Below are 72,089 nucleotides of genomic sequence, written 5' to 3' on the forward strand. Positions count from 1 at the left end.
AGCTCTTTTTGCTTTTGATATCATGTGAACCTAGGAGCCTAGATTCTAACCTAGCTGACATTGACTGCATATAGACTAGGCATGGTTTAGTAGGACCAGATTGAGGAGATATTTCTCATGATCACATAGACTTAGGTCTAAACACAACTCTCCTCAATTTAGGATCTGAATGCAAACAATGTATGCTTCTTCAAAGTTTTTAAAATCTATCTCTCTAGGTTTTAGAGACCTCTATTTCTTGCATGTGATCATTTTTCAAAATCTCCATTACCTATCATTACCCGGTCTTCACGTTGCTGTGCTCTCTTCCAGAACCCTAGTTCGGGACAGAGCCTCACAACTGGACCACATATTTGGGTTAACACCCCCCTACCACGTACCGCAGGCCACAGTCCGAAGTATATCGGTAGGCGCTCAAGGATGTTGGAAAACCTTACCTTAGAATCAGAGTTAAGATTATATGCCACGTACCTCAGATTTCAATTCGGGTATATCGGCATAACTGGATTGGACAAAGATGATCTGAACCTAGAGTTAGGATTAGGGTCCTACAACTGTTTTCAAAATGATGCATCTAAAGTCAGCCTTTTAGAGAGTGTTGTATGTGCATAAATGTTTGTGCAGGATGTGATTGTTTGTATGTTACCTCTATTTTCTTACATTTTCCCAAAAACATTTTTCAAATACCCATATTTCTCATCTTTTCCTTTATTTTCTCAAACCCTGCAAGATTTTCTCAAATATCCCATTTCTTTCAAAACTCCAGGTGATTTTTCATTCTACCTTTCTACTGGATCTCGAATTTCCAGCTGCATTTTATATCCTGCCTGCAAACTTTTCAAATTTTCCTATATTTTCCTAAGTCTCATTTCGAGTCTTTCTTTGTTTTCAGTCCGATGGCATCCAGTCAAGTCGATCCTATCTTTCTTGAAGGTCACATCTCCTACGAGGTGCGACAAGGTCATCCTGAACATCGAGCTCTTAGCACCGAAACTTTCATTCCCCGGTGATAGTATTCCTGGCTCAAAAGCTTTTCTCGAATATTCCTGGACCATTTGAGCAAGTGCGGATTAGAATTGGCGTCAGCAGTCGGAAAGCAGGCCATCAATGGCAACCTGATCCACGCAATGGCGGAACGATGGAATCCTCAGACATGTACATTCTGGTTCCCGTGGGGAGAGATGACCTTTTTAATGGATGAATTTTCAAAAATTATGGGATTACCAGAACCAGCCGGTCAACCTGAAGATCCGTTAGAGCATCAATTCCTGATCAATGTCATGGGTTTGGACGCCCGAGACTCATTAGCCCGTATGACAGGCCGCCGATCTTGGCCCCTGATTCAGTTGGACGGAAATGAATATGTCAACGTGCTCGAGTTGTACCGCCAGTACGGGACCTTCGTTGAAGTTAGTTCGCTATCAAGGACAACTAAAGAAAAAATTCAGAATGCAATGGTTCTATGCACTGTAGGATTATCTTTCTTCCCAGATGGACAAAACTACATGGATATCAGAATAATCCAGCTTATGCAAAGATGGGGGAGTCGACAGACCAATCGTCTTTCCATAGCCATGGCAGCTCTTGCTTTCCTGTATCGGGGTCTGACTCGTTTCTCACTCGGAGAATCCATTTTAGTTGAAGGTTGCATCTATGCACTTCAATCCTGGTTCTTCCAACATGTTCCAGCCTGAGCAAGCTCTTTTAGATACAATGGTCAAGAACTCCTTCTAGTGGCACAGTACCGGTCCATGATCGACAGCATTCAAGAAGATGACATAGTCTGAGATTACTTTGATCGACACTTGTCTCCTCCCAGATATACATATGCTTATGGCAAGCGGTTCAAATTGCTGGGACCATTCTTCTGCACTTACTACCAACCAGAACGATGTGTTCGACAGTTTTCCCAGAGACAGCAGTACATCGAAGCTTGATTGCTATCAGGAGCTATGGCAGAATTCGATCTCACTTCCGCACAATGGTCCGGGGCATATCATTCTGCCTGCTACAGCTGGGATTCATTTGTTTCTCTTAAAATCTTTCCTGGTCCTAGAATGTCTGATGACTATCATGAATGGTGGCAAATTGTTTGTCCTCCACCTCTTTCTCAAGATCAATAAAAGTTCAATTTTCTCATTCCAATAAAATTTTCTCTCTCTATTGTGGTTTGACGACCTCGCCTAGGTAACAAGGCATATTTTCGTTGTTTATTTCTCTTGCGAATGACAACACAATTGTCATGATTCCTGCAACGACTCAATCCCTAGTAATGGGATAACTTTTTTAAATTGTCTATCATATTTTCAGCAAATATTTCTTTCAAAAGCCAATTCCTTCAGAATCTAATCAGGTCTTTGCCCTGTAGAGAGCATCTATAACATTTGATGGTTCAGATAGCAGAGTGCATCTATAACATTTGATGGTTCAAACAACATCAGGCAAAAGAACAACGACATCTCAATACTCGTCGGCCTCAGAAGAAGAGATGGGATCCCTGCGATCCGAGAGGAGTCAAGAGCAGCAACAAGAGGATTATGGCATAGACCCGCAAATGTACGCCATGTTCCGAAAAATGATGAATAAGATGATGAATGAGCAGCCCGAGACTAGCTCAGAAAAAAATTCATTCAGAGAGAAGTTATATAGCCACAAGGATAAGAAGGCTTCCAAAAAGCAAGTTCAACCAGAAGAGAACTCAGATGAATCAGAGTCAATCAACGACACCGATGAAGAATATGAACTGCCTCCGGCATTTCAGAAATGGGGCCAAGAACAAAGGAAAAGCCACAAATCAAGAGTCAGGTCGCAGAAGCGCCCCTGCAAACACAGTTCAGGAAAATGGCCCGAGTTGTTAAGGATCTCCAAGCCCGCGACAAGGGCAGGAAAGTCTTCACTAGCAAAGAGTTTTATGACGGCTTAGAAGGTGATGAAGATCTAGATAATCTTCCCTGTAAATTCATCAAGTTTGACGGTTCTGGCGACCCAAAAGCTCATCTCGCCACTTTCTTTGTTGAGTGCTCGAGGTTCAAGAGAGACAACAGAGCACTGTTTCTATGTTTCCCCCGCAGCTTGGAAGGAGTTAAAGCTAAGTGGTTGTTATCGTGGCATAATTTTTCCCGTCTTCCCTTCCTTGCGGAAGAGAGAGGAAAATGCTTTTGCGATTCAAACTTGACCGGGTTTTGGAAAATGTTTTGAAATACTCGCCTCCATTTTAAAAATAGCGGGAAAATCCTTGGGATGGGGCTCGACCTGTCGGTACGAGGTTCGACCGTTCCTGCCGCCTTTAACAGGGGTAATTGGACCAAGGACCAAAATTGTGCTTGACTTAGTGAAATCCTCGAAATTGTGTTCTATCCTAAATGCACAGAGAATTCAGGCATGTGCTATGAGATTTTGCAAAATGTTTGTTAAGAAAAAGATGATGTATGCTTTAGAAAATATTTGGAGTTGAAAAACATTTCTCAGGAAAAAGGTGGAAAGTCAATTTCTCAGGAAACTCAGATGAAAAGGGTTTGAAATCTTGAGAAAATTTATGAGGTTTTGGGAAAATCAGGAATAAATGAAAATTCTGAGAAAATGAAAGTAATTCTTGAGAAAAGGTGAACACTGGAAGAGAAAATGTTGCTCAGGAAAACTCTAGCTTTGAAAAGTTTCTCAGGAAAATGAACAAAATCCATTGGAAAACTCTTTAGAGGAGGAAAATTGAAACTCGGGAAACTGAAATCCTGAGAATCTTAGCCTTGAAATACTTGGGAATCAATTTTGATTCTTGAGGAAAATGAGAAATTCCTTCCGAAAAACTTAAGAAAAGAATATTTTCCAGGGAAAATCACAGGAAAACTTGACTTGGAAAATCCAACTTTGAAAATTTTCAGAGTTTCTAGAGGGATCGATTTCCAAAGAATGAAATTTTCTTGAGAAAATCATGAGAAAAGCAGATGATACCATGATGCAGATGATTTAAATGAATGAATGCACTTTGAGAAGATTTTTCTGAGAAATTTGTTGGAAAAATGTGTATTAAGCCAAAGTAAATCCTTCACATATTCTGACTATGGCCATGAATATGTTCAAGGTTTATTTGAGTTAATTCACAATATTTTGAAAAATTGGAAACATGATGTGCATTTTTAAGATAGCCTAAGAGTGTAGGCTCAATGTGACTGGTAGAAAGATGATGGATCTTGGTCTCGTCCATATTCCGACTAGGGCCGTAAATATGGACTCCACCGAGTTCATCAACTCTCTAAGAGTTGGTGCACGTGCCATTCGTGTACATCCATGGTGATTTTTGCAAAATGAGGTATATGAATCATAGAATCAAGATATTGCTGAAATCAAACTATATGAGATGCAGCCTAATCTAAGCAGTAAAAGTAAATATTATTCCAAGTTTGATTATTACATCTCTAACATAAGTCAAAAAAAAAAAAAATGGTATAAAAGAATCAGCATCCTCCAGATTATCCTGCAAAATGAGAGTTAATACAAGATACCCAAGGAAATGGGTATGTATATGTAATATATACAACGAAGATATACATGGTCATGTATAAATGCTTGAATTTGTGCTAAATGGCATGTGATAATGAAGGTGTATTTATAAAAAGGAAAATATTTACATAAATACTTGTATATAAAAACAAGTGCACATGAAAATATACATACATATATATAAGTATATATATACATATATATATATATATATGTATGTATATACATATATATATATATATATACATATAGGTATACATATATATATATATATACGTATAATGAGAAAATACGTATAGTAATTAGAATTTCATATATAATGGGTAAAACAGAAAATACAGGGTATATACAGTTTCTGTAGGTGATTTCACAAAGCTGTAATTCTCAAATTATAACATATTTCTCAGTAAAATTGGGTATGGAGCTTTCCTATATATCAATAACAAAGCATACAAAAGATGGCACAGGGATCATGAATGTATATGGATATATCCATTCATGAATGTAGCCGATTATCAAGACTGGGTACCTGCAGCAGAAAAGATGGGAAGTATATAACAAACATAGTGTGCAGGAAATGGTAATATACGAGTGATGGACAAGATGCACATAGTGAGGAGGGTGCACAGGTGATAATGAGATGGATGTTTAGAAAATGGAAGAAATGACTAATGAAGATTTTAATCATAGTCAAAAGAAATCAGCTTCTGTGACTCCATCAATCCATCACCTCCAATGAGTTGATCTATTTACAGTAACCATTGTTTCTTATGGAAGGTGACATGTAAAATGATAAACAGCTATTAGAGAGATATTACACAACAGGAAAATTACCAAGGAAGCATATATGTAATATATTCATAAGAGACCACAGTGGATGGACCCACATAACAGGCTGTATATACATACCTTTTGGTTAATGAACATTACATCATGTTTAACATGTAAGGATAATGTGAAGGCACCAGTGTCTGTGGACTATCAGTGGACTACTAATGTACAGAGGATGGTGTGAGGTTGATGGTAGGAAGGCAATGGGGGTGATGGACATGTAGTAGCAACACAGGCATATAATAATAAAAAATTATTAAGCTTACAATGAGTACAACAGAGGATAGATGGTATGCAATATAAAGTATATACAAAGGGTGACAGCATTATGGAATAAAATGTATACTGGCAACATTGGAAAACCATGACAAGCTTACGTAGAAACACACGCCCCTTGGTATATATCTTAATACACTAACTACTGCAATTAAGAGCAAGAATTGGATTCACAGAGTACCTCATAACACAACCATCAAAAATAGTATCTTGAATGGTTCTATGATGTTAAATGACAATTAGGAACAGGTAAATAAGGAAATACAAATGCATGAATACATGGAAAAATTACACTAAAACTACAGGGAAGCAAAACTTAATAAGGCAAAATCTGATAATGCATGATGTTGGGATTGAGTGGGGAAATGACGTTCATTAAGAATGAACTGTCTCAAACTAAATACAATAAAAAAAATGTTGAAATATGATGGAGATGCTATGATACAGAGAAGATGATAAGGTGTACTGATGAGGTGATTTTATGAAGTGAAAAGGGGGAGCAAGGGCAGCATCCGATGGTTGTTAGAAGAGGATAAAGCAAATTGAATTAACTACTGCGAGATTGAACTAATTCTAATGGCCAACAACATGACAGGATACAAAATGTGATGAATTGACATACAGGAAATTAGCAAACTAGAAAATTTTACAACGACTGAATATGGGGTTAGTAAATCACTAACTATGGATGGAATCGTGCAAAAATGTCGTGCCCAGGTTAGTGGCACGATTCACTGTACGATAAGTCCTTTTGGACATCGTTTTACCCCATGATGTGCAAATATCTTTATCGAAAACCATATGAAAATAGAGAGACCCATGACTTGCAGGAGCTTTGAAATTAATGTTAAGCAGAAAACACATGAGAAAACCAACAAAATCGAAAAAAAAATGAGAAGATTATTATAACTAAAACTGAAAATGTTGTTTATTGCAAAAGAATTCGATAAAACTGAAATCCATTATAAATAATCTTCTTACATAACTGTGAAATCATGAACACGTAACAGAGTAATCTGGGTATGAAAATCAAGAATTGTAATGAAGAGTTTTATCTTGAAATGTTTATGCTGCTGGACTGAATTATGCAAAAGCTTTAAGGGAAACTGACGATTTGAGGACAATATGACCTTTAGGCTGAACCGAGAATGCCATTGAGGGGCATTTGGCGATTCTTGACTCATCAGATAAACCAAAATGCAAGCCACATCAACTGTTGCAACAGGTTTGCATTGCAAATGGCACAAACATGATGCCTAATTCACCTAAATATAGACGTAAAGAGGATTTTTACCTTGATTCGGCCGAGGTTGAAGGAGCGCTTCCCACCAAGGTGAGCTGAATCTCCAGAGGTAGATGAGAAAGCTCTTGAATGCCAGCCGTTGGAGACTTGTCTCTCTGAAAAGCGATGAAAGCCAAAGGGGAAGTGTGAAAAGGGGAGAGAAGAAGTCGGCCTCCTGCTGGTTAATGGGTTGAAGGAGATGAGAGCAGGAACTCGTGAACATGAGAGAGCTGGGGTTAAGGGAAATCGCCGATGCCTTTGCTGGTTGATGGGCTGAAGGAGATGAGAGCAAGAACTCATGAACAGGAGAGAGCTGGGGTTAAGGAAAATCATTGATGCCTTTGCTGGTTGATGGGCTGAAGGAGATGAGAGCAGGAACTCGTGAACAGGAGAGAGCTGGGGTTAAGGGAAATCGCTGATGCCTTTGCTGGTTGATGGGCTGAAGGAGATAAGAGCAGGAACTTGTGAACAGGAGAGAGTTGGGGTTAAGGGAAATCGTCGATGCCTTTGCTGGTCCCCCCCTTCCTTTCTTTAATAGCCGCCCCTTCAAAACCCCCTTTTTCCTCCCCTTTAGCCGATCTTGATAATTCTTAAAACAAACTTTTAAAATTTTTTGAAATTTTTTTGAGAAAGGGAACTCGCCGTTTTGAGAGGGGACGTCTCCTACTCTTAAGATGACCTTTGAAAACTTAGGTAAAATGGTGGTTTTACGGTGGCGCCCTTTGGGGCTGAAAAAGTAAAACAAAAGGAAAATAAAAAAACGAATTTTTGTTTTTGTTTTTCTTTTTCTCTCTTTCTTTTTAAGGTGGTGCCACCTCAACTGAATTTGAAAGCATTTTGAAGTATATAAAAAAACTGTTCTTCTTGGCAAAGAGTCTTAGTGAGGTGCCACCTACGTAGGCCCAATAATTATTTAAAAAAAAAAATTAAATCAAATGAAAGAGTTTTATAAATCGGTGCCACTTCCGGATGGGCACTGTTTTGAAAATAAGAGAAATATTTGAAAATTTGAGTGTGACACCACCTCGAGGCGGGTCCCACGTTACTTATTTGAAATAAAAGCCAAATGAGATATTTTGGAATTTTCATAATAATAGGCTAGTTTAGAAAACGCGAAAGTGGATTTTGGTTTGATTTCAAAACTTGAAAAAATGGTTTTTCAGGGCGAAATTTAGAAAGATGCGGAGAAATTTGGAGCCTTTTTTGTAAAAGTTTGAAATAATGTCTTATGAATTTGAAATTGTGTCTCCCTCTTTTCAACTGACGAAATCTTGAAAATCAATGTCCAAAACTATCCAGATCATTTTCTTGAGAAAAACTTTTGTAATTCGGAGCCCTGGGGTAAAATGGGAAGAATTTGGCAATTTTAAAAACCCGGGGGTTTGAAATTAATTTTGAAATATTTAAAACTCGAATCTGGATTGACATTTTTGAAAATCAGGAGTTCTCGATCTCAAAATGACATGTTGTGCACTGAAATGATATGAAATGCTCATGCGATGTTATGCAAAGACATGTTTCTTGAAATGCCCCTCTGAATTCAAAATTGGAATTCTAGCTTTTTGTTGAGAATAAGATCTTGAAATTTTGCAGTTTAGAGCTATTTCTGAGAAGTTTTGAGACTCGAGAATGGAATTTAGGACTTTCTGCAAGGTTCAATCTTAAAAAACGATCATTTTGCCTTTCATTGGTTCCGGGGAACTGAAATGTGATAATTGGTGGAGATGTCAGGGAGGTGAGTGAAAATTTGGGGTGTTTACAGATGCCCCTCTTTGCTACTAAGCCAGCTTGTGTCCGAGCTTAGTGGCAAAAACAAACAAACCAAATTTGGGTTATATAAAATGCCCAAGTTAAAAGGACCTGACTGGGTATGAAGAAATTAGCCCGAGGGAGATGGTAGATATGAAATGGAGAATGAAGAGAATGACTCGCTCTGTGGCGGTGAAGTTCAGGTTTTTGCCCTTATCCTGGATGGGACAGAAAATGCTTAGTATGGAACGGAGCTCAGGTTTGACCCTTAACCTGAGTGGGGAATGAAATATCTCATTGAAATGAGACTCAGGTTTGTACCCTTAACCTGATCAGGTGGAAAATGGAATACCTCATCAAAGGAGGCTCAGGTTTGTACCCTTATCCTGATCAGACGGAAAGTAGAATACCTCATCAAAGAGGCTCAGGTTTGTACCCTTATCCTGATCGGGCAGAAAATGGAATATCTCATCAAGGAGGCTCAGGTTTGTACCCTTATCCTGATCGGGCGGAAAATGGAATACCTCGTCAAGGAGGCTCAGGTTTGTACCCTTATCCTGATCGGGCGAAAAGTGGAATACCTCATCAAGGAGGCTCAGGTTTGTACCCTTATCCTGATCGGGCGGAAAATGGAATACCTCATCAAGGAGGCTCAGGTTTGTACCCTTATCCTGATCGGGCGGAAAATGGATGGAATCCTCGAAAGAAAATACCATGATGGAACCTTCGGATTTTGCACAATAAATCTGACAGGGGTTTTTGCAAAAAGAAGGAAAATGGGGTCCCTAAAGCTTGAAAAGGGGTTGATTTTGGGCGTCTCATTGTTGAGACTAAATAGCTTTTGAAATTGCCTTTTACGAGAAAATGATTGGTGGTTCGACCTCGAACCGAAATGGGACTGTCTATGGTGGGACAGTGGGGACACAGGGAAGTGTGCGAATTTGAGAGCTCGCGCTCTCAAAGAAGGGAAGGAATCAAGTCCTTAAGAGGGATTTAAAATTAGTGCCAAGATGTATCAAAGATGGACATCAAGCTCTCACTCCACGTCAGGATAGCTAGAAAATATTGTCAAAATATTGAGAATTCTGTTGTTGATTCAAAGTATTTGAAAATAATGCATATCGTTGCAAAATATTCCTTCTTTTCTACCTGAAGTATTACCTCCGAATGAGATTGACTTCGTAGAATCGAGATTTGAAATCCAAATTGTTTGCAATTGACCTTCTTCAAGGAAGCTATCAATTTCCTCGATATGAACGAGAAAGAGAATTTTGTATTGTGAAAGTGATTGATGAAAGGATATTGATAATAAAATTTCACAAGTTTAAAGAAGATTCTTGATAGATCTAGCAGTTTGATATCCTGGAAGCTTCTCTCATGATAATCTTTCTGCACTTTTTTGGCTCTCTTGGGTTTCAGTTACATTCTCCTTCATTTTGGAGATGTCTTGACTTTTTCTCTCTTTCTTTTTTCTCTCTTGCTCTCTTTTGGGAAGGGTATGTTACAAACTCCTTCAACTTGGAGATGTTTCGATCCTTCTTGGACGATGTTGGCTCATGGGTTAGAGATCTTTGGATGATAGTTGAAATTAAATATCTTTTAGGGATTGTCGGGAGGTTCATCGCATCTGCCTTCATCTCGACAGTGCTTTGGACTTTCCCTGGAAGGATCCGTCACAAACTCCATCATCTTGGAGATGTTTCAAATCTTCTTTGGCCTCGGGGGTCTATTCGCTTAATTCACCTTCATCTTGACGACAAGTGAGAGATCCCTTTTGCGGATATTTAATTGCAGCTTAGGTGATTTTGAGGAGACAGGGCTTGGGTGAATTCTCTCTCTCTCTCTTTTTTTTAGCGCTCAGGATATTTCCACTACCTCAATTTTGCAAGAATAATCTTTAAAAATGTGTCATTGACTGCGATCAATATCAATCATTTATGGTTTTGCAATAACATTGAATCTTCTTTTCTGGCGATATCGAGGATTTATCCTTCATCCTTTTGGTCGGCCAATGGAAAGAATTTGAGTTTTGAATCCCTTTTCGCAAAAGCTTCACTTATTTGGAAGTAATGTTGAAGGTAAACTAAGGTAGAGATTTGTGCAATAAAGATTCTGAAATCAACAAATAATTTGATTTGACAAATTGATGAAGTTTTCTTGAAATCCTGGGTGAAAGAGAGCGTTTGAGGTCTGGCCCAATACATCCATGACGAAAATTCTCCTCTATTTTCCCCCAAAAAGAGAGACTCAGGCTTAGCCCTTACCTGAATGGGAAATGGGAAATGGGAAATGGGAAATACTCCTCTCTTCCCTGAAGAGGAGGTCTTTACAAAACGAACTTTCAAAGAGAAATTAAGCTTTTGTCAAAGCTCCCTAATATTAGGCTTCTCTTATAGAAAAGGGCTGATAATAGTGAGGTCAGAAAATTGGGTCATGAAAGGAACGAGTCCATCACACTCTCCTTAAAAAGAGGGTCCTCCATGAGGAAAATGGCCTAGTATGAAATTGGGGGGTCACAAGAAAAGTGAGTCTTCGTCGAGCTTCTCCCTTGTAAACACCCCAAATTTTCCACATCCATTCTCAAACAATCCTCCTCAGGCAGTGCTAACCCTATTAGGTCAGTGTAGGAGTCAAACCCTGAGTCAGTTTTAGAAAATCACCATTTTACCCATTTTCACTAGAAAATTACCATTTTACCCCTAGGTCATCCCGGACCCTAGTCAGTCGGAGTCAACAAAGCTCACTGGTCAGTTCAGAACATTTAGAATATTAGTCATTCCAAGCTCATCTGAGCTCATAGTGAGAAGGTTATTTTCAATTCTGACCATTTCTGTAAAAATGGGATCATTTCTTCAGAAACGAGCTTGTTTCTCACTCAAATCCAAACCAATTGTCTCTGAGTCAGTCATTCCCAGTCAGTCATGTTCCCCAACGTCTAACTTGAGCTCACCAGAAGTTCAAGCACTCCAGTTTTAGTTCAAAACCATTTTCAAGTGTCCATGAGCCCATTTTAGTCCATTTCAGCTCTTTCAACTGAAATTGAGTTGAGTTCAGCCAATTGAGCTAGTGTTTGAGCTTCAATTTTAGTTCATGTCAGTATTACTGACCTTTGTTTTAGCTTAAAGTCAGCTCAGGTTCGTATAACACTTCGCTTCAGTGACCATTCCGTACTATTTTTCTAAAAATGACAGCTTTTCTTGAACATTCAGTCAGAAAGGTCAGTTGAGTCAGTGTCTGGTCAGTTCATTTGAGTTCTGAAACTCTAAAACCCAGCTCAATCCAGCTCATTTCAGTTCAATTCAGCTCAAATTCTGATTTTCAGTGTCACTCTAACCCAATAGAGTCCCGAAAACCATTTCTTGAGCTATTTTGCAAATTTTATCAATTTTAATGCTTTTTGAACTGGTACAATTGTCAATCGGGGTCTAACATCCAAAATTCATCATTGAGGGTCTGCATTTCGCATGTCATTTCTCATCATTTCATATCATTTCTCAGCATTTCATAACATTTCATCACATTTCATTTCATTTTCGAAGTCCAAAACTCCAGTTTTATAAATTTCAATCCAGATTGAGTTTTTAAAGTTTTCAGAAATCAATTTCAAACCCTGGGTTTCGAAAATTAACATTTTTACCCCCAGGAGTCTAAATTTGGAAATATTTTCCCGAGAAAAACAATTTGGATTTATTTCAAACTCAAATTTTCAAATTCTACACTGGATTTGCTTCGCAACGGGGTATTGAACTTCAAAATCTGAGCTCGTTTCAAAAATTGCCAAAAATAGCTCGTTTCATCTGGAAATAAATTTGGAAGTATTTTCTCAAGAAAAAAAATGTGGATTTCTTTCAAAATTACATTTTTAAATTCTATATTGGATTTGCTTCGCAACGGGGTATTGAACTTCAAAATCCGAGCTCGTTTAAAAAAAAACTGCCAAAAATAGCTCGTTTCGTTTAGAAATTTTCTGAAAAGACTATTTTACCCCTCTAATCGTCAAAATGAATTTCAAAAGTGGAATTTGGACCCGCTCTGAGATGGCCCACTCATTTACATTTCTGTTTTATTAAAAAAAATATATTCTTTTATTCCTTTCAATTTTCTTTTTATTTGTTCATATTTGTTTTTTATTTATTTATTTTGCGTTTTAAAGAGTTGGGACCCACAAGGTGGTCGCCCAAGCCTCCAGCCCCACTTTCCATTTTTTTCCTCATTTTTCTTTTCCTTTTCCTTTTTCCCTCCTTTTCTTTCTTTCCTTTTTTTTTCCCTTTTCTTTCTTTTTCTTCTTCCTCTTCTTTCCTTCTTCCCTTCCTCCCTTCCTTTCCCTCTTGCCCAGTCATTCACGTATAGGCCCTTTTCCTTTCCTTCCCTAATTAAAACTAAAAACTTAGGGAAAGATATGATCTTCCCTAAGTTAAGAAAACCAAAAAAACAAAAGAGGCATACGGCTGCCCATGGAGTTCACGCCTCTCTCTCTCTCTCTCTCTCTCTCTCTCTCTCTCTCTTAAGCTCTTCATCATCATTCTACAGCAGTCCCATTTTTACACAGCAGTCCTATTGCAGCACTTGGAACCAGCCTCCATTCAAGCTCGAGCTTTCCTCCATCACAGCCACCTTCCTCAAGCCATTGCAGCCGATTCAAGCTCCATCCTTCATGATTGCAGCTTTCTCTTGTTGTAGCCCTCCATTGGACAACCGATCCTTCCTTCATCCTCAGTCATCTACAGCAGCTCCTCACCATTGCTGCAACATCCACCAGCTTCCACAACACCTCCTTCACGCCAATCACCAAGGAGCATCTCCAGCCCCTTCTTGGTTGCAGCCTATAGTCACCATTACAACAACAACCACCAACTCCTTTGCTTCCTCTAGCCGGCATCCTTTTGGCAGCAAGGCCCCAAGGTCTTTCCTTAGTGTAGCCTCTCCAGTTGAAGCAGCCACCTCCAACCTTCAGCCTCACTTGTATCAGCCCTGCTGTAACCTCCTTTCAAACAGCGCCATCTCCTCCAACTAGTGCAGCCACCATAGCCGCCCCCCTTCGAGCCTTTTCCAAGGTAAGAACTGTTTTACTTATTTCTTTTGATGGGTTCAAGAAAACATAAAAAAAAAAGAGAAAAAAAAACAGTTTGTAACTGGGTTTATGATACAAAGATAAAAAAAAATGGGATTTTGTTAAGGCTACATGGAGGGGACCCATCCAAGGGATGGATTGGATCCTTTCCCATCAATAGCCCATATCAATTATGAATCGCATATCTCCCTGAGATTTTTTTTATTTTGTTTTCATTTTCATATAAACTTTATATTAAAAGCATTTTATCTAGTTTAATTTATCATTTCATAGGCATTTTGTGTAGTTTCATTAGTATTTGCTTATTAGTTATAAGTTTCGATTTTATGCAATGTATAACCATTGTTTCATGTATGTTATTTCATTTATAAATTTTAGAAAATTCATGATAGTTATGGTTATTTATCTGTGATTCTCTGCCAAAATTTTGAATTAATTCGGGTTTTTTAACTCTATCAAATAAATCAAAACCCTAAATTGGGTTTTTTGTCCTTTGGAATTTTCAATTTCTGCTTTAGAAGACAAGAACCTCCGGCACCACCCATGTGGGAGATCTCGATTGTCCTTAAAAAATCACAGTGGATTTATAATTGAATCTACTAGTGATCTGGAAATTTTTAGGTTTTTCCAAGTAGTTTTGACCTCTGAAAAAAATCGGATTTTTCAGACTCCTGGGAAAATCTTTATTTTCCTTCATCAGGGTATAGACAGAGCCTAATGCACCGAGTCCATCCAATCTGTAACCTTTCTGCAAAAACGTTCAACATAAAAGTTGTTCCTAATATAATTTCCTGTCATTTCCCAAAATTTGGGAATTTTTGAATCTGTTTCAGTATTTGTTTATGGATTTTTAATTTATGTCTGACAGATTTCAATATCCAGAAATCTCAGAGATTTAGGTCTCTGATAACAGTATGACCTTTTCCAAACCGTAACTCGAATCCCAATGGTGTCAAAAGATCAAACTTTAACTTGTTTGTCAGGGATATTTTCCCACAATTTCAACCTTTTTCCCATCTGTTTACTATTTTTATCACATTTGTTTTACCGAAACCTGTCTGTTTCCCCAAATCCTAGAGTCGCCGAATTCCGATCCGACTTCTCGGAGTGACACAACTCCGACCATAGGTCAAAACCAGAAAGTATAAAATGAAAAAATCCTTGCCTTACTGTCCTCTATCACCCCATAAAATTTGGGAAAATTTTATGGAAGTTTGATATCCTAAATCTCCTTTAGAATCAACATTTTAGGCAAAAATCACAAAATTTAGGGGTTTTACTTGAATTTCTATATTTAAAAATACAAAAAATTAGATTTTCGAGCTCCATTCTGTTTTTAGGGATATTTTAGGTGTCCATGTCAAATTTGGTTTAATTCCAAGTTCATTTGCTCCATGTGTTAGTTTATCTTTAAGTTTAGAAGCGAAAATCAGGTTAAATTTGATATTTTATGATATTTTCGTCATTTTAAGGTTGTTATCATGTACATGAGCATATAGAATTATATTAGGGTTAATTTCAATGTCATTTGCATTTCACATTTTTCATTTTTGCAAAATTTATTTCAGAAAACTCTGGTTTCAAGGCCATAGTCTTGTTATCGGGGGTATTTTGGTCATTTTGACCTAAATTTCGAAATTTCAATTTCTAATTCTCCAAAATTTCATGCATATCATCATATTTTATCATATTATGTTTGATTTATTTCATTTGATTTTCAAAATTCCAAAATATACAAAAATTCTTTCAGAAAACCCTGATTTTAAGGTCATCAGGGTTATTTTGGTCATTTTGACCCTAATTTCGAATTTTCAAGTTTAATTTCGAAATTTATTCATTATTTATCATATTTATATCAAAGGGGGTATGAATTTGGGTTTATATCTGAATAATATCCGAGAATTTTCAATATTTTCGGATAAATTCAGAAAAGCCTACATTTTTTTGCTAACATTGTTTTCTAGTTTTACAGGAATATTCAAGAAGAAGACTTAGTTTTCTTATTTTATTTCAATTCAATGTAATATCAAATGTAATAATTTGGAAAAAGAGTTACATTTTCTGCTTAGAATAGGACTGCATTGCATATAGTTTAATTTCTGCAAATTTCAATATGTGATGTATCATTCATGCACATTATTTCAAATTCACTATGGTTGACACGAATGGCACGTGCACAAGCTCTTATAGAGTTTAAAAACTCGATGGGATTCGTATTTATGGACATAGTCAGAATACGAAAAAAACCAAGATTTATGATCTTCGTATTAGCCACATCCAGCCTACACACTTAGGCTAACTTCAAAATGCACTGCATTTCTCAAAACTTCAAAAGGATTTCCCAATTCCTCAATTGAAATTCCCTTTCAAATTCATATTCATTTCATTCAAATTGTATTATTTTCAAACTCATTTTCCAATTTCAATTTCAGAAAATTCAGTTTTCTCAAGAATTTCCAAGTTTCTCAGGATTAGATTTTCTCACAATTCTAAATTTTCAAATAAGATTCCAAAGCATTTCCTAAGTTCAAACCAAGATTTTCCAATGTTTTAAAATTCTCAAATTTCAAATTCCCAAGTTTTCAGAAATTGATTTTCTCAAAGTTTCCATTTTCCATGTCAAAAATCATTTTCCAATGAATTTTCTGATTTTCTCAAGATTCTCAAATCCATTTTCTCAAAAAAGCAATTCCAAATCTCAATATCAATTTTCCAAAGTTCAAGTTTTCCTGAGAAACCACTTTTCAATGCAAATTTCTGATTTTCAATGAAATTCAATGATTTTCCCAGGAATTCTATTTTCAACCACTTTTTCAATCATTTTCCAAGCATATTTCAATATTCTAAAGCAAACATCATATTTTTCCAAACTTGCATCTTTTCAAAATTTCATAGCACAAGCCTGTTTCTTTATGCATTCTAGGAAAAATAGAGCATAAGTTAGATAATTGAGTCAAGTTAAAGCACATAATTGATCCTTGGTTCAATTACCCCTGGTAAAGGTGCCAGGAACGGTTGAACCTCGTACCGACAGGCGGATCCCATTCCACAGAATTTTCTCGTAAATTTTCAAAACGGAGGCGAGTTAATTTTCAAAACAATTTTCAAAACTTTGGTCGAGTTTGACTCACAAAATTCATTTCTCTTTCGCAAAGGAGGGAAAAAAATTTGCGATGATAACATCCCTATGAAAGGGTTCCTTGCGTGAAATTGGAGATTGTTTTGCAAACAGTTCACAAAGACGTGAGTCCTTTCAAACTCTCCCTGAAAAGGGGCTAAGTGAACGAATTGGATAGCATGCGAAGAGAACGAGCTCCCTCGAACTCTCCCTAAAAAGGGTCTCTCGCAAGAGAAAATGATTGAAATTGGATATTGAGATTGATTGACCCAAAGGTCAAAATTGGAAATTGGAAAATTGATTGTTTGGAAATTGGATGACCCAGAGGTCGAAATTGGATGACCTAACGATCGAAATTGGGAATTGGTTGTCCAAAAGGTCGAAATTGTGTGACCCGAAAGTCGAAATTGAGAATTGAGTGACCCGAAGGTTGAAAATTGGAAATTGAACTTGGAAAATTGGAATTGGGTGACCTAGAGGTCAAAAAATGGAAGTTGAATGATCTAGAGGTCAAAATTGAGAATTTGGTAATTGGAATTGGGAATTGAAATTGGAAATTGGGTGACCCAGGGGTCAAGATTGGGGAATTGAATGATCCAAAGATTTAAATTGGAAATTGGTGGACAAAAGGTCGAATTTGAGAAATTGACGGACCCTGAGGATTGAAATGACTTGGATTAACAAAGAAGAATAAATGGCTCAAGTCGAAGCTCGAATAAAGTAAAGAGATCACGAGTCGGAACCCAGGTCAACAAAGGAAAATAAAGGGCTCGAGTCAAGGCTCGAATAAATAAAGAGATCTCGAGTCGGAACCCGGATCATCAAAAGAAAATGAAGAGCTCGAATAAGGTTATGAGATCACGAGTCGAAACTCGGATCAACAAAGAAAATGAAGAGCTTGAATAAGGTAATGAGATCACGAGTCAGAACTCGAATCAATAAAGAAAATGAAGAGCTCGAATAAGGTAATGAGATCACGAGTCGAAACTCGGATCAACAAAGAAAATGAAGAGCTCGAAAAGAGCTCAAATAAGGTAATGAGATCCCGAGTCGGAACTCTGATCATCTTAAAGGAGAAATAATTTGAATGAAAATCCGAGTCGGAACTCAGTTTTTTTCAAAGAGAATAATTTAAAGGAGAACCCGAGTCGGAACTCGGATCTCAAAGGAGAAATAATTCGAAGGAAAATCCGAGTTGGAACTCGGTTTTTTTCAAAGAGAATAATTTAAAGGAGAACCCGAGTCAGAACTCGGATCTCAAAGGAGAAATTTTTTTAAGGAAAATCCGAGTCGGAACTCGGTTTTTTTCAAAGAGAATAATTTAAAGGAGAACCCGAGTCGGAACTCGGATCTCAAAGGAGAAATAATTTGAAGGAAAATCCAAGTCAGAACTCTGTTTTTTTCAAAGAGAATAATTTAAAGGAGAACCAGAGTCGGAACTCGGATCTCAAAGGAGAAATAATTTGAAGGAAAATCTGAGTCAGAACTCGGTTTTTTCAAAGAGAATAATTTAAAGGAGAACCTGAGTCGGAACTCGGATCTCAAAGGAGAAATAATTTGAAGGAAAATCTGAGTCGGAACTCGGGTTTTTTTTTAAAGAGAATAATTTAAAGGAGAATTCGAGTCGGAACTCGGATTTCAAAGGAGAAATAATTTGAAGGAAAATCCGAGTCGGAACTCGATTTTTTCAAAGAGAATAATTTAAAGGAGAACCCGAGTCGGAACTCGGATCTCAAAGGAGAAATAATTTGAAGGAAAATCCGAGTCGGAACTCAGTTTTTTCAAAGAGAATAATTTAAAGGAGAACCCGAGTCGGAACTCGGATCTCAAAGGAGAAATAATTTGAAGGAAAATCCGAGTCGGAACTCGGTTTTTTCAAAGAGAATATAATTTGAAGGAAAACCCGAGTCAGAACTCAGTTTTTCAAAAGAAAAAATAATTTGAAAGAAAACCCGAGTCGGAACTCGGTTTTCTAAAGGAAAAGTAATTTGAAGGAAAACCCGAGTCAGAACTCGATTTTTCAAAGGAAAATTATGGACCAACTTTAAAGTTGGATTTTGAAAGAAAAAGAAGCTTGAATCGGAATTTAGATCTTCAGAGGAGAACCCGATTAGGGGATCAAAATTTTGTAAATCGTCAGTGCGAGGACTGGATTTTTGAAAAGAGGATTCTAGCTGAAGAATTTTGAGGAAAAATCAACAGAGATTGTAAACTAGAGTCAGAGGTTGACGATTAATATGGGAAATCATTCATAGTCTAAGGATTTATCCCTTATCCTGAATGGGAAGTGAATTGGGTGCATAATTAATGCAAATGAAATGCACATGCACATGAAAATGCAAATGAAGTGCAAATGAATGGTGAGGGATTTTTATTTGATCCTGCCTGCATATAGAATGTTTGAAAACAAATTTTCAAAAAGATGCCCCAGTGTAATGGGGAAGAGAGAATAATATTAAAAGATGGCTCTTTGAAAAGAAACATAACGATAAAAGAAGAATATCATAGTTAAATGAGAAAAGTTAATGATTTTATTGATGCCTAAAAGGGATGACAACTTAAAAAAGGAAAACAACTAGGACTATATCGTCCTGACAAAAATAAATATGACAAAAAATGAGAAGGCATTGACATTGGCATTATCATTCTTCTGAGTGATCTGGGAAAAGCTTGGTCAAGACTGTAACTTGTCCCTCTCTTTCTTCCGGCACCAAAAGCTCTTTATCAATGTAGTCCTGTATAATATTTTTGAGAACAAAGCAGCGTTCAGTGGCATGCCCTACCGCCCGATGGAATTTGCAGAAACAATCTTTCCATTTCCCCATGGTGATGGGAGGATCCACGATCCTTGGAAGTTTGATCATCTTCTTCGTGAGCAGATATCCAAGAATTTCTTCGATTGGCTGACCTAAAGGAGTAAACTCGCGATCATAACCCCAACCATCATGCTTTATCTTCTTCGGATTGCTTGATTTCTGTTGAGTGCTGATTTCTTTGACTTCTTTCTAGGAACTGGACTGAACTTGCTTGGCTAGGGCTACTGGATGTTCTTCTTCTCTGTCTTCAACAAAGAGGTTCTTATCAATGCAGTCTTGCACAATGTTTTTTAGGACAAAACAATGATCAATGTCATGCCCTACTGCCCGATGGAATTTGCAAAACTGGTTCAAGAATCTTCCCATGAAGGTGGGAGGATCCGTGACTTTTGGGAGCCTAACTAATCCCTTGATCAACATGTATTTGAGGACTTTGTCGAGTGGCTCATCTATAGGAGTGAAATCTTGATCACCGCTCCAGTTTCCGCGCTTTGGTTTTCCTTGATTTTTTTTCTTTTGTTGAGGGCTGGATTGAAAAGGTCTATCCTGGATTCTAGAATACTTTCCTTTCCGATCTTTAGACTCTTCTAAATTGCTACTTTGACTGCCTTTGTTTTTGTTGTTGCTGAGTTTAGAACTGGTTGCGCTATTGTGGTTGCCAATGATGCTCATAGGGATGGTGATAGATGCCTTTTCTTTAACAGGAACTTTTCTAAAATTGGCTTCAGCTTGCTCGGATAATATCTCGATCATCATTTTTTTGAACAACCGATATATAGCAGGATCGATCTCCTCCTTGATGGTCTGAGCTCCCTTTTTGACAGACTTTATGGAATCCATTTCTCACTCACTGTCTGTAACTAATGTGCTGAAGTAGCGCAGTCTTTGATCTCGTCTAGATCACACAACCATGCCAATGTCCTCTGCAGATTCACATGGGATGTTTAGCATGATGGAAAAAAGAATTTTGAAAGCAACACTCTTGGGAGAAAAACAAATGATGCGATCAGGTTGGCAATCTTGGAAGGACATGACAAACAAAAATTTTGGATAAAATTTGAAAGATATATCGAAAAAAAGGTTTTTGAAGATATGAGCAAAAATTGAAATTTCGAAAATTTGCAGGCAGGATCGGAATAAAGCTGGAAATCCGAGATCCAGTTGAACGGGGGAATAAAAAATCACCTAGAGTTTTGAAAGAAATTGGATATTTGGGAAAATCATCCAGGGTTTGAGAAAATATCTCATGGAAAATAAGGATATTTTGAAAAAGGCCCAATATTTAAAAAAAATTGAAAAATTGAGGAAATAAGACAATCACATCCTGCACATACAACACTCCCTAAAAGGCTGACTCTAGATGCATCATTTTAAAAAACAACTGTAGGACCTCAATCCTAACTCTAGGCTCAGATCATCTTTGTCCAATCTAGTTATGCCAATATACCCAAATCGAAATCTGAGGTACGTGGCAAATAATCTCAACTCCGGTTCTAAGGTAGGGTTTTCCAACATCCATGAGCGCCTACCGATATACTTCAAACTGTGGCCCGCAGTACGTGGTAGGGGGGCGTTAACCCAAATAAGTGACCCAGTTGTGAGGCTCTGTCCCGAACTAGGGTTCTGGAAGAGAGCCCGGCAACGTGAAGACCGGGTAATAGTAGGTAATTGAGGTTTGAAAAAATGATCACATGTAAGAAATAGATGGCTCTAAACCTAGAGAGATAGATTTTGAAAATCCTTGAAGAAGCATACATTGTTTGCATTCAGATTCTAAATTGAGGAGAGTTGTGTTTAGACCTAAGTCTATGTTAGCATGAAAATATCTCCTCAATATAGTCCTACCAAACCATGCCTAAGCTATATGCAGTCAATGTCAGCTATGTCAGAGTCTAGGCTCCTAGGTTCGCATGATATCAGAAAGTAAGAGAGCTGACATTTTGAGAACACAGTTTCAAAAATAGAACTAAGTCAAGCACATTTGTGATCAGGCAAGGACAGTCCCATCTCGGTCGCCAAACCTGTTATCGTCGCATAATTTTTTCCGTCTTCCCTTCCTTGCGGAAGAGAGAGGAAAATGCTTTCGCGATTCAAACTTGACCGGGTTTTGGAAAATGTTTTGAAATACTCGCCTCCATTTTGAAAATAGCAGAAAAATCCTTGGGATGGGGCTCGACCTGTCGGTATGAGGTTTGACCGTTCTTGCCGCCTTTAACAGAGGTAATTGAACTAAGGACCAAAATTGTGCTTGACTTAGTGAAATCCTCGAAATTGTGTTCTATCCTAAATACACAGAGAATTCAGGCATGTGCTATGAGATTTTGCAAAATGTTTGTTGAGAAAAAGATGATGTATGCTTTAGAAAATATTTGGAGTTGAAAAGCATTTCTCAAGAAAAAGGTGGAAAGTCAATTTCTCAGGAAACTCAGATGAAAAGGGTTTGAAATCTCAAGAAAATTTATGAGGTTTTGGGAAAATCAGGAATAGATGAAAATCCTGAGAAAATGGAAGTAATTCTTGAGAAAAGGTGAACACTGGAAGAGAAATTGCTGCTCTGGAAAACTCTAGCTTTGAAAAATTTCTCAGGAAAATGAACAAAATCCATTGGAAAACTCTTTAGAGGAGGAAAATTGAAACTTGGGAAACTGAAATCCTGAGAATCTTAGCCTTGAAATACTTGGGAATCGATTTTGATTCTTGAGAAAAATGAGAAATTCCTTCCGAAAAACTTAAGAAAAGAATATTTTCCAGGGAAAATCACGGGAAAACTTGACTTGGGAAATCCAACTTTGAAAATTTTCAGAGTTTCTAGAGGGATCGATTTCCAAAGAATGAAATTTTCTTGAGAAAATCATGAGAAAAGCAGATGATACCATGATGCAGATGATTTGAATGAATGAATGCACTTTGAGAAGATTTTTCTGAGAAATTTGTTGGAAAAATGTGTATTAAGCCAAAGTAAATCCTTCACATATTCTGACTATGGCCATGAATATGTTCAAGGTTTATTTGAGTTAATTCACAATATTTTGAAAAATTGGAAACATGATGTGCATTTTTAAGATAGCCTAAGAGTGTAGGCTCAATGTGACTGGTAGAAAGATGATGGATCTTGGTCTCGTCCATATTCCGACTAGGGCCGTAAATATGGACTCCACCGAGTTCATCAACTCTCTAAGAGTTGGTGCACGTGCCATTCGTGTACATCCATGGTGATTTTTGCAAAATGAGGTATATGAATCATAGAATCAAGATATTGCTGAAATCAAACTATATGAGATGCAGCCTAATCTAAGCAGTAAAAGTAAATATTATTCCAAGTTTGATTATTACATCTCTGACATAAGTCAAAAAAAAAAAAATATGGTATAAAAGAATCAGCATCCGCCAGATTATCCTGCAAAATGAGAGTTAATACAAGATACCCAAGGAAATGGGTATGTATATGTAATATATACAATGAAGATATACATGGTCATGTATAAATGCTTGAATTTTTGCTAAATGGCATGTGATAATGAAGGTGTATTTATAAAAAGGAAAAGAAAAAGAAAAATATTTACATAAATACTTGTATGTGAAAACAAGTGCACATGAAGATATACATACATATATATAAGTATATATATATATATATACGTATAATGAGAAAATACGTATAGTAATTAGAATTTCATATATAATGGGTAAAACCGAAAATACAGGGTATATACAGTTTCTGTAGGTGATTTCACAAAGCTGTAATTCTCAAATTATAACATATTTCTCAGTAAAATTGGGTATGGAGCTTCCCTATATATCAATAACAAAGCATACAAAAGATGGCACAGGGATCATGAATGGATATGGATATATCCATTCACGAATGTAGCCGATTATCAAGACTGGGTACCTGCAGCAGAAAAGATGGTAAATATATAACATACATAGTGTGCAGGAAATGGTAATATACAAGTGATGGACAAGATGCACATAGTGAGGAGGGTGCACAGGTGATAATGAGATGGATGTTTAGAAAATGGAAGAAATGACTAATGAAGATTTTAATCATAGTCAAAAGAAATCGACTTCTGTGACTCCATCAATCCATCACCTCCAACGAGTTGATCTATTTACAGTAACCACTGTTTCTTATGGAAGCTGACATGTAAAATGATAAACAGCTATTAGAGAGATATTACACAACAGGAAAATTACCAAGGAAGCATATATGTAATATATTCATAAGAGACCACAGTGGATGGACCCATATAACAGGCTGTATATGTAATACCTTTTGGTTAATGTACATTACATCATGTTTAACATGTAAGGATAATGTGAAGGCACCAGTGTCTGTGGACTATCAGTGGACTACTAATGTACAGAGGATGGTGTGAGGTTGATGGTAGGAAGGCAATGGGTGTGATGGACATGCAATAGCAACACAGGCATAAAAAAAAAAAAATTATTAAGCTTACAATGACTACAGCAGAGGATAGATGGTATGCAATATAAAGTATATACAAAGGGTGACAGCATTATGGAATAAAATGTATACTGGCAACATTAGAAAACCATGACAGGCTTACGTAGAAACACACGCCCCTTGGTATATATCCTAATACACTAACTACTGCAATTAAGAGCAAGAATTGGATTCACAGTGTACCTCATAACACAACCACCAAAAATAGTATCTTGAATGGTTCTATGATGTTAAATGACAATTAGGAACAGGTAAATAAGGAAATACGAATGCATGAATACATGGAAAAATTACACTAAAACTACAGGGAAGCAAAACTTAATAAGGCAAAATCTGATAATGCATGATGTTGGGATTGAGTGGGGAAATGACGTTCATTAAGAATGAACCGTCTCAAACTAAATACAGTTAAAAAAATGTTGAAATATGATGGAGATGCTATGATACAGAGAAGATGATAAGGTGTACTGATGATGTGATTTTATGAAGTGAAAAGGGGGAGCAAGGGCAGCATCCGATGGCTGTTAGAAGAGGGAAAAGCAAATTGAATTAACTACTGCGAGATTGAACTAATTCTAATGGCCAACAACATGACTGGATACAAAATGTGATGAAATGACATATAGGAAATTAGCAAAACAGAAAATTTTACAACGACTAAATATGGGGTTAGTAAATCACTAACTATGGATGGAATCGTGCAAAAATGTCGTGCCCAGGTTAGTGGCACGATTCACTGTACGATAAGTCCTTTTGGACATCATTTTACCCCATGATGTGCAAATATCTTTATTGAAAACCATATGAAAATACAAAGACCCTATTTCCTCCCCTTTAGCCGATCTTGATAATTCTTAAAACAGACTTTTAAAATTTTTTGAAATTTTTTTGAGAAAGGGAACTCGCCGTTTTCAGAGGGGACTACTCCTACTCTTAAGATGACCTTTGAAAACTTAGATAAAATGGGGGTTTTACGGTGGCGCCCTTTGGGGCTGAAAAAGTAAAACAAAAGGAAAATAAAAAAAACGATTTTTTGTTTTCCTTTTTCTTTTTCTCTCTTTTTTTTTTTAAGGTGGTGCCACCTCAACTGAATTTGAAAGCTTTTTGAAGTATATAAAAAAAATTATTCTTCTTGGCAAAGAGTCTTAGTGAGGTGCCACCTACGTGGGCCCACTAATTACTTAAAAAAAAATCAAATGAAAGAGTTTTATAAATCGGTGCCACTTCCGGATGGGCACTGTTTTGAAAATAAGAGAAATATTTGAAAATTTGAGTGTGACACCACCTCGAGGCGGGTCCCACGTCACTTATTTGAAATAAAAGCCAAATGAGATATTTTGGAATTTTCACAATAATAGGCTAGTTTAGAAAACCCGAAGTGGATTTTGGTTTGATTTCAAAACTTGAAAAAATGGTTTTTCAGGGCGAAATTTAGAAAGATGCGGAGAAATTTGAAGCCTTTTTGTAAAAGTTTGAAATAATGTCTTATGAATTTGAAATTGTGTCTCCCTCTTTTCAACTGACGAAATCTTGAAAATCAATGTCCAAAACTATCCAGATCATTTTCTTGAGAAAAACTTTTGTAATTCGGAGCCCTGAGGGTAAAATGGGAAGAATTTGACAATTTTAAAAACCTGGGGGTTTGAAATTAATTTTAAAATATTTAAAACTCGAATCTGGATTGACATTTTGAAAATCAAGAGTTCTGGATCTCAAAATGGCATGTTGTGCAGTGAAATGATATAAAATGCTCATGCGATGTTATGCAAAGACATATTTCCTAAAATGCCCCTCTGAATTCAAAATTGGAATTCTAGCTTCTTGTTGAGAATAGGATTTTGAAATTTTGCAGTTTGGAGCTATTTCTGAAAAGTTTTGAGACTCGAGAATGGAATTTAGGACTTTCTGCATGGTTCAATCTTGGAAAATGACCATTTTGCCCTTCATTGGTTCTGGGGAACTGAAATGTGATAATTGTTGGAGATGTCAGGGAGGTGAGTGAAAATTTGGGGTGTTTACAGTGGTATGCTGAGCATATCAACCCCATCGAGCCCAAGGAGTTCGACAAAGTGGTAAACCTGTTTATTGAACGCTTCTTGTTCAACACAGAGGCGCTTCCTATATTGAGTCATCTCTACAATCTAAGGCAGAATGAGAATGAAAAGGCGCGAGACTTTATTCATAGATGGAGGTCAGCCTGTAACAAAATGAGAGATCCTATTTCAGAAAGGCATGCCCTATCATTGATCCTCAACAACTTTTCGCAACCATTAAGAGGATTAATCTCTACTGCACCATCCCGTACCTTTATTGAGCTGACCGAGAGAGCCGAATGGCTCGAGCTGAGTGTGTAAAATGGAGTCTACGAAGGCTTCACTTTTTCCAAAAACAACCCTCAATGTGAGCAGAAGAAGAAAGCTCACTTCACCTATTCTGTTAACAACGACAACAACAATAGCCGAAATCAGTATAAAGGGCAGAAGAAAGATTACTGCTACGACACAAACAGTTTAAACAACAAAGATCAGAAAGGAAAGCCTGCTCCTCAATACAGCAAGCCTCCTCAGCAAGATCAAGGGCCGAAACTGCGTGAGAAGACCAAACATGAAGGATGGAGCTGACCCACTCGAAGACGTGCTCGAGTATATGTTGTCAAAAGAGATGGTTAAGTTGCCTAGATTGGTCGATCCCCCTGTGCCCATGGGAAAATGGAAAGATCAGTTTTGCAAGTTCCACATGACAGTGGGACACAACACTGAGAACTGTTTTGTTCTAAAAAACATTATGCAAGATCTTATTGATAAAAATCTTTTGGTAGAAGGAGATGAAGAAGTGAAAATGGATATTCTAAAGCAACTCTTTCCTTCACACACCACGGCAGTAGTGTCTGAACAACCATTCCTACCTCATGAACACATCAAGCCATGTTCTGCACAAGATCTCCGAGTTTAGCACCAAGTTTTAGTACTGTGACAAGCAGCACCAGCCACCAAGAAGGTGGACATAATTTCAGCTTTCAATAAGCTAAAAGTATCAGCGGAGCCAACCGAAATATTTCCTACAACGGCTAGTAAAATTCCAGGGTTCCCAAAACATTTTCTCAAATCCCTTACAAAAAAGGGAGAAACTTCAACTTAGAAGCCTCTAACTGCTCTGTCCAATGTTTCAATTTTGGACATAGCCAAGAATTCCCGCAAGCATCAGCAAGTACTGGATGATCTGCTCAGAAAGATCAAAGTCAAACCCAGTACCACACCTGAAGACATGGCACAAATAGTGAACTCCGCCATGACCAACACGCCGATCACTTTCTTGGATGAGGACCTTTCGAAGCCTCATTTCTTTCATAATAATGCCTTGTACATCGTCGTTCAAGTCAGAGAAATGACGATACCACATGTGTTGGTAGATGGAGGCAGCAACCTCAATATATGTCCCGAAATGACAGCAAAGGCATTAGGGATCAAGGATGAAGAATACATTCCAGATCCTATCACCATCTATGGGTTTGACAATCATGGTCAAACAGCCAAGGGCAAGATATTTCTAGAGGTGTTCATCAACTACTCGGTGCACTCAGTACTTTTCCATGTGGTCAATGTGCCACCCACCTACAATCTGTTGCTCAGAAGGACCTGGATCCACAATGCAAATGCAGTGCCTTCCACTCTCCATCAATGTGTAAAATGGTCAAAAGGTGGAATGATTACAATAGTGCTGGAAGAAGACCCAGAAGAAAGGCTCCCGCAGCCCATGATCCCCCGACCATCATTCACGGCGGATATCCCCAGCATCAGAAAGAGTGAAGAAATCAGTCTCGGAGAAAATCAAGAAATACTCCAAGCATCCTCAAAACTATCTCTGCACACTGTAGCCATGACCCGATGGAGAGGTCCTCAATTCTTCAAGGTTGGAGGCTGGGTTAACTACAGTACCATCGAAGATCATCCGTTGTTCCCGCAATTCATGAAGGCAAGAAAGAGATTTGATTTACTCCTGAAGCACGATTATCAACCCTTCAAAGGACTAGGCAAAAATGAAGATGGCCACATCGAGCCAGTGATCCAAAAGCATCGTCCCCATAGAGCAGGACTAGGGTTCTCCAGCGGAAGCTCACCAAAGAAGACTGTTTTTGTCAAAGGGGCACATTGAAGACCATTTGTTATTTTCTTTCTATTCTTTCCAAAATAAATGTCTCATTTTATCAATGTCTTTGATCAATTTAAAATCAATAAAATTTCAAGTTTCTTTGTCTATCTGGATGCCATCTGTCTCCTTTCCGTCCATCTCTTCATTTTATAATTTTTAATGCCATTTTATGCATAGTTCTCTTCAAATGATTGCTTGTCTTACGATGGGCAATTTTTATCTGAACCAAATTTCTTATCCAAAATTTCAGAATGACTTCTCGGACAATCAAGAAGCTTGTTCTCAATCCCAAGGCTTTTCAGAAGTCAGCAACAATTCACAGAGTCAAAGCAAGCACTGAAGATGGCAAAGTTACAAAGCAGTCAGACGATCATGCAAAATTTGATCAGTCTCTCCAAGAATTACCAGAGTTCTCCTCAGCTCAGAAGCAGGATGAACCGTCTACTCTAGTGCAAGATCCGACTGAAGATGTCAATATCGGTTCAGAGGAAGATCCCAAAATTCTCCAAATTAGAACCAGACTAAGCCCGGAAGAGAAGGAAAGGCTTACAAATTTTCTCAAATAGCATGAAGAAGTGTTCGCATGGACATATGACAATATGACGGGCTTAGACCTCAAATTGGTCAAACACTGTCTCGTCCTGAAGCCAAATGCTAAGCCAGTTAAGCAAAAGCTGAGGAAAATGGATCCCAAGATAGAACAACAAGTCAAAGAAGGACTCGAAGTTTACTCAAAGCAGGATTTATCCGAACTATTGACTACCCAGATTGGTTAGCCAATATTGTCGTCGTCCCGAAGAAAAGTGGCAAAGTGAGGATTTGCCTAGACTTCAGAGACCTCAATAAAGCAACTCTGAAAAATGATTATCCACTTCCAAGCATCGATCTTCTAGTCGACAGCACAGCAGGACACGCCATGTTCTCTTTCATGGATGGATATTCCGGCTACAATCAGATTAAGTTGGCCGCCCGCGACCAATCAAAAACTTTCTTCACTACGCCTTGGGGCACTTTCTACTATACAGTTATGCCTTTTGGGCTCAAGAATGCGGGAGCAACGTATCAACGAGCAATGACCGTTATATTTCACGATCAGATGCGCAAAATCATGGATGCGTATGTTGATGATATCCTCGTAAAATCTAAAGAGGAAGAAGATCACCTTGAAGCTCTTGACCAAGTATTTAAGAGACTCATTCTTTATAAGTTAAGGCTTAACCCGCAAAAGTGTGTCTTTGGAGTCGAATAAGGCACATTGTTGGGTTTTCTGGTCAGCAAAAAGAGAATTGAAATTGATCCTGCTAAAGCAAAGGCTATCATTGATATGCCACCTCTGAAGAATCTCAAAGAATTGCGTAGCCTTCAGGGACGTATGCAATCAATCCGGCGATTTATTTCCAACTTGGCAATGAGATGCGAGCCTTTCAATTACTTACTCAGAAAAGGAGTGAAGTTCGAATGGGGACCAGAATGTCAGCAATCATTCGATCGGATCAAGAAGTATCTCCTCAATCCTCCAATCTTGAAGCCACCAAAATTGGGAAAACCTTTTTTGCTATATATCTCAGTCAATCAAGTCGCATGCGGCGGATTCTTGATACAGTATAAAGAAGACAGCCTGATAGAGCACGCCATTTATTATGTGAGTAAGACTTTCATAGTCTATGAAAAGAAATACTCTCAAATAGAAAAGACCTGCCTAGCTCTGGTATGGATGTGTCAGAAGCTAAGACACTACCTGCTAGCATCTGAAGTCAAAATCTTATCCAAACTCAATCCTCTCAAATACATCTTGGAGCAACCCTTCCTCAGCGGACGAGTCGCCAAATGACAAGTCTTACTGATACAGTATGACCTAGAATATGTCTCGCAGCAATCAATTAAAGGCCAGGCAATCGCAAATCAATTAGCAGATTTTCCTCTGGCAGAAGAAGTGAAAGTCGAAGATGACTTCCCAGATGAGCAAATCTACAATATTCAGCAGCCTCCTATCTGGAATTTATTTTTCGACGGTTCCAAGAACATGGCTGGAATAGGCATTAAAATTTTATTAATCACTCCTGAGAAGGAGATGATTCCATTTTCTCTCAAATTAGATTTCTAATGTACCCACAATATGGCTGAGTATGAAGCCCTGATTCAAGGTCTAAAGATTCTACTAGACTTCAATGTTAAGAGAGTGCATGCCTACGACGACTCATTGCTCGTTGTCAATCAAGTCCGAGCCAAATGGCAAGTCAAAGATCAACAACTATTTTCTTATCAGAAGATCGTTTCAGCTCTTGTCAGCAAGTTTGAAGAATTTAAGCTCTTTCATATCAAGAGAGATTTCAATCAAGTGGCTGATAGCTTAGCCAGCCTAGGCTTCATTATGACATTCAAAAATGGAGAATCTTGTCGCTCTTTTGAAATTGGCAGACTTCACCAACCTGCTTTCCTTCCAACAGAACAAGTAAACCAAGTTGAGCAGAAGAAGAAGCTTTGGTATTACAACATCAAAACTTTCATAGAAACTGATGAATTTCCTCCAGAGCTCTCAAAGAAAGAGCAGCAAGCAATCCAGTGTATGTCTACTCGATACTTCATTCTGGCCAATGTCCTCTATCATCATGGATTTAGTTCAGAATATTCCAGATGTTTAGATGAAGACAAAACCAAAGAAGTCGTGTGAGAAGCACAGGAAGGCATTTGTGGTGGCCACGTCGGCTACCAAACCCTTGTCAAGCAGATCGTCAGAGCAGGTTACTATTGGAAAACTATGCAGCAAGACTGTTATCAGTATGTGAAGAAGTGTATTCATTTCCAAATACACGCACCTTCCATCCATGCTCCAGCAACATATTTGCAATATGTTGTCTCTCCATGGCCGTTCTCTATGTGAGCCTTCGATGTCGTAGGTCCCATCAGTCCCTTCGCTTCAAATGGCCACAAATACTTCCTTGCCGCAACAGAATATTTCACCAAGTGGGTAGAAGCTATCACTCTTCGCACAGTGGAAGGCCGACACGTGGTTTCTTTCATCCACAAGAGCATCCTTTGCCGTTTCGGCATCCCGCATGACATCGTGTCAGATAATGACAGTCATTTCAGGAATGAAAAGATGAAGACATTTTGCTCAAAATTCAAAATCTATCATCATTTTTCCGCTCCCTACTATCCTCAAGGAAATGGTCAGGCAGAGACCACTAACAAAATTTTAATTCGTATCTTGGAGCGAACTGTGGAAACAGGTCATGACTGGCATGAGAAGATCCATGATGCACTATGGGCCTACCGGACCACCATCCGCACTCCAACGAATGCTACTCCATCAGAATTGGTCTATGGAATAGAAGTAGTATTGCCGCTACATGTCCAGAAGTCTGCTTTAAAATTTGTATCACATCTAGAACTACCCCTTGCTCAATACCAACAGCAACGACTGGTACAACTAGACTTGCTCGACGAGAGAAGGCTAAAAGCAGCAGAACATGCTCAATCCTATCGACAGAGAATAGTCAGGTAGTACGCAAAGTCTGTCATCGAAAGAAGATTCAAAGTCAATGATTTAGTACTTCAATCCACAGCTTATCTCAAGCATCATCCTGGCGGGAAATGGTGGCCAATTTGGGAAGGTCCATATGTCATCAAAGAAGCATTACTCCGCAACTCATATCGGCTCATCAATGCCAATGGGGTAGAATTGCCAGATCCCATTAATGCTCGACACTTGCAAAGTTCTATACATGAAACATTTAGTCTCCTCTTGTAATCCTCCTATTTTCTTCAAATAATGATCAAACTTTCTTTCCCAGTTACACTGGGGCATTTTTAAAAAAAAAAAAAAAATTGTTCTGTATGCAGGCAGGATAAACAAATCTCTCATTTTATACACTCATGCATTCATGTGCATCAATTTGTATTCAACTGCATTAATAACAATCTGGTCAGTATTGGGATTTCAACAAACAGTCCCATCACAATTCCTAATGATTCAAAACTGAAAGATAATCACCAGTACTGAACCAAAACCTAGCACTCAAATTGGTACATTTTCAAAATTCAACTTTTAAGTCGGTCTTTGAAAACCGAGTTCTGACTCAGGTTTTTATTCAAATTATCTTCCTTTGAAAAACCGAGTTCCGACTCAGGTTTTCCTTCAAATCATTTTTTTCTTTTGAAGATCTGAGTTCCGACTCAGGTTTTCTTTAAATTACTTTTTCTTTTGAAGAATCGAGTTCCGACTCAGGTTTTCCCTTAAATCATTTTCTTTTGTTGATCCCAGTTCTGACTCGTAATCTCTTTACCTTAATCGAGCTCTGATTCGAGCTCTTCATTTCCTTTTATTGATCCGAGTTTCGACTCGTAATTCGAGCTCTTTATTTTCTTTTGTTGATCCGAGTTCCGACTTGTGATGTCTTTACCTTATTCGAGCTCTGATTCGAGCTCTTCATTTCCTTTTATTGATCTAAATTCCGACTCGTGATTCGAGCTCTTCATTTTCTTTTTTTGATCCGAGTTCCAACTCGAGATCTCTCTATCTTATTCAAGCTCAGATTCGAGCTCTTTATTTTCTTTTGTTGATCCGAGTTCCGACTCGAGATCTCTTTACTTATTCAAGCTCTAATTCGATCACTTCATTTTCTTTTGTTGATCTGGGTTTCGACTCGAGATCTCTTTATTTATTCGAGCTCTGATCCTAACTCATCATCCTTTGTTGATCCAGGTTCCGACTCGTGATGTCTCTACTTTATTCGAGTTCTGACTCGAGCCATTTATTCTCCTGCATTGATCCAAGTTATGTCGATCCTCAGGGTCAGCCGATTTCTCAAATTTGATATTTTGCCCACCAATTTTCAATTCAAATATTCGGATCAAATTTAATTTCCAATTTTGACCTCTAGGTCACTCAATTCTCAATTTCGACTTTCGGGTCACACAATTTCAACCTTTTGGTCAACCAATTCCCAATTTCGACCGTTAGGTCATCCAATTTCGACCTCCGGGTCATCCAATTTCCAAACAATCAATTTTCTAATTTCCAATTTCGACCTTTGGGTCAATCAATCTCAATATCCAATTTCAATCATTTTCTCTTGCGAGAGACCCTTTTTAGGGAGAGTTCGAGGGAGCTCGTTCTTTTCGCATGCTATCCAATTCGTTCACTTAGCCCCCTTTTAGGAAGAGTTTGAAGGGACTCGCGTCTTAGTGAACCGTTTACAAAACAATTTCCAATTTCACACAAGGAACCCTTTTAAAGGAAGAGGCTCGACGGAGACTCACTTTTCTTGTGGCCACCCTAATTTTTCTTGATGATGCATGAAATGCACATCATGTTAACAAGTTATTCATGCATTTTGTAGTGAGATTAAGGTTTTAAACCCATGTTTAGATGCATTTTGATAGTAAGGGGTTGTGGTTCGAATTTCAGAGAAATCGAAGTTAAAATGAGAGAGTTATGGTTATTTCAGTGTTCGGGCACGGATTTCGAAGTGGATCGGATCCATATCCGACCCAATTAGGCTATTTGGACCTTGGATCAACCTTTAGAAAGCCCAAATCCAACCCACACGCATATCCATACTCATTTAGAAAAAGTTTTACAGAAACCCCCCCAAAAAAGTGGTGCAGGGTAAAAAATTTCATTATAACCTTGTTTTTTAAAATACCAAAAAGTATAAATATACTTTTTAGAATAGACCTAGACATCTTTGGCATTGGGATTGGCGCCTCCTACAGTGAATCTAACTCCATCCCCCTTCCAACCCCTCATTCCATCTCATTCTCCATTGAAGATTGGGTTTTTGCTTGAAATCAAGCATTCTTCCATCTCCCTTCTCATTTCTGTTCGTTTCTTTAGCATCCTTGTTGTGTTTAATCACCATTTGTTGTGTTTTTGCAGGTGTAGTAGAGGTGGAGACCATTTATCTTGCTTGAAAGTGTGAAACACCCCAACAAGATGAGTCGGCCCTACCTCCATCCGGTTTTCTAATCCCTCCGATCGCGAATCGGCACCCGTTTCATCTTCGGTGGATCTCCAACGTGTTGCAGCTGAAGAAACCCTGCTCGTGGTGATATTCCAGCATTCTCGAACCGTCTGGGACGTCAAGCTAAGGCCATTGTCCGCTCTCTTCTCCCCCACAATCGTTGGATCGCCCTGGAGGTAGGTCTTCTTCTCTCTTTTCTTCTAGTTAAAGCCTAAAACGTGTGTGCTTGTTTTTATGTTTTATTTTCTGTGTGTTTACTGTATTTTTCTTATTTCAACCCTAGTATAGAACTCGTGCACAGACCATCACGGTAGATCTAGGTTTGATTTCCTTGTTTTTGTGTTCGAGTCTTGTTTTTCCCTTGTTTTCATCCAAAACGTGTAAATCGGCTAGATGTTATTCTAGCCGATTTTTCATTTCTGTCCAGCGTGTTTCATGGTGTTCTTTTTACAGAAAAACCAGTTAAAAAGTTCATTTTGATTTCATTTGGTCGTTGGGTTGATTGAGTATTGTTTCAATTAAAAAGAAAAAAAAATCGGCTAGATTAATTCTAGTCGATCTTTGTGTGTTAATAAGTGTAAGTTCTGAAAATTTTCTTTGTGGTTCTATTGCATGATTTGATTTGTTATATCTGTGTCCTGTATGTTCTAGATCTGTTTTAGTTGAAGGGATATGTTGGTTTGATTCTATACCTATTGTGTGATTTGTTTTGAAATAGTCGTTGGATTAGGATTGAACTTGGGTAAGTTCGTGTGCTTCCATTGTGTAAGTCGTGTGGTCTGCCTGCGTCCTGTTAGTTTCACAGTTTCGTGAAGGTTGTGTTGATTAAGGTCTTCATTTTAGGATTGTTCTAAATATTGTTTTAATGTTTTAGTGTTTTGTGTGTTTTAGTTATATTGAGAAAAATAAAAAAAATCGAGTTTTAATGTTCTCTTGATTGTAGTATTGTCCAGTCGGCTGTAGGACTTTTCCATTAGTTTCAAATTATTACATTAGCCTAATTTGTTGATTAATGTTTTAGTTAAGGTAGACGTTTATTTTATGGTAAATTTAGTGTTACTTATTTTCAAGGTTTTGTGCTTAGGGTAGGCGTGTAGCTAGATTGCAATTACAGTTTTTTTTTTAGATTGTCTTAATTCCCAGCATATTAGATAACTTGTTTAGATTTTAGTTAGTTTAGATTGTTAGTTGTAGCTGTATGCTAATTTAATTTAGTTATTTCCATGGTTGTATTAGCATAATTGTCACATTTTGATTTTAGTATTTTAGTTAGTTGTCTTTCCCAAGGAAGGGCGTCAGCCATTAGAGCTCCACTTGAGCTCTAGGCTATTTTTGTTAAGTGTTTTGTGTATTTAGAAAGCCTTTAGTGTGTCTAGGTGCATTGTATTAGGTATTGGCTACTTTGGACGTTTTTAGTGAAAGATTTGGTAAGTTTGAATTAGGAGCTATTTCCTTTATTGTTAACATATAATCTTTTCCAATTTTTTTCTAGTTGATATTCATTATATATTAACCATTGCTTTAGTAATAGATTGATTTCATACTCTAGGGTAAATCAAATTCTAGATAAGGGTCATTAATTGATGGAATTCGAATTTGGCAATCTTGAATCTTTTCAAATTCGTGGAATATATCTAAAGCAAGGTTGAAAGTTGGTGTCCAGCCTAGGAATTTGTCTTTTACCTTTTTAGAAACCAAGTTTGAAAATCCCATTTACTTTTCAAAAGAGTATCCACGGTTTTAAGAAAGGATTGGGTTTATCTTTGTTTTTAGAAAGTCCAAATCGTGTGGTCTAAGGGTTGGACGATTTCTCCTTTCACAATTTTCTAAAGTGATTTGCAATCCCATTAAGGAGAGATCCTTCCCTCCTCTAGACATTTTTGGAAACTAATCTTGAATTTCAAATTCCTTTCTTAAAAAGTTTTCAAGGATTTGGGTAGATATTTAAGATTATTTGGTTGCTTTTAAGGCAAGGTCAATTAGTGTAGACTATTTTGGGCTGGACGATTTAAACTAGTCAAGGTTTCCAATTTGGTTTTGAAGAATTCTTTGAGTTGGATGAATTGGGAGGCTCTCCACTTGCCAATTTTGGATTTGATTAATTAGTAACTCCATTGTCTATTTTGTGTTATTGACTTAGATAAATATTAACATTAAGTCTTTTTAGTAAGTCTACATTGACATTAGGTTTAATTACTTTAGTTAAGTGTATTAACCATAGGTTAGTAATTAGGTTATTAATTAGGATATTTTAATTTGGTTTTAATTTTTCTTTAGTTCTTAAATTAGAAAGTGTCGAGGTGGGTCAACCCAGTTGAACCATCTGTGTGGTGCGTGAACTTAACCCATTCCAAACTTTAAACCCACACCCCCTTTGGTCTTTAGTTGTGTAGTTAATTTTAGTTTAGTTAATATTAAATAGAAAGTTAGTTAGTTGAGTGGTTCTGTGTTCAAATTTATTATATTTTAGAAATAGATGTCTTTTTGACTTATAATTAGTTAGTGAGTGTTTGTTTTTTGTTATTCTCATTTAGCTAATTTGTATTTAGTCTTAGTAACTTCAGTTGCTCATTCATCTAGTTAGGTGTGCACATTTAAATATATTAGTTGCATTTGCATTGGTATTTAACTTAGCCTTAATCATAATTTGCATATTATATTTCATTTGCATTTCATTTAGCATAACTGCATATAGTAGCTGCATATACATTGTTATTCAGTATCATTTAGGTTTGCATTAGGGTTAGATTGCATCCTTAGTGTTTAAAATAGACTTACAAAGTGAATAGTGAATTGAATTCAAAACCCGATTTTTGCCTTGTCGCACTGTCGTCATTTCATGTACAAAAATTTCAAGTTTTCCAAATATTAATTTTCTATTCACTTTATTAGTGTGTTATCTGTCTGCATACCAAATTTCAGATCGATTCGAGTTGGTTTGGTCTGATTTTTAAGCGTTTTGTGAGAACTGCTTTTTCGGATTTTGAAATTTCGGGACCTGCGATATCCAGATTTTTTCCAGTTTTGAAACGCTTATATCTGGAGTTCCAGATATCATTTTTTAATTATGTAAAAACTGCCAAATTCTTGAATCTGTTAGTTACATAATAGAATAAATTTCGGGAAAATCGGACCTTGTTTGCTTTGTCAAACAGTCATTTTCCAAAGAGCTGTCGGAAGTCTATTTTGCACTAGTTAGGGGTAGATTGGTAATTTTATTCTTTTAGGCATTTTCGGTCTGTTTTCATCAGTTTCTGCATTTTAAGTGTTACATCTGCATCATACAACATTGTTAGACTTAGATTAATTGATTTTAGAATTAGTTTGATATTTTTTTATTATTTTATTATTAATTAGGTTTTAGTTGTTTAAATTATTTAGAATTAGGTTTAATTTATATTTTTGTTTAGTTTCATTAAATTAGTTACTAACTTTGTATTTTGCTGTGTTTTTAGGTTTAAAATCATAACCTTTTTTCAGGGATTTTTGTCCAAGTGTGAAAGTTGAGCAGTGGCGAAAAGACAGAAATACCCTTGGCGTGCAACAGAAGACTGAAGAGCTTTTCTCATTAGTTGTAGTGTTAATTTGTAATTGTTTTAGCATTGTAATTATAACTAGTGTTTATTGATTAATAAATAAAATTTCTTAAAAATATTTGAGTAACTCCCGTTTCCTGTGGATTCGACCCGTACTTACCACTTCGTGGAAAGTCGGTTATTTACTTTTGGTTGACGATTTTCCAAAGATTTTATTGAAAATATTATTTTAAAAATACCACTTCCAAAATATCAACCATTTCTAATAGGTCATTTTCGTCATGAAGGACCCCCTTTTCAGGGAGAGTGTGATGGACTCGTTCCTTTCATGACCCAATTTTCAGACCTCACTATTATCGGCCCCCTTTCTATAAGAGAAGCCTAATGTTAGAGAGCTTTGACGAAAGCTTAATTTCTCTTCAAAAGTTCATTTTGCAAACACCTCCTCTTTAAGGAAGAGAGAAGTATTTCCCATTTTCCATTCAGGTAAGGGCTAAGCCTGAGTCTCTCTTTTTGGGGAAAAATAGAGGGGAATTTTCATCACGGATGTATTGGACCAGACCTCAAATGCTCTCTTTCACCCAGGATTTCAAGAAAACTTCGTCAATTTGTCAAATCAAATCATTTGTTGATTTCAGAATCCTTATTGCACAAATCTCTACCTCAGTTTACCTTCAGCATTACTTCCAAAAGAGTGAAGCTTTTGCGAAAAGGGATTCAAAACTCAAATTCTTTCTATTGGCCAACCAAAAGGATGAAAGATAAATCCTCGATATGGCCAGCAAAAGAAAATTCAATGTTAGTGCAAAGCCATAAATGATTGATATTGATCACAGCCAATGGCACATCTTTAAAGACTATTCTTGCAAAAAAAAAATGAGGCAGTGGAAATATCCTGAGCGCTAAAAAGAGAGAATTCATCCAAGCTCTGTCTCCTCAAAAATCACCTAAGCCACAATTAAATATCCACAAAAGGGATCTCTCAATTGTCGTCAAGATGAAGGCGAATCAAGCGAGTGGACCCCCAGGGCCAAAGAAGATTTGAAACATCTCCAAGATGACGGAGTTTGTGACGAATCCTTTCAGAGAAAGTCCAAAGCACTGTCGAGATCAAGGCAGATGCGATGAACCTCCCGACAATCCCTAAAAGATATTTAATTTCAGCTATCATCCAAAGATTTCTAAACCCATGAGCCAACATCGTCCAAGAAGGATCGAAACATCTCCAAGTTGAAGGAGTTTGTGGCGTACCCTTCCAAAAAGAGAGAAAGAGAGGGGAAAAAATGAGAGAAAAGGTCAGAACATCTCCAAAATGAAGGAGAATGTAGCCAAAGCCCAAAAGAGCCAAAAGAGTGCAGAAATATTATCATGAGAGAAGCTCCCAGGATATCAAACTGCCAAATCTATCAAGAATCTTCTTTAAACTTGTAAAATGCTATTATCAATACGCTTTCATCAATTGCTTTCATAATATCAAATTCTCTTTCCTGTTCATATCAAGGAAATTGATAGCTTCCTTGAAGAAGGTCAATCACAAGCAATTTGGATTTCCAATCTCGATTCTACGAAGTGAATCTCATTTGGAGGTAACACTTCAGGTAGAAAAGAATGAATATTTTTGCAACGATATGCATCATTTTAAAATACTTTGAATCAACAACAAAATTCTCAACATTTTGATGATATTTTCTAGATATCCTGTCATGAAGCGAGAGCTTGATGTCCGTTTTTTATGCATCCTGACACCAATTTTACATCCCTCTTAAGGACTTGATTCCTTCCCTTCTTCGATAGCGTCAGCTCTCAGATTTGCACACTTCCTTGTGTCCCCACTGTCCAACAATAGACAGTCCCATTTTGGTTCAAGGTCGAACCACCAATCATTTTCTTGCAAAAGGCAATTTCAAAAGCTATTTAGTCTCAGAAATGGGACGCCCAAGATCAACCCCTTTTCAAGCTTTAGGGACTCCATTTTCCTTCCTTTTGCAAAACCCTTGTCGGATTTATTGTGCAAAATCTGAAGGTTCCATCATGGTCTCTTCTTTCGAAGATTCCATTCATTTACATTTTCCGCCCGATCAGGTTAAGGGTACAAACCTGAGCCTCATTTAATGAGGTATTTCATTTTCGCTCGATCAGGTTAAGGGTACAAACCTGAGCCTCATTTGATGAGGTATTTCATTTTTCGCCCGATCAGGATAAGGGTACAAACCTGAGCCTCATTTGATGAGGTATTTCATTTCCGCCCGATCAGGTTAAGGGTACAAACCTGAGCCTCATTTGATGAGGTATTTCATTTTCCGCCCGATCAGGATAAGGGTATAAACCTGAGCCTCATTTGATGAGGTATTTTATTTCCGCCCGATCAGGATAAGGGTATAAACCTGAGCCTCATTCAAAGAGGTATTTCATTTTCCGCCCAATCAGGATAAGGGTACAAACCTGAGCCTCCTTTGATGAGGTATTTCACTTTCTTCCCAATCAAGATAAGGGTACAAACCTGAGCCTCAATCAAAGAGGTATTTCATTTTCCGCTCGATCAGGATAAGGGTATAAATCTGAGTCTCATTTTATGAGATATATCGTTCCCCAATCAGGTTAAGGGTCAAACCTGAGCTTCGTTCCATACGAGGTATTTCCGTCCCATCCAGGTTAAGGGCAAAAACCTGAACTTCACCGTCATAGAGCGAATCTATTCCTCTTCATTCTCCAGTTCATATCTACCATCTTCCTCGGGCTAATTTTCTCACATCCTTCTAACTGGGGCATTTTTTTCATATATAGCCCAAATTTGGAGTGTTTTTCTTCGCCACTAAGCTCAGCCACGAGCCTGCTTAGTAGCAAAGAGGGGCATCTGTAAACACCCCAAATTTTCACTCACCTTTCTAATATATTCATCAATCATCACATTTCGGTTCTCCGGAACCAATGAAGAGCAAAATGGTCATTTTTCAAGATTAAACCTTGCAGAAAGTCCTAAATTCCATTCTCGAGTCTTAAAATTTCTCTATTTGGACTCAGAAATAGCTTTAAACTGCAAAATTTTAAAATCCTACTCTCGACAAGAAGCTAGAACTTTCAAGCCCTAATTCAGAGGGGCATTTTAGGAAACATGTCTTTGCATAGCATCGTATGAGCATTTCATATCATCTCACTGCACAACATGTTATTTTGAGATCCAGAACTCCGGATTTTCAAAATTGTCAATCCAGATTTGATTTCTAAACTTTTCAAAGTTGGTTTTCAAAACCCTGGGCCATCAAAATCACCAATTTTTCCCATTTTACCCCCAGGGCTTCGAATTACAAAAGTTTTCTCAAGAAAACGATCTGGATAGTTTTTGACATTGATTTTCAAAATTTCGTCAGTTGAAAAGAGGGGGACACAATTTCAAATTCGTAAGACCTTATTTCAAACTTTTACAAAAAGGGCTCCGAATTTCTCTGAATTTCTCCGCATCTTTCTAAATTTTGCCCTGAAGAACCATTTTCTTCTAAGTTTTGAAATCAAGCCAAACTTTGCTTCAAGATTTCTAAAACTAGCCTACAATTATGAAAATCCCAAAAAAAAATATTTTGGCTTTTATTTCAAATAAATGACGTGGGACCCACCTCGAAGCGGTGTCACACTCAAATTCTCAAAAATTTCTCTTATTTTCAAAATAGTGCCCATTCGGAGGTGGCACCAATTTATAAAACTCTTTCATTTAATTTAATTTTTTAATAAGAAAATTAGTGGGCCCACGTAGGTGGCGCCCCACTAAAGCTTCTTGCCAAGAAAAATGTTCTTTTTTTTTACTTCAAAAAAAAGTTTTATTAAACCAATGAGGTGGCACCACCTTAAAAAAAAAGAGAAAAATAAAGAAAAAAGAAACAAAATTCGTTTTATCATTTTGTTTTGTTTTTTTTATTATTATTACTTTTCAACCCCAAAACTTTTATTTTACCAAAGTTTCAAATTTTTTTTTCTCAGAGAAAGGGAGCCATCCCCCTCTCAAAATGGCGAGTTCTCTTTTTCAAAAAATTTCAAAAATCAGTTTTTAAAGATTAGCAAAAGTTGATGGAAAAGGGGCGGATTTGGGGGAAAAACCAAATGGCTGGCTATTAAGAAAGGGGTCTTCATTTTGAAATCTATCGCTTCACTCCCCCCTTTTCAGCACTTTCCCTCTCGGCTAGCAGGGGGTCAACCCCATCAGCGATTTCCCCTAACCCCTGCTCTTCAACTCATTCTCTCCCCTTTTCACAAGGCCGACCTTCATTTCCCTCCAACCGAATAGGCCAAGAGGAGCTCCCCTTCTCTCATTGGCTCCCCCTTTTAGGAAGAACCAGAAGACTTCAGTGGATCGGCAAGGTATACATAAGAAGTCCCCTTTTCCTGCAGTCAGTCCCGAGCGCTGCGCCTCCTCCATTCAATAAACCAGCCTCAAAAGGGCGTCATCCGGAAGGCAAACAGTTCAAGACAGTAGGTGAGAAGCCATCTTATATCTACACTCTGCTAATTAGGTCTGGTATTCAGGTGATATATGTGGTAAATCCATTTTCTTTGAGTGGATGTGGTTTATCTTCATGGTGGGTCATGCATTGAGGATTGAGGACGCCTCTTAATGGCACCATCGACCCCTCCAAAAGTAGGTTTTAGCTGTATTTGGGTCTGATTTATTTTAAAAGATTTTAAGCTCCTACGAAACGATGCTTGTTTTTCCATCAAAAAGTTTTCAAATCAGATTTTCATGGTGATTTTCCTGGTTTCATCGGGGATTTGCCCCAAATCAAGGGTGGTAGATGTTTCTTAGAGTAGTCCACAAGGGTGTTGCCATCGACTCAAGAAAATGGCAGCGAGCAGAGGTCTCTTGATATTTCAGTGAATCGCCTTCGGGGTCTATTCCTTCTAAACTCTGACATTGGCACAACCTCAAGACCTTACCTTGCATATTAATCCCTTTAGTGGGTTCATTCTCATTTCACTGGAAAATGTTTTAGCCTGGAGCAATTTTTTTTTTCCTTTTCTTTTCGATTCAGAACAAAGAATTTTTGCATGTCATGGCATCCAACGAGACCCAAAGGGGTTCATCATACAGCGAAGTGTGCCCTTGACATAGGCACTACATCTGGCGTTAATTTTTTTTTAACTCTCATTCTTTTCCTTATGGCATTCCATCCCCTCCTGCGTTACAGCAAGAGAATCATCTTTATGCTATTCCCTGTTATCGTCGCAAAATTTTTCCCGTCTTCCCTTCCTTGCGGAAGAGAGAGGAAAATGCTTTCGCGATTCAAACTTGACCGGATTTTGGAAATTATTTTGAAATACTCGCCTCCGTTTTGAAAATTGCAGGAAAATCTATGGGATAGGGCTCGACCTGTCGGTACGAGGTTCGACCGTTCCTGCTGCCTTTAACAGGGGTAATCGAACCAAGGACCAAAATTGTGCTTGACTTAGCAAAATTATCGAAATTGTATTCTATCCTAAATGCACAGAGAATTCAGGCATGTGCTATGAGATTTTTGGAAAATGTAAAATTGGAAAATATGATGTATGCTTAGAAAACATTTGGAGTTGAAAAGCATTTCTCAGGAAAAAGATGGAAATCAATCTCTCAGGAAACTCAGACGAAGAAGGTTTGAAATCTTGAGAAAGTTTATAAAGATTTGGAAAATCTTGAAGAAGTGAGAATCTCGAGAAAATCTTCGGAAAGTTTATAAAGATTTGGAAAATCATGAAGAAATGAGAATTTCAGGAAAATCTTGAGAAAGTTTATAAAGATTTGGAAAATCATGAAGAAATGAGAATCTCAGGAAAATCTTGAGAAAAGATGAATATTTGAAAAGGAAAACACTTGTCAGGAAAAACTCAGATTTTGAGAATTTTCTTAGGAAAATGATAGCAAATTTTGTAGGAAAACTCATTGGAGAAAGAAATTCAAAACATAGGAAATTGATATCCTGGAAACATTGTCCTTGAAATCTCTGAAAATCGATTTTGATTTTATGAAAAAGATGAAAATTCCCTTTTGAAAGCATCTTAAGAAAATAATATTTTCAAGGAAAATCACAGGAAAACTTTGATTTGGAAAATCCAACTCCGAATATCATCATAGTTTTTTGAGAAATCGATTCCATGAAGTGAAAATTTCTTGAGAAAATCATGAGAAAAACAAATGATGCAGATGATTTGAATGAATGAATGCAGTTTGAAAAGATTTCTGAAAAAAATTGTTGGAAAAATGTGGATTAAGCCAAAGTAAATCCTTCACATATTCTGACTGGGGCCATGAATATATTTAGGGTTTATTTGAGTTAATTCACAATATTTTGAAAACATTAGAAATATGAGGTGCATTTTCAAGATAGCCTAAGAGTGTAGGCTCAATGTGACTGGTAGAGAGATGATGGATCTGGGTCTCGTCCATATTTCGACTAAGGCCGTAAATATGGACTCCACCGAGTTCATCAACTCTCTAAGAGTTGGTGCACGTGCCATTCGTGTTCATCCATGGTGAATTTTGAAAAATTGAGATATATGCATCATAGAATCAGGATGTTACTGAAATCAAACTATATGAGATGCGGCCTAATCTAAGCAGTAAAAGTAAATCTTATTCCAAGGTTTACATTGGATTGTTACATTGATAACATAAAGTAAAAAAAAATGAAATGGAACCAAGGAATCAGCATCTTCTAGATTTTCCTGCAAAATGAGAGTTAGTACAAGATAAACAAGAAAATGGGTATATATACTATGTACAACGAAGATATACATGTAGATATAGAAATACTTGAATTTATGATAAATGATATAGGATAATGAATATATATTTACAAGAAGTAAAAGAAAAGAAAATATATGTGATAACAAGTGCACATGAAGGGATATAATACATATATATAAGTATATATATATATGTATATATATATAACATACATATATATACATATATATGTATAAATATAGGTAGATATACAATAGATATACATATATATAGACATATATATACATATAATGAAAAATATATACATATTAATGGAAATTCCATATAATGGGTAAAATCAGAAAATACAGGTATATACAGTTTCTGTAGGTGATTTTACAAAGCTGTAATTTCTAAATTATAACATATTTTTCAGTAAAATCGAATTTGAAGCTCCTCTATATATCAATAATGAAGCATGCAAAATATGGCATAGAGATCATGAACGGATATGGATATATCCGTTCATGAATGTGGCTAGTTATCAAGACTGCACACCTGCAGCAGAAAATGAATATGTGCAGGAAATGGGTTGTGGAAGCATCATGGGCTATTTCAAGGATATCATGAAAAGGATATGAAAAGCTTAGTGAAAAGGTGAAAATGTTGTGGAAAATGATGAAACAATATGTATAATTGGTGCTGCAAATGGGGTGATATTATAACAATACAGCAAACAAGAATTTAGCATTAAGCTAAGCATGATCTCATAAATCAAATGGTGAATGTTCCAGCCATAGCTTCATAAAACAGGAATTTTAGCATTAAGCTAAACAAAATCTCATAAATCAAATGATGATGTTCCAACATAGCTTCATAAAACAGGAATTTGAACATCAAGCTAAACAAAATCTCATAAAACAAATGGTGATATTCCAGCCATAGCTTCATAAAACAGGAATTTTAGCATCAAGCTAAACAAAATCTCATAAAACCAATGGTGATGTTCCATCCATAGCTTCATAAAACAGGAATTTTAGCAGCAAGCTAAACAAAATCTCATAAAACAAATGGTGATATTCCAGCCATAACTTCATGAAACAGGAATTGTAGCATTAAGCTTAAACAAAACATGATCACCTAAATCAAATGGTGATATTCCAGCCATAGCTTCATAAAACAGGAATTTTAGCAGCAAGCTAAACAAAATCTCATAAAACAAATGGTGATATTCCAGCCATAACTTCATGAAACTGGAATTATAGCATTAAGCTTAAACAAAACATGATCACCTAAATCAAATGGTGATATTCCAGCCATAGCTTCATAAAACAGGAATTTTAGCATTAAGCTTAAATAAAACATGATCACCTAAATCAAATGGTGAAATTCCAGCCCATAGCTTCATAAAACAGAAATTTAGCATTAAGCTTTAAACAAAACATGGTCACCTAAATCAAATGGTGATGTAGCTGGACTGAATGAAATGGAGAACACGTTGAGTTCTCTGCTGGCTGGGTCGAAGGAGGGAAATGGAGAAGAGGCAGCGACCTGCGTCAAATGATCAGCTAGCAAGTGTTGAGAAACTCTGTTTTGATGTCACATAATATGATACACTGTCGTATTTGATTTTATATGATATGATAATATGTCCTTTTGAAAAATGTTATATTATGATTGAATATGCTTTGCCATAAATCTAACGAGTATTTGATGCAAGGATATCTCACCCAATAAGGATGGAGACTTCCTGTTCAAGTACAACTATGGTGCAATCATACTCCTTGAAGAAAAAGCTTGATGAGCCATGCATTCCTAAAGTTCAAATGAAGAGATCGGCTACCTCAAGATGAAGACTTTTTTTCTTCTTTAGAGTCATATGTAACAGAACCTTCAGGAACTTGCATATTACATATTACATACTCATTCATAAACACTATATCATAAAAATATACGATAGTTTCAAAAAGCTCCTTTTTGAAAACTAATAATTGTACCTTCTTACAACCCTTTATGAAAAAGATATTTTGTCATGTAATAATTGTACCTTACACTATATACAAGACAACATGAAAAAGAAATGTAGGAAAAAGACAAAAACATAAAATCGGCTACATAGAGAAAAACCAATATAATATAGTTTTGAAAAGACTCTAGTTACCTTCTTTAAAGAAATGTTTTTTAATATAAGAAGAAGACAAAAACATAAAATCGGCTACACAAAGAAATACAATTATAATATAGTTTTGAAAAAACTCTAGTTACCTTCTTTAAAGAAATGTTTTTAATATAAGAAGAAGACAAAAACATAAAATCGGCTACACAAAGAATATAGTTTTGAAAAGACTCTAGTTACCTTTTTACAAAACCATAGAATGTCGACTTACTTGAAGTCATCATTCTCTTTGTACAAAGCATTAAATACCTCCTGTAACAAATCCTTGTTAATATCCTTCTCAAGGAATGTCGACTTTCTTTTAGTCCTCATTATCTCTGAAGACTTTAAAAAACACAACATAAAGAAAACACTTGACATGACTATGTACAAATATTGATCAAAGCACTCAGTGTACTTACACTCATTTAAAGTAAAGAAGTACTTATGTACCTCAAATCATTAATTAGAATAAAAACAAAACTACAATCCAACGTTCAATGTACTATTGTAAGAAATAGACTTTTTACATAAAATATGTATTACCTAAAATATTACAACGACTAGTGTACCCCATAGTTCACTGTTTATGGAAAAAGGCATTCTCGAATTTCTCTAAAGATGTTTTTGAAAATGACATGACATTTCACATCTCAAAAAAGTTATGATTTCAAAAAGCAACAACTACTTTTTCAAAAGCTATATAAACACACTCAAATAAACTATTCAATATGGAATGGAATAGACGTGTGAGCTTACAACGAGAAAAATCCCTATTCGATATTTGAAAAAGAGAGCCTTGAAAAAGAAAGAGAAAAAGAAAAGAAAGAAAAGAAAGAAAAGAGAAAAAGTCAAGTCCAGCTCTTTGACAAAGAGCATCATCTGAGTGACAAACAAAACATTCTGAGAATCCTTCATTCGTGCATTCATATCATTCTGAAGGTTCTATAGGAAGTATTGTAACTCTGTTATTCACTGTTTTCCTTCTTTGTTGAAAGAAGTAGACCTCTGTGAAAGAGGGTGTTGCCCTTCTCTGTTGAGAGAAGAAGACCTCTGTGAAAGAGGGTGTTGTCCTTCTCTGTTGAGAGAAGAAGACCTCTGAGGAAGAGGGTGTTGTACTATTTATCTGGTGACTCGGATGTTATAGTGGAAAGCTCAAGTGGTTTGCTTGGGGACTGGATGTAGGTCTGGGTACTGACCGAACCAATATAAATTCTGTGTTTTATGTGTTGTGCCTTATTGCCTGATTATTTTATTTTATCGATCTTTATCGTAAATCACTATTCACCCCCCCTCTAGTGGAATTTCATTTGGTATCAGAGCAGGTTTGCTGGTTTCGACGTAACAAGTCTTCCAGCACAAATGGCATCTACCTCTTATGCTCGTGATATTGAAGGTCAACACGCATCTCGTCCTCCTTTTTTCAATGGCTCCAACTATGGATACTAGAAGTGCAGAATGACTATCTTTCTCAAATCCATAGACTTTGCTGTATGGAAAATTGTTGAGCATCCATACACATCTCCATCCGCAGACTATAACTTATAGTCTGATGAAGAAAAGAAAATGGCAAACCTAAATGCAAAGGCTATGAATGCCTTATATTGTGCCATTGATCAAAATGAATTCAACAGAATATCTATATATGAATCTGCATATGACATTTGACATTCTTTGGAGGTTATTCATGAAGGAACCAACAAAGTAAAAGAAGCCAAAATCTCATCTCTTGTTAGAAAATATGAGTTGTTCAAAATGAACAAAGATGAACCCATCACAGAGATGCTTACCAGATTCACCAACATCACCAACGATCTGAAATCTCTGGGTGTAACATATTCCCAGACAGAAAAGGTGAAGAAAATCTTGAGATCTCTCACAACTGATTGGGAGAAGAAGACTACAGCTATTGAAGAATCTCAAGATTTATCTAAGCTTACTTTGGTCGACTTAATAGGCAATCTTATGGCCTATGAAGTCCACATGAAAGAAAGAAGGGAAGAAGAGCAACCAGTAAAGAAAACTCTAGCTTTCCCAGCCCTATCTGAGAATGAAGACTCAGATAAAGAATCAGAAATTACGCTACTTACGAGAAAATTCCAGCGCTTCATGAGAAGGAACCGGCTTCCAAACAGACACAAGGAAAGAAAAGATCCTAAAGAAGATCCCATGTGCTTTCAGTGTAATAAGCCAGGCCACTTAAAACGTGACTGTCTCCTTCTCAAAAGAAAGTCCAAGACTGAGGAACCAAAGAAGAGGTTCTTCAAGAAAAAGGCTCTGCATGCTCAATGGGATGATTCAGAACCATCCACTAGTGAAGAGTCAAGTGATGATGAAGCCGAAACTGCAAATATGTGCTTCATGGCAAACGAAAGTTCGGTAAGTGAAATCTTTGATTTTTCCTTTGAAGAACTTCTAGATGCTTTTCAAGAACTATTTGAAGAATCTAGAAAATTGAGTTTCAAAAATAAAGATTTAAAATCTGAAAATCTAAAGCTTTTCCAAAAGAATGAAAAACTCAGCAGTGAAAATTCTGAGTTGAAAAAGGAAAATCTTATGCTTATGTCTGAAATTTCTTCTACTAGCTCCAAAACTAAAAATCTGCAAGTAGAAATTTCAGAGCTAAAAAGTAAAACTGAGAACCTCATGAAAATGGTTTTCAAGTTTACTAAAGGTAAAGAGAACTTGGATAAACTCTTATCCTCTCAGAAAGTCTCTTTTTACAAGAATGGTATTGGATACTCTCATTTCAAAAAGCCTTCTTGTATGAATCAAAAGACCACGTTTGTGAAAAGTTCATCTGAACCAAATAAGGAGTATTATAATGATAATTTTTTTAACTCCTCTAAAGATATAGACAAACCCAAATCCAAATGGATATGGGTTCCAAAGTCTAACAAAAAAGGACCCGATTGGGTACCAAAAAAGAGATTTACTTAATGTTTTGCAGGCTCCAAAGAAGAATAACAGGTGGATACTAGATAGTGGATGTTCAAAGCACATGACAGGACATCCAGACCTTTTTGTTGTTCTTCATCATAAAGAAGGAGGAACCGTCACCTTTGGAGATAACAACAAAGGTTTGATAATTGGTATTGGTAATATTGGTAACATAGATAAACCTCTTATCAAAGACGTTCTCCTTGTTAAAGGCTTAAAACATAGCCTACTAAGTATCAGTCAAATGTGTGACACAGGTTATAATGTTAGCTTTAATCATGATGCATGCCTCATAGCAGACACCAACGAAAATATCATCTTAAAAGGTATAAGAAAGAATAATATATATAAATTATACCTAGAAAACATCACAGAACATTGCCTCATAGCTAATAATGACACTCAACATCTATGGCACATGAGAATGGGTCATGTCAATTCTAAATACATGTCTAAATTAGCTAAAGATAAGTTAGTACGTGGGTTACCCAAAATATCTTTTAAAAAGGATTATTTTTGTGATGCATGTCAATTAGGAAAACTGTCAAAATCATCTTTCAAATCAAAAAATATCATTTCAAGTAAAAGACCTTTAGAGCTTCTCCACCTGGATCTTTTTGGTCCTTCTAGAGTAGCTAGTCTTAATCATAATAGATATGCTTTTGTCATTGTAGATGACTACTCAAGATTTACTTGGGTAATATTTTTGAAAAACAAAAGTGATACGTTTTGTCAATTTGAAATTTTATGTAAAAAATTACAAAATAAAAAATTGTGTTCTATTGTTAAAATCCGTAGTGACCATGGAGGAGAATTTGAAAATGAACTCTTTGTAAATTTTTGTAACTTGCATGGCATTTCTCATAACTTTGCCTTTCCTAGAGCTGCACCTCAAAATGGTGTAGTAGAAAGAAAGAATAGAACCCTTCAGGAATCTGCCAGGACTATGCTCCAACACAATAATCTTGCTAAATCTTTTTGGGCAGAAGTTGTTAATACTGCATGCTACATAACAAATAGAGTTCTCATTAGACCCTTATTAAATAAAACTCCCTATGAACTATTCTATGACAGAACTCCAAGAATAGACTATTTCAAAGTCTTTGGATGTAAATGCTTTATCCTAAACACAAAAGATAGCCTGGATAAATTTGATGCTAAATCTGTTGAAGGCATATTCTTAGGATATTCAAGTCATAGTAAAGCATACAGAGTTTTCAATAAGAGTTACAATACTATTGAAGAATCTATGCATGTTAGTTTTTGTGAATCTATTGATCAATCTGTTCATAAGCAAACTAATGATGATGATGTTAGTACAAATTTATTTTTAGATAACACAGCTAAGTTTAATGAAGATGATCATCAAAGAACATTTGTCGATATCAAAGATTATCCTCAAAAGCAGATTTTGGGAGACCTGACAAAAGGGGTTCAAACTAGAGCTCAGCTAGAACGGATTGCAAACATGGCATTCATTTCTCAACTTGAACCAAAGAAGATTGATGAAGCCATCATTGATGAGTTCTGGATGCTATCCATGACTAAAGAATTGAATCAATTCCAAAGAAATGATGTTTGGGATCTTGTACCAAGACCAAAAGACCATCAGATCATTGGAACAAGATGGATCTTCAGAAACAAGCTGGATGAAACAGGTAATGTTATAAGAAACAAAGCTAGACTAGTAGCTCAAGGATACAACCAGGAAGAAGGTATTGATTTTGATGAAACTTTTGCTCCTGTTGCTAGACTTGAATCTATTAGAATGTTTCTAGCATATGCAAGCTATATGGATTTCAAATTATATCAAATGGATGTTAAAAGTGCCTTTTTAAATTGTTTTATAAATGAAGAAGTTTATGTAAAACAACCTCCAGGATTTGAAAATGAACAATATCCAGATCATGTTTTTAAACTAAAACGTGCTTTATATGGTCTAAAACAAGCACCTCGTGCTTAGTATGATAGACTTAAAACCTTTTTATTAAAAACTGGTTTTTCTGTAGGCAAAGCAGACTCGACATTATTTGTGAAAATAGTGAATAATCATACCCTAATTGTTCAAATATATGTAGACGATATCATCTTTGGATCTTCTAACAACACTCTTTGTGAAGAATTTTCTAAGTCCATGCAGAAAGAATTTGAAATGAGTATGATGGGAGAACTCACCTACTTTCTTGGACTGCATATTAAGCAAACCAAGGATGGAGTTTTCATCAATCAATCTAAGTATGCTCGTGAACTTCTGAAGAGGTTCAACATGAACTCAACTGCTCCAAAATCTACTCCTATGAGCACTACTACTGTTTTGGACAAAGATGAAGATGGTAAGTTTGTTGATACAAAGGTATACCGAGGTATGATAGGATCACTTCTTTATTTAACTGCTAGCCGTCCAGATATTATGTTCAGTGTTTGCTTGTGTGCTAGATTTCAGTCAAATCCAAAAGAATCACATCTTAAAGCTGTAAAAAGAATAATGAGATATTTAAAAGACACAGTTGATTTTGGATTATTCTATTCGAAATCCTCTACATTTGATCTAATCTCATACAGCGATGCTGACTTTGCTGGAAGTAAATCTGATAGAAAAAGCACAAGTGGAACATGTCATATGCTAGGGCACTCACTAGTATCATGGTTCAGTAAGAAACAAAATTGTGTATCCTTATCAACTACTGAAGCCGAATACATTGCTGCCAGCCTAGCCTGTACCCAAGTTATCTGGATGAAACAAACCTTAAAAGATTTTGGTCTAAATTTTGAAAATACAACGATTTTCTGTGATAATACTAGTGCTATAAATTTATCTAAGAATCCTATTTTACACTCACGAACTAAGCACATTCAAATAAGACACCACTTCTTAAGAGAACAAGTCTTAAACAACATAATTAAACTAGAATTCATACCCACTAATCAACAGTTAGCAGACATATTCACTAAACCATTGAAACATGAAGACTTTACATGAATTAGAAGAGAACTAGGTATATGCAAACTAAGTGACTTATAAATTAATCACACTTATTATAATACTTCTTAAGTTTTGTTAAAATCTTATTTTAAATAGCTTTTCTTCTTATCGATTTTTGTTAGTCAAACTAGGTTTTCATTTTCACGTACACTTTAAACTCTTATAAGACACATTTTTTATGTCCTTCAACTTGTCATCTTTCAAGTACACATCCATTATGACTCCTTGTCCTATCTCCTTTCACTCATATCTATAAAAACTAATTATATTAAAAGCTATCATAACATTATTCTCATCACTCATCTCATAACTCCTTTATTATTTTTGTCCTTTTGTGAAAACTTCTCTTACGATGAATTGATTCATCTTCTACATGATGACATATTAGTTTATGAGAACTCTTGCTTTTCAAATTATTAGTTAAAATCGAATGATTATTTTTTTTTGTCTAGTTGCTATGTTCTCACGTAAATGTTTACTATATCATTTGATATATCATAGATTACGTACACTCTATTATATCTCACGTAAATTTTTACTATATCATCTTTTATATCATAGTCTAACGAACTATCTATTATCATCTCTTCATGCTTTACATCTTTTACAAAAAGGTATCATAAAAATACTTGTACTCCACCCATTAGTACATTTTGTATCACCTTTTTTATCTCTCTCTCTCTCTTTATATTATACGAAGCTCCTTCTCATATATTTTATATCTCTCTCCAATCAAGACTCATTAAAACCTTGTCCTTCATATTTTTTATTCTCATTAGTACCTTTAGTACCTTATCTCTCTCTCATATGAATTGAGCCTCCATTTTTGTCAACTCTTGTTTGTGACTCCTTTACAAGTTTAAAACTTAACTTTATTCTCTAAAAACTATGAACTTCCTCCAATCGAGTTTCTTTAAAATTATGTTTATCAAATAAACATTAATTCATGTCAATCATAACTTTATTTTATGTCTTTCATCTCATATCAATCATGAATTATTTTTATTTTCCTATCCTACTCGAAAATCCATATATGTCATCTCACTTTTCTTTATGTCTACTTTTACTCCTTCCACGCATCTCCATAAAAACACTTCTTATATAAAGAATTATTACTCTTCACTCATGAATATTTTTTTGTCTCATCATTTCTCTTACCACTATTCATAGTCAAAGTGTGTCCTTCTTATATTTACGTATACTCATAAAAATTACAAATATGAAAACACATTAATCATAACACATTTTTTTTAGTCATTCTTTTCTTTCAAAATGTCATATCTTTCAAAGTACACATCACATGATCACCCTATGACCTATTTCTATATTAAATGAGCAATCATGACTTTTTTTTTTCCATCCGTGACCATGACTCTCTCTTACATTGTATATCTCTCTAAAATCGAGAATCATTAAAGTCTTGTCTCCAAGCAAAACTTTATTTATTCTAACTCTACTTTATGTCTTATCTAAATCAAGTAAATGTTGTCCTTTATAACCTTTCTCTTTTCTCTATATATCTGTATCATCTTTTTATGTCTTTCAATCTCCTTTCACGCTTATCAATATATATAAATAAAAACTATTATTGTCTGTCACTCATACCCCATGGGTTGTCCTATTCTAAACTCTCCATTCACGAATTTAGAATACCTCCACATAAAGTAAAAAGTTGCTTGTTTTATTAGGCCATTATTTTCAAAATCATTCACTCTTTATAATTCAACATGACACCCCATACTCTATTAATGGCTTCTCTCACTAGTCGATAAACTCATCCATAGTAAAATCTATATATATACTATATATTTCAAAACTATGTCCTTCTCAACCTAATATAATACACTATCTTCAAACATTGATTTGATTTGTCATTCACAAGTCTCTTAACTTACTACTCACGGATTTCCTTATTTGACTAAATTCTAAACATCACTCACTTCCAATGTCATTCAAAACCTATCAAATTATTTTCATTCCTCTATTTAATAGATTGGTTCATCACACACCAATTCCACTCGTATCTATCTATCCTACAAACTATTACCCACTTCAAACTCGCCCTTCTTACTCCTCCTTTTTCCTTACAAACTCTTGCAATGGCCTCTTCCTCTTCCAACAATGTGATTACTGCAGCAGATCTAAGGTATCCAGATCTGTTTCACAACTACAACATACTATGCTCTCGCCCCATTCATGAAGGTAAATTGGTTAACTTTGACGACTTCATGCTATTTGACTTAGATAACTATCTCCCTGAACTCAAACCTCTACTAGGATCTTCATCCCAAGCTGCCTATTATCCCGAACAACTTCGACTTTTTTATACCAACTTCTCTACTGATCATGAAGAAACCTCAATCACCAGCAAAGTCCGAGGAAAGCTGATGATTTTCGATGCTTCCGACCTAGGTAGAATTCTAAACCTACCTTCCACTGGTACCAACCTTAACACCATCGTACCAATCGAACGATCGGTACTTCGAAAAATACTTTTCTGCACCAACTGCTACCCACTTCCATGGCACATGAGGAATCTCTAACCTCATGCTCAATTACTTGCCCAGATTCTTCTCCACAACATCTATCCCAAGCTTCCCCGCAAGGGATTAGTTCCTCGAAAAATCTCTCTTCTTATCTACGCAATTTTTTCCTCTATTCTGATAATCTGGTCCTCCATTCTTTTTGATCTTTTTATTCGTTATCAAAAATTCGAGCCTCTTCTTTTTGGGTGTTTCATAACTCCCATTCTCAAATACTTCAAAGTACCCCTTCACAACGAAGTCATCCTCCGTCCCTCTCAGGTCCTCGATGATACCACCTTCAATCTAAGGTCCCTGCACATGCCCGGCTCTGATGAAGAAAATCCAACATCCTCCTTTGATTGCTTCTCTGCAATGATGGATATCGAGCGCTCTCAGGATCGAATCCTTCGCAATCAAGCCCTGTTGCAGCAGACTCGCAAGCGGAATCATGCCGACCGAACACATCAACCTCCTCCACCTTCGGGATAAACTTGTTATTTTCTCGGTCTGTAATAACTTTTAATTCCTTTTGGTCTGTAATAACCCTCTTACTCTGATCCCTTCCTTTTTGTCCATGACAAAGGGAGAGAAAACCTGTCTCCATTATTGGAGAAATACTCTCTTTAAACATTTTTCAAATATTTTATCATATTATTATTTCTATGCATAATGTTTTTTTGACAGGGGGAGCATATTTTGTCATCATCAAAAAGGGGGAGAATGTTGAGAAACTCTGTTTTGATGTCACATAATATGATACACTGTCGTATTTGATTTTATATGATATGATAATATGTTCTCTTGAAAAATGTTATATTATGACTGAATATGTTTTGCCATAAATCTAACGAGTATTTGATGCAAGGATATCTCACCCAATAAGGATGGAGACTTCCTGTTCAAGTACAACTATGGTGCAATCATACTCCTTGAAGAAAAAGCTTGATGAGCCATGCATTCCTAAAGTTCAAATGAAGAGATCAGCTACCTCAAGATGAAGACTTTTTTTCTTCTTTAGAGTCATATGTAACAGAACCTTCAGGAACTTGCATATTGCATATTACATACTCATTCATAAACACTATATCATAAAAGTATACGATAGTTTCAAAAAGCTCCTTTTTGAAAACTAATAATTGTACCTTCTTACAACCCTTTATGAAAAAGATATTTTGTCATGTAATAATTGTACCTTACACTATATACAAGACAACATGAAAAAGAAATGTAGGAAAAAGACAAAAACATAAAATCGGCTATAGAGAAAAACCAATATAATATAGTTTTGAAAAGACTCTAGTTACCTTCTTTAAAGAAATGTTTTTTAACATAAGAAGAAGACAAAAACATAAAATCGGCTACACAAAGAAATACAATTATAATATAGTTTTGAAAAGACTCTAGTTACCTTCTTTAAAGAAATGTTTTTAATATAAGAAGAAGACAAAAACATAAAATCGGCTACACAAAGAATATAGTTTTGAAAAGACTCTAGTTACCTTTTTACAAAACCATAGAATGTCGACTTACTTGAAGTCATCATTCTCTTTGTACAAAGCATTAAATACCTCCCGTAACAAATCCTTGTTAATATCCTTCTCAAGGAATGTCGACTTTCTTTTAGTTCTCATTCTCTCTGAAGACTTTGAAAAACACAACATAAAGAAAACACTTGACATGACTATGTACAAATATAGATCAAAGCACTCAGTGTACTTACACTCATTTAAAGTAAAGAAGTACTTATGTACCTCAAATCATTAATTAGAATAAAAACAAAACTACAATCCAACATTCAATGTACTATTGTAAGAAATAGACTTTTTACATAAAATATGTATTACCTAAAATATTACAACGACTAGTGTACCCCATACTTCACTGTTTATGGAAAAAGGCATTCTCGAATTTCTCTAAAGATGTTTTTGAAAATGACATGACATTTCACATCTCAAAAAGGTTACGATTTCAAAAAGCAACGACTACTTTTTCAAAAGCTATATAAACACACTCAAATAAACTATTCAATATGGAATGGAATAGACGTGTGAGCTTACAACGAGAAAAATCCCTATTCGATATTTGAAAAAGAGAGCCTTGAAAAAGAAAGAGAAAAAGAAAAGAAAGAAAAGAGAAAAAGTCAAGTCCAGCTCTTTGACAAAGAGCATCCTCTGAGTGACAAACAGAACATTCTGAGAATCCTTCATTCGTGCATTCATATCATTCTGAAGGTTCTATTGGAAGTATTGTAACTCTGTTATTCACTGTTTTCCTTCTTTGTTGAAAGAAGTAGACCTCTGTGAAAGAGGGTGTAGCTCTTCTCTGTTGAGAGAAGAAGACCTCTGTGAAAGAGGGTGTTGCCCTTCTCTGTTGAGAGAAGGAGACCTCTGTGAAAGAGGGTGTTGTCCTTCTCTGTTGAGAGAAGAAGACCTCTGTGAAAGAGAGTGTTGTCCTTCTCTGTTGAGAGAAGAAGACCTCTGAGGAAGAGGGTGTTGTACTATTTATCCGGTGACTCAGATGTTATAGTGGAAAGCTCAAGTGGTTTGCTTGGGGACTGGATGTAGGTCTGGGTACTGACCGAACCAGTATAAATTTTGTGTTTTATGTGTTGTGCCTTATTGCCTGATTATTTTATTTTATCGATCTTTATCGTATTTCACTATTCACCTCCCCTCTAGTGGAATTTCAGCAAGGATCGTTCCTCTGCTGATCCTTTGCTGCTGGGTTGAAGGTAAGATGAAGGATGGGCAGCCTCCTGTCTGAAGTTTTCTGCTACAGCTGGGCTGAATAAAATGGGGAACACGTTGGGCTGGATTGGGGACCTTCTGCAGCGTGTGCTGCTGCTTTCTCTGCTGCGACTAGGCTGGAGAGGATGATCTTCACGCTGAATCTCTGCTGGATTGCATGAAGATGGGGAGCAGCCGTTGGCTGGAGCTTCTGCAGGTGAGCTGAAGAAAAATGACAGCAACCGTTGGATTTCCTGTGGCAAGGCTGAAAGTGAGGTGAAGGATATGCAGAGACTGCTGGATTTCTGCCTGGTGGACTGAAGAAAGGGCAGCAGCTGGATGGGTTGAAGGAAATGGACTGGACCGTTGGATCTCCTGTTGGTGGGCTGGACCTCTGCTACGGCTGAAGGATGATGGCAAGCAGCTGTTTGGGGCTTCCTGCACTAAATGGATCTTCCAACCCACCAAAAGCTGAGAGGTTTTCCTCCTTTACGCTGGAGGGAGTTTCCTATTGGTGGGCTCTGAAGAAAATACAGCAGCTGGATGGGTTGAAGAAGATGCAGTTTCACGTTTGAGAAGAATAACCCTGCAAAATCAAAACGAAAATTCAATCGGCTTCCTCCCTTTGGTGAATCCCCTGCCTCAAGCCCCAAAAGCTTCCCCCTTTTCATCGATCAATGGCTCCTCTTTTTAAAAACTTTTAGCCCTTTGAAAAAAAAAAACGCAGCCCTTTCATGAGGTTCTGTTACCTCTTTCAAAATTTGAAACAGCCGTTTCAAGAGGAGCGCACCTTATGATTTTTTTCAAAATTTGGTTTTATTTCCCTAAGTTTTAGGCAAAATCAAATCTATTACTTTAGGGAAATTCGGCTGTGCCATTAAGGGCTGCATCCTTCTTAAATTTTTTTTTTAAACAAAGCAATAAAAAGGAATGAAATAAAAAAAATGAATATTGAAATAAATGAGAGGCTTTTATGGAAATGCCACCTCAACCCACTTTTAAAATCCTTTTGGAAAATAAAGTTTTATTTTGCTTTGGAGAATCTTTTCTTTTCAATTGGGGTGCCACATGTGTGTGGGCCCACTAGCTAAAATAAATAAATAAATAAATATTGAGAAATTAAGAAAAATTTGCAAATTGGTATGAACTTCGGGTGGGTCCCGCTTGAGAATAAACAACTTATATGAGAGTCTAAGTATGATGCTAGTTCAAAGGCGGGTTCCGCTCCATTTATTTGAAGATACGAGATAAAACATTTTCAAGAATTTGGAAAAAATGGGTTTTCAGGGCAAAAATATGGATAAATATAAAAAAAATTTGTAAAGAGATTTAAAATCTTCTGCAAAATGTTTTGAGATAAAATCTTTTAAATCAATATCCAAATATCCAGATTGTTTTTCTTGAGAAAAATTTTTGTAATTCAAAGTCCTGGGGGTAAAATGGGAAAAATTGGTAATTTTGAATACCCAGGGTTTTAAAAAAAATCAATTTGAAAAAGTTTAAAGATCAAATCTGGATTGACAATTTTGAAAATCAGGAGTTCTGGAACTCAAAATGACATGCTGTGCAGTGAAATGCCGCAATGCTATACAAAGGCATGTTCTATGAAATGTCACTCTGAGCTCGGACTTGGAAATTTTAGCTTTTTGTCCAGAAAAAGGATTTTAAAATTTTGCCATTTGAAGATGTCTCTGAACCTAAATATGAAAATTTTTAGGCTCAAGAATGAAATTTTGGACTTTCTGCAAGGTTTAATCTCATAAAATGACCATTTTGCCCTTTATTGCTTCCGGAGAACTGAAATGTGCCGATTGAGGGCGATGTCAAGAAGGTGAGTGAAAATTTGGGGTGTCTACAGATGCCCCTCTTTGCTACTAAGCCGACTTATGGTCGAGCTTAGTGGCAAAGAAAAACACTCCAATTTTGGGCTATATATAAAAAAATGCCCCAGTTAGAAGGATCTGACTGGGTATGAAGAAATTAGCCCGGTGAAGATGGTAGATATGAAATGGAGAAATGAAGAGAACATAGATTTTCTCTGTGAGAGCGAAGTTCAGGTTTATGCCCTTAACCTGGATGGGACAGGAAATGCTCCCTATGAAGCTCAGGTTTTAACCCTTGACCTAATTGGGAAATGGAATATCTCATCGAAATGAGACTCAGGTTTATACCCTTAACCTGATTGGGTGATGAAATATCTCATCGAAATGAGACTCAGGTTTATACCCTTAACCTGATTGGGTGATGAAAATGAAATACCTTATCAAATGAGGCTCAGGTTTGTACCCTTGTCCTGATTGGGCGAAAAATGAAATATTGGAAGGTGAATAAGACAAATTTTCCTGAAGAGGAACGAGGCGATGAAAATGGCATTGTAAGAGGCAATTTTGGAAGACGATCAAGACGATCCGATGAATTTTTCATCATTGTGAAATATGAATATGGTAAGGAGTAAGACGATTCTTTCGACAATGCAAAAGATGGATATGGCAATCTTTTGACGGGTAACTCTTTCGGCAACGCGAAAGACAGACAAGGCAAACTCTTTCAGAGAAGAGTAAGGCAACTTTTTTTGACAACGCAAAAGATGAATAAGGCAATTTTTCCAACGAAGAATAAGGCAACTCTTTCGGCAATGCGAAAGATGAACGCTGACGATCCAAAGGAACAAGGCGATTCTTTCGATAATGCGAAAGATGACAAAGGCAATCCAAAAGAACAAGGCGATTATTTCGACAATGCGAAAGATGACAAAGGTAATCCAAAGAAACAAGGCGATTCTTTCGACAACGCAAAAGATGACAACGGTAATCCAAAGGAATAAGGCGATTCTTTTGACAACCCGAAAGATGATAAAGGCAATCCAAAGGAATAAGGCGATTCTTTCGACAACGCGAAAGATGACAAAAGGCAATCCAAAGGAGAAAGGCGATTCTTTCGACAACGCGGAAGATGATAAAGGCAATCCAAAGGAATAAGGCAATTCTTTCGACAACGCGAAATATAACAAAGGCAATCCAAAGGAGCAAGGCGATTCTTTCGACAACGCGAAAGATGACAAAGGCAATAAGGTGATTCTTTCGACAACACGAAAGATGACAAAGGTAATCCAAAGGAATAAGGTGATTCTTTTGACAACACGAAAGATGATAAAGGCAATCCAAAGGAGAAAGGCAATTCTTTCGACAACTCGAAAGATAACAAAGGCAATCCAAAGGAATAAGGCGATTCTTTTGACAACGCGAAAGATGACAAAGGTAACTGTGATCATCGCAAAATTTTTCCTCTCGTAATATCCTCTCTCTTCCTTCTCTTTCCCTTTCCAACCTCTTATTTTCCTCCTTTTTGAAGGGAGAAAGATAAAAGACGGAAAGAAAAGAGAGAAGAGAAAAGAAAGAAGAGAAGAGAAGAGAAGAGGAATTCTTTTGCGGGTCTCACTTGACCTTAATTTTTGAAAATATTTTGAAATACATCGCCTCTGTTTTTGAAATATTTGCGGGAAAACTGGGAGACAGGATCCGCTCGTCGGTACGAGGTTCGACCGTTCCTGGCGACTTTACCAGGGGTAATCGAACCAAGGGTCGAATTTTATGCCTTTTGCTTTGCAAAGAATTTATCTAAGTATTTATCCTAAGTCTAGATGCACAAAGAATCATGCTTGTGCAATATGCAAAGATGTATGCTCTTTTTGAAAATATTTTGAAGAACTTCCAAGTGAATCTGATAAAGTGAGGAAATGATTCCTAACTTAGAACTTAAGGTTAAAGTTCTAAGTTTTTAGAATAATCAAGAGCTTGGGAAAATAAATCTGGAATTTGGAATTTGATTTTGAAGTTTTGAGATAAAAAGAGAAGGAAATTTTCAAAGTCACAAATGGACTTTAAATTTAGAAGTTTGAACTTAGGTGAATATTTGGAATGGAATTGAATTCCAATTTTGAAGTTTTGAATTTAGAAGGAAATGTGGGAAATCTAAAGGAATTGAGAAATGGGATTTTGCAAAAGTTGGATTTTCAAGATGAAATCCGAATCCAATATCTGGATTTTGAATAGAGTTCAAAGTTGAATTTTGAATTTAGGATCTGAAATGGAAACTTGATTTGAAATCAGGAATAAAATGGAATTGGCTTTTAGAATTAGAGTGGAATTTGGAATTTTGAATGGAATTGGATTCAAGATTTGGAATCCAAGATGGTATTTGGACCTAAAATCTGAGATCCAAGATAGGGTTGGACTATGGATCCTAAGATGGAATTGGATTCTGAAGTCTGAGATCCAAGATGAAGTTGAATTTTTGGATCCAAAAATGAAATTTGGATCTGTAATTTGAGATCCAAAGTGAAACTGGGTTCTGGATCCTAAAATGGGATTTTGGATCTGAAGTCTGAGATCCAAGATGAATTGGGTTCTGGATCCTAAGATGGATTTGGATCTAAGGTCTGGAATTCATGATGCAATTTGGATCTAAAGTCTAAGATCCAAAGTAGAGTCGGATTCTGGATCCTAAAATGGAATTGGATCTGAGGTCTGAGATCCAAAGTAGAATGGGGACCTGGATCCTAGAATGGATTTGGATCTGAAGTCTGAGATCCAAAGTAGAATGGGGATCTGGATCCTAGAATGGATTTTGGATCTGAAGTCTGAGATTCGATATGAATGTTGAATCCTGGATCCTAAAGGGGAATTGAAATTGTTAAATTCAGAAGATGAATTGAGAACTTCCAAGTTTAAATTGAACTTGGAAAATGAAACTTAGAATTTTGAATATACAAATAAATTTCAAAGTCAAATTGGACTTTGAATTTGGGACTTAAATTTGGAATTTTTAGAAAATGAATCAAGAATCTCAAAGTTAAATTGAACTTTGAGTTTGATTGGAGTTTTGAATATAAAAATGAATGTGGAATTTCAAAGTCAAATTGAACTTTGAAATCTGACTTGAATTTGAAATCTCAAAAGTTTAAATTGAACTTTGAGATTGAAAAATGAAATACAATTTGAAAAATGAAAGGATGAATTAGATTTTACAAGAATTGAAGATTGATTGAAGAAGATATTAATATCACTTAGATTTTAAAAAGAATTTTTGAAAATATGATGTAATTCTATCCTAAATGATGAATGGATTTAAATAATTTGAAATTGGATTTTGAAAAGCTATTCCATTCTTTAAATGAATTAAGAATGGGGTTTGAAGATATAATATATCCCTGACTATGGTCATTGGATATATTATATAATAACCACATTAAAATTTAAGTAAAGAATAAAATACATTTTTGGTGCTTTTATAGAATTTAAAATAAAATTAACTCTCAATATACCCTGACTATGGCCATTGGTATATATATTAAATTAATTTTAAGTTAAATTCTGATAAAAGAAGAAAATATTTGAAGAAAATATGATGATTTTGAAAAAGGATCCAGTGTGGATCCAGTGTTATTTTATAAAAGCTAAAAATACTAAGTTTTGTCCACATCCTGACTATGGCCATTGATGTGGATCATCAACTTAGGATCAATTACCTCTTACGGAATGGTGCACGTGCCATTCGTGTTTCACCATTGTGAGAATTTGAAAAATAAAGGCAAAAATGCATGAAAAACAAGCAATTCACGATATTTACAATGCTCATTCATTCTACCTAGAACAGGAAATGTAAATTCTCATTAAAGTCTAGCTATTACAATATATAAAATTGAATTTATAACTCTCAATAATGACATCCCCTACATATTTCCTGCAAGACACTTAGAGTTAGTATGAAAGCAAAAGAAAATTGCACATTTCAAACATGCCAAATATGAGATACTCACATGCCACGGTTTTTATGATCTAAGATGTGAAGAATGATATATATGTACATACATATATATGCATATCTATATAGATATGTGTATGTATATATATATATAGGGATATGTATACACATGTAGATATGGGTGTATATTTATATTTATGTATATATATATATATATTTACATATATGCAGCATGGGTTGTGATGTATGTGGTAGGGAAAATACAGCAGAAGGTATGTGGGGTTTGGTGTAGCAGCTGTTGAGGTAATAAAGGGAAGTATACTTACAGCAGCATAAAAATGTTTTACTCTAGATGTTTACAGCAACACTGTTGTGGCTGTAAAACACTTAGGTGACGGAAGGGTGGGTACAGCCACAGTTGGAGATGCATTGCAGCTGTAATGGTATTGCTACAGGCATAATGCTTGAAAGGCTAGAGACTGCTATGCTTGATAGCAGCTCCAGCTATTATTTCACTTTCATATACCTAGGAGTCATTGGTGGAGGCAGCAAGGTGATATAGCATATGCAAGGGAAACAATGCAGGGAAGTGTTATGCACATGGAGGAAATATCTCCCATCTGATGACATGATAAAAATCTATACATTCCTAAAGGTATATACACATGATAAAACGATACCACCTAAGTATTTACGATATGCAAATGCATATCAAGATCTTTTACATTAGCAAGGAAAGTGTAATTTAATACAGAGGATTTCAGCAGAAGACGGTTGCAACTTCAGAGATCGTACCTACTTGGTCAGATAAGTAGGCCCCACTGGAAGACAAGCTTCAAAATACATCAAAATGTTGTAGAAGAATTGTTGTAGGTGAACATCTTTGAGTTGTCTAGAAGGCATGCCTTAGTGGCAGAACGATCTCTCTTTTAGAGACTTCCATGAAATCGTGACAGCTATACTCCACAACATGTAGACCCAAAGAACGAGCAATAAATATGATAAGAGTCCATTTACCACTTCCTTCAGTATAACTTGATGACTATTCGGGTGGCCTTGCAGAGGCAACACTTCCAGCAATCACAATTGCAGAAATGCAGCAAGTGTGGCAGATGAGTAAATGGCAGCAGTGATGTGCAATAGTGCGGCTATGAAGTGGGTGAGGCACAGCAAGATAGTGGAAGTGTAGCTGCTAATAAGATGTGCTAGGTGAAAAATGAATAGTGAATGACTAAGAGTGAGTGCAAGGAGGTTGTGCTTAGTAATGTAAGGTGAAGATGTACACATGATATACTAAGATGTATGCCAAAATATATGCAATATCTGAAAGAAAGAAAGAAAGCGATAGAGAATAGTTACCCCTTTTATGCCAATAAAAGTTGCCAGGAAAGATATTCAATTACTTGAATGCTTATTTGCCGAGGACCAACTCCTTGAAAAGCAGGATGCACTGTGGTGTGCTTTTGAACTCCACTTCTTGTAAGGCATTTGTGAAGCGGCAATACCCGAGAACTCTAGTCCACGAACTGTTGTTGATGCACAGTCCTGTGGTTCTGAGGATGGTATCCCTGATATTTGACTTACTAATTATGATGTTGGTGCTAGTATCATCTTCAGAGCTATTTGGTTTGATAGAATTTCCAAAGTAAGCAGATGGCTTTGCCATCACAGATATTCCATCAGAGCAATCTAGCATGTCCCTTCCACACTGTCCTGACATCTAATTCAAAAGTTCTACTCTTATCTTCAGAATTACTTTATGTTCAGTAATTGCCTCTGATAAGCTTGCTGTATTATGGTATCTCATTCCCATAACTATCCTTTATGAACAGTCGAAGTACAGTAGTGACATCAGTCTCTTGCTCTGTCCTGTTCTGTCTTTCGAAGATGGCACTTTTACAGCCAGGGGAATAGATAAGGAACTATGATCAATGTCCATTTGAATCAATGCCGAATCTCTTATTTGATTCATAGAGAGCTCAGCATCACTAAAAGCTGCGATGACAGACTTCGCAAATCCAATCATCATATTTGAGCTCATCTTGTACTCCTTCTTAGAACCCCTTTAGAAGCAGGAAGACTGGAGAGATGATCTGAAATGTCCAAGAAAAGCCGAGAACCAATCTCCCTTGTTGTACCTGGCAATTGTTCAAAAAAATTGCACTAGTAACAACTTCAAATTCTGCCAGTGACGACAACTCGTGGTTTTAACTTCTTGATCAACTCAATTAGAAGATCAGATTGACGTGGAGCTTCAATCACCATGATCACATTTTCTTCAGGTTGGTCATCTGCACTATAATTTATGCCCTCTTTTGCCAAAGATGTCAACCATTTCTTGGGCAAGTTCCTCTATTAAGTAAGCTTGAGAACACCAGTTCTTATCTAAAACTTCACCATAAACTCCATGGCCATATAAAACCCTTGGACATTTGCCACTTTGTTTTGATATTTTGGAGTAGACAATTGTTAAAGATATATAGACACCATCATGTGAAATGACCTCCTCCCTTTCACAGACAAAGTACTTCGATATTGTGATCCTTTTGGCTTATAAAATTGTTTACCTAAACAATCCTTGTGGGGATGATGAGCAAACTGGAAGCTCAATCGTTTCTGAACCTGTTGCAGCCCATGTTGAAGATTGGTTGCACTAACTACATAATCCTTCCTCAGATGAAGTCCTTGAGTTAGAGTTCATAGTAATGAACTTGCCGTCCTTTGCGTTTGCAACATCAACACAGTAATTTACATCCTGCTCTTTAATGTATCCACATTATTGGATCCCTGAATTGTATAAAACACTCTGTAAGGCCGCCGAATCTCATCTGTAACCAGAGTATGAACAACTCCCTGATTGGGGATTCTTTGATGCATATCGCAGCTTCCCAATGGTGGTGGTGGTGGTGTGGAAATGAATGGGGCAGCAACTATTTTTGTAAATGGATGAAGCAACCAGTGACAAAGTTACGTTGTAGTAATGGAAGACCGGGCTGTGAGTATTAGACAGTGAATGGGAAAGAGGCCAGAGGTGGTGACGGCAATGTAGGATAAGACACTGGAACATATGGTAACAGCAGTGAAGTATGCATTTGCCAAGTACCCACAGATTCCTTCAATGAAATAATTTCACCACCTGAAGTTGACGTCTGCCAAATGGTGGATGTGGCTCACCATTGCATAGTAAACGGGGTATCCTTATTAGGGATACATTCACAGCTCTTAGCAGATTATTTATCTCACAAACAGAAAAACTTTAATCGATCTGAAACAGGTTATATGCTAACAAAGAAAAATTGCCTCAATGTAACATATATTACATGTTCTGCAAAAAAAAAAAGAAAAGGTGACCCTGAAGAAGCACACAGCTTAAAGATTCGAGAATGTAAGATGACGGCACTGCCATTCTTTAGGGTATCAAGATAATCTTACCTTTTTAGGCCAAACCATGAAAAAAAAAAGAAAACCCTTCGATCAGATAGCGAGTTGATAGTGATTTAACCAGCATCTACATCAGTCCAACGTGATGAATCTGACGCCCATAGGCATGATCATCCGAGGTATGTTTTACCAGGTCTTGCAACTCCAGACAAAATGGTGACAAAGATAGCAGAGATAAAGCAAAATACAGAAATAAAAGGGGAGGAAATGATACGAGGGCTGAGAAATATCAGTCGGGTATAAACAAATGTTAGAAATAGCTAATTAACTAGGTTTCATGAGGCCAATCCAGGTGAATCTTAGCAGGATACCACCGACTTCTAACAGAGGAAAAGGCTAGGGACGCAGGGCATTTCCCTTGATGTGGTGAATCCACAATGGGTAACATTATCAGGAATTTAGTAAATTGTAAATGCATGTGAGAAGATGACCCTATCGGTTCAAGGAGGATTGAAACAAATATTATGGCATATATCAGCAGAATCCTAAAAATAAAAAAAAAAATAAAAAAAACATAAACAGAAAGCTTCAAAAGATTGAAAGATCAGAAGATCGAAAAGAAAAGAAAAGAAAAAATTATCAGAACATGATCGTTCCCTTTTGATGTTAGCACATTTACACCGGTTGATGATTGCTATATGCAAAATCAACACTATATGGGTGCTCTATGGGACCATGAACAGGAAAGTTAACAAAATCAGGAACAGGAAAACGGAATAAAGAAGAGAAAGAGGAAAAAAAAAAAGGCGAACGAAGAGAAGTAAGATGTTGGAATCGAGGATTCCATTTGTTGTGGCAATGTGAGGGTCGACACTACTATATGTAGATCGACCCTCTCCTTTGTGCTCAAAACCAAATAAAACAAAGAGGAATGAAATCAGAAAGCAGAAATACTGTAAACAAGGAAGATTTATGCAGATAATCAAAGAAGGGGAGAAACGATAGCTCTTACTGTGGCTCTCTTGAGTGGTGATCGACTGGATTGACAAAGATCGAGAGGAAGGAGTTCCTTCTCTTCGTGTTCTTGCTGGCTCGATCAAATTCTTTTCAAAAGAGAAAAGGGGAAGGAGCAAAGAAAAAAAGGAAAAGGAAAGAGAAAGAGAAAGAGAAGGGAAACAGAGGAAGAGAAGGCGATGCGTATGGAGGGGTGAAACGTGGTCCGATTCCTTCAACCGATGAGAGGAGAGCACCAGGCTTGCTTGGCTTCGTACTGGGTTCTCTTCAATCGATCGAAAAATTCAAAAAGAAGCAAGGAGAAGAATGCCAAATGGAGGGGTGAGAACGGATCCCTAGAAAAGAGGCCTTCTGTGCCTTTTTAATGAGAGAGAAGAAGAATCGGGAGGATTCATCAGTTAGAGATGAACGGGAGAGAGAGGGGAAGATCGATGGAGGGAGAGAGAGGAAGAGAGAGGAAGGAGGGGGGAGGCGCCAGCCGGCTGCCCTCTTTTTTTTTCCTTACGAAAAGAAAACCCTAAAAGGGTTTTGCAAAAGACCCCCCTTCAACTTTCATTTTTTTTACAAAAGAGGGCTTCAGAGGTCTTTAGCGAAATTTGTTTTTCAAAAAGCTAAAAAAAAAATCATTTGTTTTTCTCAAAAAAATTCCAAATTTTTGGTTTTTGTGTTATTTTTTCAATTTTTTTGTATTTTTAGAATAAAAATCCTAGATTTTTACGAGAAACCAAAAGGTCAAAACTAATTTTTGTGTTTTTACAAAAATATTTACAAAAAGGAATTTTTCTGAGAATTTAAAAAGCTATTTTGAGAAAATTTCTTCAGAAATGGTATTTGGATCTGGATTTTGAGGAAATATGGATTTAAAGTACTGGATTTGGATCCGAAGTTGATTTTGAATATAGCCTTATGGGATTTAATTCAGAAAATCTGAAGAATGACTGAAATTTAGCTTTGAAATCGTTTTGATTTTCTCAGAAAATGAGGTCAGGGGAAAAAGGGTCATTTTGCAAATTTTTGAAAAATTTGGGGTGTTCACAGATGCCCCTCTTTGCTACTAAGCCGGTTGAAAGCCGAGCTTAGTGGCAAAGATAACACTCCAAATTTTGAAAAATGCCCCAGTCAGCAGATCTGAACTGGGTGTGGAAGATTTATTTTGAAAATATGGCTTCTCAGGCTTAGAACCTTATCCTGAATGGTTTTGGGGAGACGAAATCCTCGAAATGATATGATTGAGTAAAAGATGAGGAAACCGTGATGGGACTTTAGATGGAAATTCCGAAATGGTGGGAAATGAGAATTTTGATCAGGTCTCGTGGGTGAGACAAGATACTCTTATCGGAATGATTCAGGTTTAGCCCTTAACCTTGATAGGACGAAAATATATCAAGATGAATTTGAAATGAGAAAAGGAATACACGAGGGTCTTGATGGGACATTGTGGAAAATGTCTTATGAGACGAAGCTCAAGTAAAATCCTTTCTTGGATGGATATACAAAGCATGGATTCCTCAGTGAGAAGAGCCATGATGGGATTGGAAGAAAACATCTCGTCAAAACGAGGAATCTCATTGGAATGTGACTCAGGTTTAACCCAAACCTGCAAGGAAGATACCTCGCGAAGCGAGGTTCCGGGTTGACTCTTAATCTGGATAGGAAATCTACCATACGGGTTTCTCGAAATGGAGAAAGCACGATGGGACCTTCGGAATTTGGACGAACAAATCCGAGAGGGGTTTTTGCGAAAGGAGGAAATATAGAGTTCCCTAAAGCTTCGAAAAGGGGAAGAAATTGGGCGTCTCGTTGCTGAGACTGAAATAGCTTTTGAAATTAAATGATCTTTCGCAAATGGTTCAGGTTTAACCCTTGTCCTGAGTGGGGGAAATCTACCATACAGGTTTCTCAAAAAAAATGGAGAAAGCACGATGGGACCTTCGGAATTTGGACAAACAAATCCGAGAGGGGTTTTCGCGAAAGGAGGAAATATAGAGTTCCCTAAAGCTTTGAAAAGGGAAAGAAATTGGGCGTCTCATTGCTGAGACTGAAATAGCTTTTGAAATTAAATGATCTTTCGCAGAAAATTTAGGTTTTGACCCTTAACCTGAGTGGGAACACCATACGGAATCCTTGACTGAAGAAACCGCAATGGGACAGGAAGAGATACTTCTTCTGAGGCAACTCTTTTTGGGAAATATAAACAACGCTTGGTTGCATCAAAAATGAATATTGAATGTTTATTTAATTCTTGGAATAGCTAGAAAATTTTGCCAATAAGATAAAATCATAGTAGATTCAAACGCTTCTAAATGTGCATGTATGTGCAGAGATATTCCCTCTTTTACCTAGAGTATTTCCTCCAAATGAGGTTAACTCCTCGGTTTTAAGAGTCAAATTCAAAAATTTAGCACTGATGATTTTCTTCAAGGAAGCTATCCATTTCCCTGATATGAGAATAAAAGAAATATTCTTAATTTCATAAAAGGAGGAAGTGAAGAGATATTGATAAAAGAATTTTGCATGAGAAAAGATGACTTTTGGCAACTTTGGCAGTTTGATATCTGGGTGTTTTCCCATGATGATCTTTTTGCACTCTTTTTGAGTCATTGGGCTTTCTCGGTCTTTCACATCATCCTTCATTTGGATGGGTCCTGACTTTTTTTCTTTTTCAGGGAAGGGTACGTCACAAACTCCTTCATCTCGGAGATGCTCTGATCCTTCTTTCTCTCAGGGATTGTATATGATATTGGCTCAAAAGGTCTTTAGGTGATAGCTAGAATCAAATATCTTTTAGGGTTTGTCGGTAGGTTCATTGCATCTGCCTTCATCTCGACGGTGATCTGAACTTTCTCTGGAAGGATCCGTCACAAACTCCGTCATCTTGGAGATGTTTCAAATCTTCTTTGGCCCCGGGGGTCTACTCGCTTAATTCACCTTCATCTTGACGACAATTGAGAGATCTCTTTTGCGGATATTTGATTGCAACTTTTTAAACGAAAATGAGAAGATATGGGTTGAGTGGATTCTTTTTATAGCTCAAGATATTTCCACTGCCTGATTGCCAAAAAGTCATTTTAAAACATGCGCCATAGCCACGATCAATATCAATTCGCTTCTGGCTTTTCAACATCATCGAAGATTTCTTTCATTGATCATATCGAGGATATTTCTTACATCCTTTTGGTTGATCAACAGGAAAAGATTTGAATTTTACCTCTTTTTCGAAAAAAGTTTCACCTTTTGGAAGGAAATACAGGAGGTAATGTGAGAAAATTCTTTTTGTACAGTAAGAATATTTAGAATCAACAAATGTTTTTAGCAAATTGGCAAAGTTTTCATGAATTCTTTGTGAAATAATCACTCAATATAGATTTTGATGAGAACTTGAGTTGTATCTTCGATTTTGGAAATATATGACCAGCAAAAGTTGGAACCTTTGAAATACATGACCAGCGAAAGCTGGAACCTTTGAAATACGTGACTAGCGGAAGCTGGAATCTTTTCGAGATACATGACCAGCGAAAGCTGGAACCTTTTGGAATATATGACCAATAGATGTTGAGATCTTTTGAAATACCTGTCCAGCGAAAGCTGGAACCTTTGAAATACGTGACCAGCGAAAAGTTGGAACCTTTTGAAATACTTGACCAGTAAAACTGGAACAATTAAAATACATGACCAGCAATAGTGCTGGAACATTTTGGAAATACATGACCAACGAGTGTTGGGTCTTTTGGGAAAATACACGAATGGTTATGAAAAACTGGGTTATAATAAAAAGGTTGAGAATGATAGAAATTGGGAGATTATAACCCGGGGGTTGAGAAAATGGTGAATTTTTTTGAAAACATTGTACCCAGAGGTTGGAGAGTTGATAATCTTGAAAGATTTGGAAATATGAAGGGTTAGAAATGATAGAATGGAGAAATCGCAACCTGAAAGTCTGATTTATGGAAAATAGGTTGATTTGGGAGCTCGAAACTTGTGAGCTGGGATTTTTTGAAATATATGACCAGTGAGAGCTGGGTCTTTTGAAAATACACGACCAAAAGTTGAGTTCTTTTTTTGGGAATACATGACCAGCAAAGCTGGAACGTTTGAAATGCGTGACCAGAGAAAAGCTGAAACGTTTGAAATACCTGACCAGCGTAAAACTGGAACGTT

Source organism: Nuphar pumila, chromosome 13 (assembly GCF_984573655.1).
Source record: "Nuphar pumila chromosome 13, dmNupPumi1.hap1.1, whole genome shotgun sequence".
In the NCBI taxonomy this organism is placed as follows: Eukaryota; Viridiplantae; Streptophyta; class Magnoliopsida; order Nymphaeales; family Nymphaeaceae; genus Nuphar; species Nuphar pumila.